The sequence below is a fragment of the Salmo salar genome, chromosome ssa11 (assembly GCF_905237065.1).
Source record: "Salmo salar chromosome ssa11, Ssal_v3.1, whole genome shotgun sequence".
Classification (NCBI taxonomy): domain Eukaryota; kingdom Metazoa; phylum Chordata; class Actinopteri; order Salmoniformes; family Salmonidae; genus Salmo; species Salmo salar.
In genome coordinates, this window is record NC_059452.1 from 83,777,718 (window position 1) to 83,838,756 (window position 61,039).

The following is a 61,039-nucleotide window of genomic DNA, read 5'->3' on the forward strand; positions in this document are numbered from 1 at the left end:
GAAGAAAAAAATGCATGAAATGAAATGTATGCATTCACTACTGTAAGTCGCTCTGGATAAGAGCGTCTGCTAAATGACTAAAATGTAAATGTAATACATAAAGTAATCTGGGGGGAAAAATGCAATTTTATGGACAATGGTGGATGGTTCTTAAAATAACCTTTGTGTTATGGGGCTCTTAAAAGAGCTGTTTCACTCCACGGCATACTGCCATGGGACTTCACCTGCTGGCGATGAGAAGTAGGTGGTCAGCTTCTCCCTCACCTGGAGTGCCTGTCTGGGGGCGTTGTTGGCACCTGCCCTGGTGACATCAGGTAGGTGATCATTTGGCGTGCCCATCTCCATTCGGAGCGGCTCCTGGAATGACCTCCGCAGGTAGTTGTGGAGAACACGTGGCCTTCGCGCAGGCATCGACATTTGAGGGGCTGAGACCAAGCACTCTCCAATACATTCTCCATCGTGCTGCCAGAATCCCAAAGGCGCATTCAACAACTAACCTTGCCCTGGACAGTCGTTTGTTAAAGATCCTTACAAGCTTTGGCAGCTGGCGTCCAGTGTAGGGCCTCATGAGGTTGGGTCTTAAAGGGAAGGCCTCGTCGCCGACGAAGACGTGGGGAACAGGTCCCAGGTCTTCAGCCCCAGGGAGTGATGCAGGTGGTGGAATCTCCAGGGTGCCTTCCTGAAGTGCCTGGCCGAAGGCAGAGTCCCGGAGGGACCCGCCATCACTTCCCAACACAGAAACAGTAGATGGCATCTACTACAGCCGAGAGTACAACTGAATATGTACCCTTGTAGTTGTAGAATTGCGAACCTGAGCACGGTGGAGCCTGGATTACTAAGTTTCCCGTCAATGGAGCCAAGACAGTTGGGGAAATTCCACCTCTCCAGGAACTCGGCAGCGATGGCCCTCCAGTCTTCCTCCTTGGGGACAGGCATGTATTCACCAACCAGACAGTCCCAAATGGCTTGTGCCACAGAAGGGACAATGCCTGCCACCGTGGACCGTCCAACTCGGAAGCTGAATCCTATGGTCCTGTAGGAATCCCCTGTCGCCAAGAATCTGAAATATAATTCAAAATAATGATCAATATTGTGTGTAACTTGAATTCCACCCACATGTTATATCTACTCATTTAGCTACCTCATTACAGTTTATTATGCTCTACTAATTATATTGTAATACTCATCAACCATCATTAACAATGTCTTGAAACAGTACAATTCAGTCTATGACTATATCAATACACTGTAGCCCAGGCCAACTCTACTCTTAGAAAGAATGGTACTATCTACTTAAAAGGGTTCTCCGGCTGTCCCCATAGGAGATCCCTTTTTTGTTCCAGGTAGTACCCCTATTGGGTTCCATGTATAACACTTTCCCCAAAGGTTTATACCTGGAACCAAAAATGATTATCCTATGGGGAAAGCAGGACACTTTTGGAACCTTTTTCAATGCTGCAAGGCAAACTAAGCATTCCATTGGAAATTAATGTACTTCTGGTGTATCAAAACGCAAATACACAGTCGGTGTGTTCGAAGCGTAAGAGTTGTGTCTCAGAGAGGATAAGAGGGCCCTCTCCTGGAATATTGTGTTGCTAAGGGTAACCAGAATCACATGACCGGGTCAGCCAATCAGTGGCCTAGTCTGGGGTTGGAGACCCCAGTCTGCCCCTCAACTCTTTAGTTGTTTCCAGGAGGAGGGCAGGTTGAGACAACCTCTGTAAACTCCTGTCCTCCACATCAACTCACATGTGGAGTTGGGTATGGGTATGTAAACATATATAATGTTTACATACCCTACATTACTCATCTCATATGTATATACTGTACTCTATACCATCTACTGCATCTTGCCTATGCTGTTTGGCCATCGCTCATCCATATATCTATATGTACATATTCTTATTCATTCGTTGTTGTGAAATTGTTAGATTACTTGTTAGATATTACTGCATGGTCGGAACTAGAAGCACAAGCATTTCGCTACACTCGCATTAACATCTGCTAACCATGTGTATGTGACCAATAAAATTTCATTTGATTTGACATCTGGAAATGTTCATATAGACAATCCAGCCTCTGGACTTCCTCACCAGTGTTTAGTGCATCTTTGACCACACAACCACTATCACCTACACTTCTATTAGTCTCCTCTTCCTGTGTGCTGTGTGTGTCTATTTGGTGTGTGGTAATAAAGTGTGAATTGTATCCCTGTCTCCTACTGGTCACTTACGTCTTCACTGGGGTGCTAGGACAATTCTACCTATATCTAAACTGGCACCTCTATCTGAGTCCACCCCCAGTTGATGGTGCTCTTTTACAATTATGTATTTATTTTACAACCCTAATATTCAGTCTTCTGTGAGGCAAGTGGACCATTCCTTCAACAGAGCTTCCTGAGTTATGCGTGCATGTGGAGTTCATCTACATGGAGGAGTGGAGAGAGGGATTAGGAGAGAAGCGACGGACGATCCTACTAGTGGAGCTGTGAAATTCCTCTTTGTATCCCTTCTTCCTCAGTTTTCCTCTCTCTCTTCTCTTTAGTGACATTCAGCCATGGCTGCTCATAAATTAAAAAAGAGGAAAGAGAAAGAACAGTGGTGTTATTCAAGATGGATGTCAGATTCTGTTTTACTAGCATACTTGCATGCGGTTCCTTCTCTTAGTAGCCTATCTGTGTGTGTGTGTTTATATATATATATATATATATATATACACACACACACATACTACTGTTCAAAGGTTTGGGGTCACTTAGAAATGTCCTTGTTTTTAAAAGAAAAGCAATTTTTTTTTGTCCATTTAAAATAACATCAAATTGATCAGAAATACAGTGTACACATTGTTAACATTGTTAACTTCTAGACATCAGGACTGCAATTACTCACCACAGACTAGCAGAATCTTTTTACTTCTTTCATGACTCTGACGAGCCCGAGACGGAGGATATACGGCTTCCTCGGGAACAGGCCCCGACTCCCATGATCTGCGTGAAGAGGAGGTGGAGAAAGAGAGGCTGGAGAGCGGGCTGCCTTCGGAGAATTCGAAGGCGATTGAATAAACCCCCACTTCCCTCAATTCTGCTAGCAAACGTGCAATCTTTGGACAATAAAATCGCCGAGTTATGGGGAAGATTAAACTACCAACGGGACATTAAAAACTGTAACATCTTATGCTTCACGGAGTCGTGGCTGAATGATGACAATATCAACATACAGCTGGCTGGTTATACAATGTACCGGCAGGATAGAACCGCGGCGTCTGGTAAGACAAGAGGCGGTGGACTATGTATTTTTGTAAATAACAGCTGGTGCACTATCTAAGGAAGTCTCGAGCTATTGCTCGCCTGAGTTTGAGTATATCATGATACGCTGAAGACCACACTACCTACCGAGAGAGTTCTCATCTGTATTCTTCATAGCTGTTTACATACCACCTCAGAGGTTGGCACTAAAATAGCATTGAATGAGTTGTATTCCGCGATAAGCAAACAAGAAAACGCTCACCCAGAGGCGGTGCTACTAGTAGCCGGGGACTTTAATGCAGGGAAACTTAAATCAGTTTTACCAAATTTCTATCAGCATGTTAAATGTGCAACCAGAGGGAAAAGAACTCTGGACCACCTATACTCCACACACAGAGACGCAAACAAAGCTCTCCCTCGCGCTCCATTTGGCAAATCTGACCATAATTTCATCCTCCTGATTCCTGCGTCGTACCCACAGTGACCATACGTACATACCCCAACCAGAAACCATGGATTACAAATCAAATCAAAGTTTATTTGTCACGTGCGCTGAATACAACAGGTGTAGACCTTACAGTGAAATGCTTACTTACAGGCTCTAACCAATAGTGCAAAAAAAAGGTGTGTGTGTGTGTGTGTAGGTAAGTAAAGAAATAAAACAACAGTAAAAACACATTTGAAAATAAGAATAGCAAGGCTATATACAGACACCGGTTAGTCAGGCTTATTGAGGTAGTATGTACATGTAGGTATGGTTAAAGTGACTATGCATATATGATGAACAGAGAGTAGCAGTAGCGTAAAAAGGGGGGTTGGCGGGTGGTGGGACACAATGCAGATAGCCCGGTTAGCCAATGTGCGGGAGCACTGGTTGGTCGGGCCAATTGAGGTAGTATGTACATGAAGATATAGTTAAAGTGACTATGCATACAAGATAAACAGAGAGTAGCAGCAGCGTAAAAGAGGGGTTGGGGGGGGGGGCACACAATGCAAATAGTCCTGGTAACCATTTGGTTACCTGTTCAGGAGTCTTATGGCTTGGGGGTAAAAACTGTTGAGAAGCCTTTTTGTCCTAGACTTGGCACTCCGGTACCGCAGAGAACAGTCTATGACTGGGGTGGCTGGGGTCTTTGACAATTTTTAGGGCCTTCCTCTGGCACCGCCTGGTGTAGAGGTCCTGGATGGCAAGCAGCTTTGCCCCAGGGATGTACTGGGCCTTACGCACTACCATCTGAAGTGCCTTGCGGTCGGAGGCCAAGCAATTGCCGTACCAGGCAGTGATGCAACCGGTCAGGATGCTCTCGATGTTGCAGCTGTAGAACCTTTTGAGGATCTCAGGACCCATGCCAAATCATTACAGGCATCATCCGCACTGAGCTAAAGGCTAGAACTGACGCTTTCAAGGAGCAGGACTTTGACCCAGAAGCTTATAAGGAATCCCGCTATGCCCTCCGACGAAGGATCAAACAGGCAAAGCATCAATACAGGACTAAGATCGAGTCGCACTACACCGGCTCTGACGCTTGTCCGATGTGGCAGGGCTTGCAAACCATTACAGACTACAAAGGGAGGCACAGCCGAGAGCTGCCCAGTGACACGAGCCTACCAGATCAGCTAAACTACTTCTATGCTCGCTTCGAGGCAAATAACACTGAAACATGCATGAGAGCACCAGCTGTACAGGAAGACTGTGTGATCACGCTCTCCGCAGCCGATGTGAGTAAGACCTTTTAAACAGGTCAACATTCACAAGACCACAGGTCCAGACGGATTACCTGGACGTGTACTGCGAGCATACGCTGACCAACTAGCAAGTGTCTTCACTGACATTTTCAACCTCTCCCTGTCCGAATCTGTAATATCAACATGTTTTAAGCAGACCACCATAATGCCTGTGCCCAAGAACACTAAAGTAACCTGCCTAAATGACTACCGACCCGTAGTACTCACGTCTGTAGCCATGAAGTGCTTTGAAAGTCTGGTCATGGCTCACATCAACACCATCATCCCAGAAACCCTAGACCCATTCCAATTTGCATACCGCCCCAACAGATCCACAGATGACGCAATTTCTATTGCACTCCACACTACCCTTTTCCACTTGGACAAAAGGAATACCTATGTGAGAATGCTATTCATTAACTATAGCTCAACGTTCAACACCATAGTGCCCTCAAAGCTCATCAATAAGCTAAGGACCCTGGGACTAAACACCTCCCTCTGCAACAGGTTCCTGGACTTCCTGACGGGTCGCCCCCAGGTGGTAAGACTAGGTAACAACACATCCGCCAGGCACGAATCCAACACCATTAAATTTGCTGATGACACAACAGTGGCAAGCCTGATCACCGACAACAACGAGACAGCCTATAGGGAGGAGGTCAGAGACCTGGCCGTGTGGAGCCAGGACAACAACCTCTCCCTCAACGTGATCAAGACAAAGGAGATGGTTGTGGACTATAGGAAAAAGAGGACCGAGCACTCCCCCATTCTCATCGATGGGGCTGCAGTGGAGCAGGTTGAGAGCTTCAAGTTCCTTGGTGTCCACATCACCAACAAACTAACATGGTCCAAGCACACCAAGACAGTCATGAAGAGGGCACGACAAAACCTATTCCCCCTCAGCAGACGGAAAAGATTTGGCATGGGTCCTCAGATCCTCAAAAGGTTCTACTGTTGCACCATCTAGAGCATCCTGACAGGTTGCATCACTGCCTGGTATGGCAACTGCTTGGCCTCCAACCGCAAGGCACTACAGAGGGTAGTGCGAACGACCCAGGACATCACCATCCAGGACCTCTATACCAGGCAGTGTCAGAGGAAGGCCCTAAACATTGTCAGACTCCAGCCAACCTAGTCATAAAGTGTTCTCTCTGCTACCGCACGGCAAGCGGTACCGGAGCGCAAAGTCTAGGTCTAAGAGCCTCCTAAACAGCTTCTACCCCCAAGCCATAAGACTCCTGAACATCTAGTCAAATGGCTACCCAGACTATTTGCATTGCCCCCACCCCTCTCCACACCACTGCCACTCTCTGTTGTCATCTATGCACAGTCACTTGACTCTGTACCGGCACCCGGTATATGTTATTTTTTACTGCTGCTCTTTAATTTCTTGTTGCTTGTATCTCTTATTCTTACCTGTATTTTTTTTAACTGCACTGTAGGTTAGGGGCTCGTAAATAAGCATTTCACTGTAAGGTCTACACCTGTTGTATTTGGCGCATGTGACTAACAACATTTGATTTGATTTGAAATGACTATTGTAGCAGGAAATGGCAGATTTTTTATGCAATATCTACATAGGCGTACAATGGCCCATTATCAGCAACCATCACTCCTGTGTTCCAATGGTATGTTGTGTTAGCTAATCCAAGTTTAGCATTTTAAAAAGATAATTCATCGTTAGAAAACCCTTTGGCAATTATGTTAGCACAGCTGAACACTGTTGTGCTGATTTTAAATTAGCAATAAAACTGGCCTTCCTTAGACTAGTTGAGTATCCGGAACATCAGCATTTGTGGGTTCAATTATAGGCTCAAAATGGCCAGAAACAAAGCCCTTTCTTCTGAAACTCGTCTGAAACATTTACATTTACATTTAAGTCATTTAGCAGACGCTCTTATCCAGAGCGACTTACAAATTGGTGCATTCACCTTATAATATCCAGTGGAGCAACCACTTTACAATAGTGCATCTAAATCTTTTAAGGGGGGGTTAGAAGGATTACTTTATCCTATCCCAGGTATTCCTTAAAGAGGTGGGGTTTCAGGTCTAATCTTGTTCTGAGAAATGAAGGCTATTCCATGCGAGAAATTGCCAAGAAACTGAAAATCTCGTACAACGCTGTGTACTGCTCCCTTCACAGAACAGCGCAAACTGGCCCTAACCAGAATAGAAAGAGTGGGGGGCCCCGGTGCTGAGCAAGAGGACAAGTACATTAGAGTGTCTAGTTTGAGAAACAGACTCCTCACAAGTCCTCAACTGGCAGCTTCATTAAATAGTACCCGCAAAACACCAGTCTCAACGTCAACAGTGAAGAGGCAACTCCGGGATGCTGGCCTTTAAAGAAAAAGAAAGAAACTAACTAGTCAGTTACTAACAAATTCTTATTTACAATGATGGCCTACCCCAGCCAAACCCAGACGATGTTGGGTCAATATTGCGCCGCCCCATGGGACTCCCAATCACTGCTGGTTGTGATACAGCCTGGAATCGAACCACGGTCTGTAGTGACACCTCTAGCACTGAGATTTCAAATTTATTTTATAAAGCCCTTCTTACATCAGCTGATATCTCAAAGTGCTGTACAGAAACCCAGCCTAAAGCCCCAAACAGCAAGCAATGCAGGTGTAGAAGCATGGTGGCTAGGAAAAACTCCCTAGAAAGGCCAGAACCTAGGAAGAAACCTAGAGAGGAACCAGGCTATGAGGGGTGGCCAGTCCTCTTCTGGCTGTGCCGGGTGGAGATTATAACAGAACATGGCCAAGATGTTCAAATGTTCATAGATGACCAGCAGGGTCAAATAATAATAATCACAGTAGTTGTTGAGGGTGCAACGGGTCAGCACCTCAGGAGTAAATGTCAGTTGGCTTTTCATAGCCGACCATTCAGAGTATCTCTACCGCTCCTGCTGTCTCTAGACAGTTGGAAACAGCAGGTCTGGGACAGGGAGCACGTCCGGTAAACAGGTCAGGGTTCCATAGCCGCAGGCAGAACAGTTGAAACTGGAGCAGCAGCACAGCCAGGTGGACTGGGGACAGCAAGGCGTCATCAGGCCAGAGAGAGAGAGAGAGAGAGAGAGAGAGAGAGAGAGAGAGAGAGAGAGAGAGAGAGAGAGAGAGAGAGAGAAAATACTTCAATTCACACAGGACACCGGATAAGACAGGAGAAATACTCCAGATATAACAGACTGACCCTAGCCCCCTGACACAAACTACTGCAGCATAAATACTGAAGGCTGAGACAGGAGAGGTCGGGAGACACTGTGGCCCCATCCAAAGATACCCCCGGACAGGGCCAAACAGGCAGGATATAACCCCACCCACTTTGCCAAAGCACAGCCCCCACACCACTAGAGGGATATCTTCAACCACCAACTTACCATCCTAAGACAAGGCCGAGTATAGCCCACAAAGATCTCCTCCACGGCACAACCCAAGGGGGCACGCCAACCCAGACAGGAAGATCACGTCAGTGACTCAACCCACTCAAGTGACGCACCCCTCCCAGGGACGGCATGGAAGAGCACCAGTAAGCCAGTGACTCAGCCCCTGTAATAGGGTTAGAGGCAGAGAATCCCAGTGGAGAGAGGGGAACCGGCCAGGCAGAGACAGCAAGGGCGGTTCGTTGCTCCAGTGCCTTTCCGTTCACCGTCACACTCCTGGGCCAGACTACACTCAATCATAGGACCTACTGAAGAGATGAGTCTTCAATAAAGACTTAATGGTTGAGACCAAGTCTGCGTCTCTCACATGGGTAGGCAGACCATTCCATAAAAATGGAGCTCTATAGGAGAAAGCCCTGCCTCCAGCTGTTTGCTTAGAAATTCTAGGGACAGTTAGGAGGCCTGCGTCTTGTGACCGTAGCGTACGTGTAGGTATGTACGGCAGGACCAACTCGGAAAGATAGGTAGGAGCAAGCCCATGTAATGCTTTGTAGGTTAGCAGTAAACCTTGAAATCAGCCCTTGCCTTAACAGGAAGCCAATGTAAAGAGGCTACCACTGGAGTAATATGATCAACTTTTTTGGTTCTAGTCAAGATTCTAGCAGCCGTGTTTAGCATTAACTGAAGTGTATTTAGTGCATTATCCGGGTAGCCGGAAAGTAGCGCATTGCAGTAGTCTAACCTAGAAGTGACAAAAGCATGGATTCATTTTTCTGCATAATTTTTGGACAGAAAGTTTCTGATTTTTGCAATGTTACGTAGATGGAAAAAAGCTGTCCTTGAAACAGTCTTGATATGTTCGTCAAAAGAGAGATCAGGGTCCAGAGAAACGCCGAGGTCCTTCACAGTTTTATTTGAGACGACTGTACAACCATCAAAATTAATTGTCGGATTCAACAGAAGATCTCTTTGTTTCTTGGGACCTAGAACAAGCATCTCTGTTTTGTCCAGGTTTAAAAGTAGAACATTTGTAGCCATCCACTTCCTTATGTCTGAAACACAGGCTTCCAGTGAGGGCAATTTTGGGACTTCACCATGTTTCATCAAAATGTACAGCTGTGTGACATCACCAAGAGGTAAAATATACTGCTCAAAAAATAAAGGGAACACTTAAACAACACAATGTAACTCCAAGTCAATCACACTTCTGTGAAATCAAACTGTCAACTTAGGAAGCAACACTGACTGACAATAAATTTCACATGCTGTTGTGCAAATGGAATAGACAACAGGTGGAAATTATAGGCAATTAGCAAGACACCCCCAATAAAGGAGTGGTTGTGCAGGTGGTGACCACAGACCACTTCTCAGTTTCTATGCTTCCTGGCTGATGTTTTGGTCACTTTTGATTGCTGGCGGTGCTTTCACTCTAGTGGTAGCATGAGACGGAGTCTACAACCCACACAAGTGGCTCAGGTAGTGCAGCTCATCCAGGATGGCACATCAATGCGAGCTGTGGCAAGAAGGTTTGCTGTGTCTGTCAGCGTAGTGTCCAGAGCATGGAGGCGCTACCAGGAGACAGGCCAGTACATCAGGAGACGTGGAGGAGGCCGTAGGAGGGCAACGACCCAGCAGCAGGACCGCTACCTCCGCCTTTGTGCAAGGAGGAGCAGGAGGAGCTCTGCCAGAGCCCTACAAAATGACCTCCAGCAGGCCTCAAATGTGTATGTGTCTGCTCAAACGGTCAGAAACAGACTCCATGAGGGTGGTATGAGGGCCCGACGTCCACAGGTGGGGGTTGTGCTTACAGCCCAACACCGTGCAGGACGTTTGGCATTTGCCAGAGAACACCAAGATTGGCAAATTCGCCACTGGCGCCCTGTGCTCTTCACAGATGAAAGCAGGTTCACACTGAGCACATATGACAGACGTGACAGAGTCTGGAGACGCTGTGGAGAACGTTCTGCTGCCTGCAACATCCTCCAGCATGACCGGTTTGGCGGTGGGTCAGTCATGGTGTGGGGTGGCATTTCTTTGGGGGGCCGCACAGCCCTCCATGTGCTCGCCAGAGGTAGCCTGACTGCCATTAGGTACCGAGATGAGATCCTCAGACCCCTTGTGAGACCATATGCTGGTGCGGTTGGCCCTGGGTTCCTCCTAATGCAAGACAATGCTAGACCTCATGTGCCTGGAGTGTGTCAGCAGTTCCTGCAAGAGGAAGGCATTGATGCTATATACTGGCCCGCCCGTTCCCCAGACCTGAATCCAATTGAGGACATCTGGGACATCATGTCTCGCTCCATCCACCAACGCCACGTTGCACCACAGACTGTCCAGGAGTTGGCGGATGCTTTAGTCCAGGTCTGGGAGGAGATCCCTCAGGAGACCATCCGCCACCTCATCAGGAGCATGCCCAGGCGTTGTAGGGAGGTCATACAGGCACGTGGAGGCCACACACACTACTGAGCCTCATTTTGACTTGTTTTAAGGACATTACATCAAAGTTGGATCAGCCTGTAGTGTGGTTTTCCACTTTAATTTTGAGTGTGACTCCAAATCCAGACCTCCATGGGTTGATAAATTGGATTTCCATTGATTATTTTTGTGTGATTTTGTTGTCAGCACATTCAACTATGTAAAGAAAAAAGTATTTAATAAGATTATTTCATTCATTCAGATCTAGGATGTGTTATTTTAGTGTTCCCTTTATTTTTTTGAGCAGTGTATATAGTGAAAACTATAGTGGTCCTAAAACGGAACGTTGAGGAACACCAAAATGTACAGTTGATTTGTCAGAGGACAAACCATCCACAGAGACAAACTGATATCTTTCCGACAGATAAGATCTAAACCAGGCCAGAACTTGTCCGTGTAGACCAATTTGGGTTTCCAATCTCTCCAAAAGAACGTGGTGATCGATGGTATCAAAAGCAGCACTAAGGTCTAGGAGCACGAGGATAGATGCAGAGCCTTGGTCTGAAGCCATTAAAAGGTCATTTACCACCTTCACAAGTGGAGTCTCAGTGCTATGATGAGGTCTAAAACCAGACTGAAGGAAGGCAGTGAGTTGCTGCGCAACAGCTTTTTCAAAATGTTTTGAGAGGAATGGGAGATTCTATTTAGGCCAATAGTTTTTATATTTACTGGGTCAAGGTTTGATTTTTTCAAGAGAGGCTTTATTACTGCCACTTTTAGTGAGTTTGGTACACATCCGGTGGATAGAGAGCCGTTTATTATGTTCAACATAGGAGGGCCAAGCACAGGAAGCAGCTCTTTCAGGAGTTTAGTTAGAATAGGGTCCAGTATGCAGCTTGAAGGTTTAGAGGCCATGATTATTTTCATCATTGTGTCAAGAGATATAGTACTAAAACACTTGAGTGTCTCCCTTGATCCTAGGTCCTAGCAGAGTTGTGCAGACTCAGGACAACTGAGCTTTGGAGGAATACGCAGATTTAAAGAGGAGTCCGTAATTTGCTTTCTAATGATCATGATCTTTTCCTCAAAGAAGTTCATGAATTTATCACTGCTGAAGTGAAAGCCATCCTCTCTTGTGGAATGTTATTTTTTAGTTAGCTTTGCGACAGTATCAAAAATAAATTTGGGATTGTTCTTATTGTCCTCAATTAAGTTGGAAAAATAGGATGATCGAGCAGCAGTGAGGGCTCTTCGATACTGCACGGTACTGTCTTTCCAAGCTAGTTGGAAGACTTCCTGTTTGGTGTGGCTCCATTTCCGTTCCAATTTTCTGGAAGCTTGCTTCAGAGCTCAGGTATTTTCTGTATACCAGGGAGCTAGTTTCTTATGACAAATGTTTTTTGTTTTTAGGGGTGCGACTCCATCTAGGGTATTGCGCAAGGTTAAATTGAGTTCCTCAGTTAGGTGGTTAAATGATTTTTGTACTCTGATGTTCTTGGGTAGGCGGAGGGAGTCTGGAAGGGTATCTAGGAATCTTTGGGTTGTCCGAGAATTTATAGCACGACTTTTGATGATCCTTGGTTGGGGTCTGAGCAGATTATTTGTTGCGATTGCAAACCTAATAAAATCGTGGTCCGATAGTCCAGGATTATGGGGAAAAACATTAAGAACCACAACATGTATTCCACGGGACAAAACTAGGTCCAGAGTATGACTGTGGCAGTGAGTAGGTCCGGAGACATGTTGGACAAAACCCACTGAGTCAATGATGGCTCCAAAAGCCGTTTGGAGTGGGTCTGTGGACTTTTCCATGTGAATATTAAAGTCACCAAAAATGTTAATATAATTTGCCATGACTACAAGGTCCAATAGGAATTCAGGGAACTCAGTGAGGAACGCTGTATACGGCCCAGGAGGCTTGTAAACAGTAGCTATAAAAAGTGATTGAGTAGGCTGCATAGATTTCATGACTAGAAGCTCAAAAGATGAAAACGTCCGGGTTTTTTTTTTTTTATTGAAATTTGCTATCATAAATGTTAGCAACACCTCTGCCTTTGCGGGATGCGTGGGGGATATGGTCACTAGTGCAACTAGGAGGTGAGGCCTCATTTAACACAGTAAATTCATCAGGCTTAAGCCATGTATCAGTCAGGCCAATCACATCAAGATTATGTTCAGTGATTAGTTCATTGACTATAACTGCCTTGGAAGTGAGGGATCTAACATTAAGTAGCCCTATTTTGAGATGTGAGATATCACAATCTCTTTCAATAATGGCAGGAATGGAGGAGGTTTTTATTCCAGTGAGATTGGTAAGGCGAACACCGCCATATTTAGTTTTGCCCAACCTAGATCGAGGCACAGACACAGTCTCATAGCATAGCTGAGCTGACTACACTGACTGTGCTAATGGCAGACTCCACTAAGCTGGCAGGCTGGCTAACAGCCTGCTGCCTGGCCTGCACCCGATTTCATTGTGGAGCTAGGGGTGTTAGAGCCCTGTCTATGTTCGTAGATAAGATGAGAGCACCCCTCCAGCTAGGATGGAGTCCGTCACTCCTTAACAGGCCAGGCTTGGTCCTGTTTGTTGGTGAGTCCCAGAAAGAGGGACAATTATCTACAAATTCTATCTTTTGGGAGGGGCAGAAAACCGTTTTCAACCAGTGACTGAGTTGTGAGACTCTGCTGTAGAGCTCATCACTCCCCCTAACTGGGAGGGGGCCAGAGACAATTACTCGATACCATCACATCTTTCTTTCAGTGCCTTAGACCACTGCACCACTCGGGAGCCCCAAGAGAACTGACAGGTGTGTGAGCTGTAGTAGTAGATCAGTACAGCATGAAATGTGAATGCATGTTGTGTGTTTTAATGTCCAGATTGGATGTGGATCACCATATGCGTGGCGACAACAGTCATATATTTGCTTTTTTGTGTGTGTGTGTGTGCTATGCAAGCATTAACCATTTTTTCTGCTAACCTGGCTCAGAGATTGTGTGTTTGTGTACTCTTGACAGTCCTGTTTGTCCCTATACAACTGGGAAAGTGAGCCGTGTGTGTGCTGAATAGGTGATTTCAGTTTGAGAGTGGCTTGTGTGCAGGTCTGTGTTACGGCCCTGCAACACTATAGCCATCGGGTGTCCGGCATTGCCGTCAGCCGTTGAGAAAATGCTTCCTATGAAATGAATGAAAGCTGCTTCACTGCCCGTGTTGAGCTCACGTTGCATCGCGTCTGATGGCAGAGTCCAAGCTCAAGAATTGCAGAAGTTAAATAATTGATGACTGACGCTCTCTTTCACTCTATCTTGTGAATTGAAATAATTCAAAATAAAGTTGATTTTGGTTGCATATGACCACTAGCTAGCTACATTGACTTGCTAGGTTCACAATGTAAACAAAAGCAACTTGTGTAATTAGAAGATAATTTAGTACAACCACTATCAACAATTTTAATGAGTACTTGAGAAAAACTGGACCAAAGCTATTGTACTTAAACATGTGTCTGGTACCATTCCATTCCAGCCATTACAATGAAAATGTCCTCCTATATTTCCTCCCACCAGCCTCCTCTGATGTGAAGGACCATGGCTGTTTTCTGATCATGTTGACAGGGTTATGTGTGGAAGACTGCTTGTAATAGTTCTGATTGTGTGCAAACAGTGGAGTGTGTATGAAGAAGGCATTATGACTGGGAAATAAGTCACACATTTCTTGACATTGGAAAGGCTAGTGAAAATAATGTGATTTACTCCAAATGAAACCAGAAACTCTCATACTCATCGACCCTTTCATTTTCTTGGAATGATGTAATGTTTTTAAATCCCTATAAAGGCATTTTTTGTGTGTGCGCTCTGATTTTGAACTCAATGCCTGCATGTGCATTTGGTAAACCCAGTCAGAGTTTTAGAAGAGAGGACATGGTCCTTCTTATCCATCTACAGACAAGTTAACAGTTCTGTTCTGCTACAGCTTCAACATAGGCTAGTTTCTCTCGCTCTGCCCTTTCCCTGCTCATCTTTTGATATCTCTCTCTTTTGTCTCTTTGTGCAATTTCACCCTGCCTACCCCTCCTCTCTCTCTTGACTAGTCCTGAGTGAGGCTGATTTTCAGGCTCCAGTTCCTCACCTACACAAACACAGCCAGCTCTGCTCTGTCTCTGCCCCTGGGAACTGGCAATCATGTTTGCCCAAGGCCTCGCTTGCCCTCGGTAGTAAGAACTGCATTCTGAGCTACACACACACTTATTATGCACGTATACTAGTACGCGCACACACACACACACACACACACACACACACACACACACACACACACACACACTTATCCTGCCCGGCCATATGTTATTACGTTCTACAGTACTCAAAGGAATATATACATAGAGACACAGAAAGACAAATTGCATGATTGGCAAGGGTCCCCATTTTCCAGCAATAGCCACTGTATTTGTTATCCACTTATTCTGTGTGTAACAGAATCAATACATTGTGAGCCACTGTATTTGTTATCCACGTATTCTGTGTGGAACAAAATCAATACATTGTGTGCTATTCTGATGTGGAGGAAGAATTCACACCTTTGTTGCTGGTGTGGGCGCAGGCGCAGTGCCTTTCTGGGAAGGGGGCGGTGTCGTGGTCATCAGAAGGGGCGGGGCGGAGGTGGGTGTGTGACACAGCTGATGCACGCATCCTCTCGATGCCTCAATCACCCGATCTTTGCTACGGGTACTAGCGGCTGCAGCCTTCCCCGACCAGAGCCACACGAGTAGGCCTAGGCTATACTCCCGCTCCACCGTCGCTATCTGCGAACCCCGAATCGGACAGCTCGCCGAGGAGCAGTGCGGCGACATAATTCGGCGTTGTCTGTGCTGCGCCTGCAGCTAATAGTAAGTGTGGAGCTGCTGTTGGAGCGGAGCGCTCCATCATTTCCACAGAGAAATACGCGCACCTAGTAGGCAACGCAGCGCCTACTACGACACCTGCGTTTTTCTATTTTTATCGCCATTCACTGCATTGCCAATCCATTATCCTGCCGCTTTACATGTTGCACGCTGACGGGGAGAAGGATTTTGGTGATTCAAATGTTGTGGCAGAGCGATGAGGGAGAGGGATACCGTTCTTGTTCATATTGCTTATTGGAGTGAAAGTAAAGACGGCGAGATGGGAATGTGGCAAAAGCGGTTGTACGCGCGGGTTGTAGTTTACGACGCTCACTCGAGCACGACCCTCTGCTTCCCCCACGGGGAGAGCTATTTCCCTGACCCACACGCACATTATGCAGGCCTAATTCGTGAACGGAAAGAAATGCAGGGGTAAATGGGTAGATCATGTTAATTATCTCGTTCTTCTCGCCCTTCGTTGCTGGGTTAGGGCTTTTTCGCTGGTATGGAGAAACGAGTGATGTTTCTCCATTGTGCTCTAGCATCGCCGCGTCAGCTGACAGTCACCCTGCCTGTGCACATCTGTGCGGTGAAAGGGTTGACGGAGGTTGTTTTAGCTGCTGCAATAATAATGAAGAGAATTTTAATATATTAAAAGTATAAATTGACAGACCAAGACCAAATGTCCTACAGTAGAATTTAGACCTACCTTGGCACTTAACAGGAATACACTTGAATAGCTTGCATAGGCAATAGGCTGATTTATTAGGCCTACATCACTACCTAACAGATGTAGCAAATACTGTGTTATTGACATGTCATGAAGCATATTATAAGTATATATGTGTGTATGTATATGTGTGTGAACTGAAAGTGTGGGCTAACATGTCAGTTGTAGGTATATGGACAGTAATTTGTTGATAATGGCAAGGGAGCTCTGATAAAATAGGCCTATTGAATATATTCTACTGTGTAGTGTTTACCTCTGTGCTCAGTGTTACTGCTCTAGAGGTCTTCTAGACCTGGCTTATGAGGCCTTGAATGAAGTGAAGTGTGTGTGTGTAGTGGAAACAGTGGTCACTTTGTTTGGGGGGAAGTTTGTTTGCATTTGAGTTGTGTGTGTATATAGGGGTCTATGTATGGACAATGCAGCGACAATATGGGGAGAACATGTATTGCTGGTGTGTGTGTGTGTGTACACCTATTAAATACCTCATACTGCATTTCAGCAGAGGACAAGAGATTGAGAAGAATTACCTGTTTGAGAGATTCGAGGAGTGTGTATGTGTGCGAATGAGGGCACACCAGAAAGTGTGTGTGTGTGCTCTCTCTCTGTATGAAGCATGGAGCCGATGATGTAATGCCTAGGAGTGTGTAACTGTGGCAGTGAGGAGAGTGTAGGCACGTGCCACAGCTCAGCCAACACTGGAACAGGTCCCTCTACTGGCCCTGAGGCAGTAACGCACCCTATCTAGTTTTGAACAGCACCTTATCCTAAGGATTCAATACTCACCCTTTCACATTTGGTTCTGTTCCCATGTCCTACCTGAGATGGAATGTTAATTCTTACCTTACTATAGCAAAGTAGCATAGTAGATTCATGTGCACCGTCTTGGATTCAGGCATGAAGAGACAATGGAGATAGAGAATTCATTCAACGGTTTGGCTGCATCTTTGCCCTGATAGGACTAGTATAGGCTACACTTGTTACAATGCACTATAAATCCAGATATTACCTTTAGGTCAATGTTCAATCAGTGATAGTTGAGTAATCAGAGTGTTCTGTCTGTGGTTTAGGGGACAGCGAAATAATGATGATAATATAGTGTGTATTCCTTATTGCACTCAGTGATGCATACACAGACATGATGTACTCTCTTTATATGCACAAATACTTTGCATTACCTTATTCTCAATGAAGTATTGACGATTGACTCCCATATTTTTCCTTCTATTAGTCAGACAGTTGCTAAATATTTTTTTGGTCATTATCATTGGCACAGGGGGAAGAACTTGTCTCAGTGTGAGTGTTTGCATTTGTTTGCATGTGTGTGTGTGTGTGTGTGTGTTTTCAGGCATGAAGAGACAATGGAGAGAGAGAATTTGCACAATGGTTTGGCTGCATCTTTGCTCAGATAGGAGTAGTAGGCTACACTTGGTACAATGCACTATAAATCCAGATATTACCTTTAGGTCAATGTTCAATCAGTGATAGTTGAGTAATCAGATAGTGTTCCCTGTGGGTGTGGTTCAGGGACAGAATATTTGTTTGCATTTGTGTGTGTGTGTTTTATCGGTTTGCGTGTGTGTATAAGACAGAAGGCATAGGTACATGCAAATGTACCAGGTGTGCAAAAAACCTGCTCTGCTAACCATCAACAAATAGTGTGAGAGAAAGGGTGTGAAACAAACAACACAAGAAGATTGTGTGAGCAGTGAGCACAGTAAGCTTTCTTTCTATGATTGTACCTCAATTGCAAATCCTGAATATATATATATATATATATATATATATATATATATATATATATGTGTGTATGTTAATGTAGATGTGGAATGTAGTTAATATTTTAATGTTTTGATTGAAACACTAATCAAGTAGTAATCGTGTATTAACTCAAATAAATCCTATTGATGAGCTAGGCTATTTGTTAACCCTTTAAAGTTAAACTGACAGCATTAACTACTTTGCAGATATTAAACAAACAGACAATCGTAATATCAGTCAAAAATATACAATTCCCAGTTTATGCTTCAAAACCAACTTTATAAGAGGTTTAAAAAATAAAAAAGTTTCTATTTGACTCAAAATACCATGAATACTTTTTGGTTAGGGTCGCAGCCTATTATGCCCATCTGCAAGCTTAGCATTTATCTATTTTGTTTTAATGTTAAAATACTATACAGCTTCCTATGTACATACGTGGACATTGGGCCATATATATATACTGCTCAAAAAAATAAAGGGAACACTTAAACAACACATCCTAGATCTGAATGAAAGAAATAATCTTATTAAATACTTTTTTCTTTACATAGTTGAATGTGCTGACAACAAAATCACACAAAAATAATCAATGGAAATCCAATTTATCAACCCATGGATGTCTGGATTTGGAGTCACACTCAAAATTAAAGTGGAAAACCACACTACAGGCTGATCCAACTTTGATGTAATGTCCTTAAAACAAGTCAAAATGAGGCTCAGTAGTGTGTGTGGCCTCCACGTGCCTGTATGACCTCCCTACAACGCCTGGGCATGCTCCTGATGGAGGGCTGTGCGACCCCCCCCCAAAGAAATGCCACCCCACACCATGACTGACCCACCGCCAAACCAGTCATGCTGGAGGATGTTGCAGGCAGCAGAACGTTCTTCACGGCGTCTCCAGACTCTGTCACGTGCTCAGTGTGAACCTGCTTTCATCTGTGAAGAGCACAGGGCGCCAGTGGCGAATTTGCCAATCTTGGTGTTCTCTGGCAAATGCCAAACGTCCTGCACGGTGTTGGGCAGTAAGCACAACCCCCACCTGTGGACGTCGGGCCCTCATACCACCCTCATGGAGTCTGTTTCTGACCGTTTGAGCAGACACATGCACATTTGTGGCCTGCTGGAGGTCATTTTGCAGGGCTCTGGCAGTGCTCCTCCTGCTCCTCCTTGCACAAAGGCGGAGGTAGCGGTCCTGCTGCTGGGTTGTTGCCCTCCTACAGCCTCCTCCACGTCTCCTGATGTACTGGCCTGTCTCTTGGTAGCGCCTCCATGCTCTGGACACTACGCTGACAGACACAGCAAACCTTCTTGCAACAGCTCGCATTGATGTGCCATCCTGGATGAGCTGCACTACCTGAGCCACTTGTGTGGGTTGTAGACTCTGTCTCATGCTACCACTAGAGTGAAAGCACCGCCAGCATTCAAAAGTGACCAAAACATCAGCCAGGAAGCATAGGAACTGAGAAGTGGTCTGTGGTCCCCACCTGCACAACCACTCCTTTATTGGGGGTGTCTTGCTAATTGCCTATAATTTCCACCTGTTGTCTATTCCATTTGCACAACAGCATGTGAAATGTATTGTCAATCAGTGTTGCTTCCTAAGTGGACAGTTTGATTTCACAGAAGTGTGATTGACTTGGAGTTACATTGTGTTGTTTAAGTGTTCCCTTTATTTTTTTGAGCAGTGTATATAAAGGGCCATATTTTTTTCCAAATAAAACAATAGCCAGTTTGGGTCGCAGTTGCATGTCTGGCCTGAATTTCTTTCTTTTTTCTTCAATATGGCCCGTGCACGGATTGAGTTTGACACCCCTGAACTAGCGTATCCATTTATGTAGCTTTATATTTATTTAGTGAGCTAGAAACATAGAGCCTAACTTTAGCTAGCTAGCTGCTGGGAGGATGGCATGTCATTGGAGGAGTGGGTGAGTGAGTGACTTTTCCCTCCTTATATCGTTTTTCAGTGGCTACAGCTAGTGATCCAGGTGTCATATGGTTAGCTAGTAAAAAATGTATATCGCTTAGCTAGCTATGCTGAACTTGAACAACTGTTATCCACAGTTAGCATATCTCTTAGTCGTCAATCAAATGCATTTGGCATCGATCAAATGGGTGGGAAGGCAGGCAGGTTCCCATTCAGTTGTTAAAACGTAAGGTTGGGACAAGCATGCACTGGCAGGCAAACTGCAGAAGGACGAGCAGGTTACTTTTCTGTTTCTCAGTGCAATTTTGTAGCCAACTAGCTTAACAAGTTTGCGAGGGTTTATCTAATGTCCCGTTGTTAGATTTTAGCTCATCTCGCTCTGACTACCATTAGTTGATCTTGTTATTGTTGATGATGTGCATAGGCAACTGAGGGGGAGAGAGCCTACCTTTTCATGGCTGTTTAATCAATAGAGCTGTGAAATTCACAAATGTAAGAGGGCTCCTGTGGTTTAAACATATTTACAGAAATCCATTCAGGTGTGTTTTGTGGCTTTTTGTGAATGCGTTCTAATTATCAAATGTCGCGCTAATGCTGCTGCCTATTAACACACAGTCCAGTTCAAAGTGAATGATGGCAAGTCTGTGTGGCAAATGGCTTATTGGCATATAGGCCTACTGTAACTCAGATTGGCTATGGCGCACCGTTCTGCGTAGACGCTGGTCCTGGACAAGACAGTTGGTTTTATTTGCTGCAGTGTCTATTAATTGTCCAAACGCAAGGCTGCTTTCCCACTAAATTGCTATAGAATTTTCAAATGCCTTACTACACTGAATTCCCAAACATTCTATGAACTTATGAAAGAGTGAAAATGACCATATCTAAGGGTCTGGCTTGTCAGCAAATGCAAAAAAAAGGTGTCATATTCTTCCTAGAGGTGTACATGAACAGATTTTTTTTTTAAGATTTCATGTTGCTAAAATGATGTCAGTTCCACTTTAATATCAACAGTTTTTAGTTATATGAGATGTGTAACCTTAGCCCTGGTTCAAACACTGCTTTGTCGCCACACCGAACTAAAAAATGTCACTTTCTCTTTGGAAGAGCGGAGATGGAGTGCCGTTTGAAACCATTGTGTGCCTCGTTTTTTCAATTTTTTTACACTTATTAAACATGAGAAGCTGAAATGTCTTGTCAATAGGTATTAAACCCCTTTGTTATGGCAAGCCTAAATAAATTCAGGAGTAAAAATGTGCTTAATAAGTCACCACCAGTTGCATGGACTCACTCTGTGTGCAATAATAGTGTTTAACATGATTTTCCAATGACTACCTCGTCTTTGTACCCCACACATATAATTATCTGTAAGGTCCCTCAGTCAAGCAGTGGATTTCAAACACATTCAACCACAAAGACCAGGAAGGTTTTCCAATGCTTTGCAAAGAAGGGCACCTATTGGTAGATGAGTAAACATTTAAAAAACAGACACTGAATATCCCTATGAGCATGGTGAAGTTATTAATTACACTTTGGATGGTTTATCAATACACCCAGTCACTACAAAGATACAGGCATCTTTTCTAACTCGGTTGACAGAAAGGAAGGGAACCGCTCAGGGATTTCACCATGAGGCCAATGGGGACTTTAAAACCGTTCTAGAGTTTAATAGCTGTGACAGGAGAGAACTCCACAATACTAATCTAATTGACAGAGTGAAAAGAAGGAAGAATTCCAAAAACATGCATCATGTTTGCAACAGGGCACTAAAGTAATACTGCAATGTCCTGAATACAAAGTGTTATGTTTTGAGCGAATCCAATTGCTGAGTACCACTCTCCATATTTTCAAGCATAGTGGTGGCTGTATCATGTTAGGGGTACACTTGTAATTGTTAATTAAGGACTGGGAAGTTTTTCAGGATAAAAAAGAAACGGATTGGAGCTAAGCACAGGCAAAATCCTAGAGAAAATCCTGTTTCAGTCTGCTTTCCACCAGACACTGGGAGATGTATTCACCTTTCAGCAGGACAATAACCTAAAACACAAGGCCAAATATACACTGGAGTTGCTTATCAAGAAGACAGTGAATGTTCCTGAGTGGCCGAGTTACAGTTTTGACTTAAATCTGCTTGAATATCTAATGCAAGACTTGAAAATGATTGTCTAGCAATGATCAACAACCAATTTGACAGGGCTTGAAGAATTCTGAAAATAATAATGGGCAAATACTGTACAATCCAGGTGTGCAAAGCTCTTAGAGACTTACCTAGAAAAACTGTCATTTCTGCCAAAGTTGATTCTAACATGTAATGCCCAAGAAAGGGGTGTGACTACATATGAAATTAGATATTTATGTATGTCATTTTCAATAAATGTAAAATAAAATTATAAGCACATTTTTTTCACTTTGTCATTATGGGGTATTGTGTGTAGATGGTGAGAAAAAAATGGTTAATTTAATCAATTTTGAATTCAGGCTGTAACACAACAAAATGTGGAATAAGTCAAGGAGTATGAATACTTTCTGAAGGCATTGTAGGTGCCGGTACTCATTTGGTGCCGTACTGTTTACATTTACTGTTTACATTTTAGGTGCAGGAGCTCCACAATACTTTTGAGCAAATATTCTATAAGAGGAACAGGAGCTCAAGCAGTAGAACATTTGAGGTGCCGATACTCGGCTCCTGCCCAAGTCAAGCACTGATGGTCTCAGATATCGCAGTTGGAGGACTTCTTCATCCTCCTCCTTCTGTTACGTACAGTGTGTGTTTGTGTGTGGGCACGTGCTTGTGTGTGTACTTACAGTTTGTGTGTCTCTTTACCTTTCTCCCTCTCCTCTCGATGTCTCTGTGTCCTGCAGTGTGTGTCGGCTGGTGCTACCTCCCTGTCCTTCATCATGGCAAGTGTGGAGCGCGGGGGGATGAGTGAGGGGGTGCGCCCCCAGGGCATGGGAATTGTGGCCAGCGGGGTATTCTCCTCGACCACCACCTCTGGCCAGCAGCAATAGCAGCAGGAGATCGCCATGCGGAGCGTGGGCACCCGCACCACCCAGCAGAACAGCCTGCCTCGTGCCCCCCCACCACCCCCCTCCTCCTCTTCCTCCTCCACTTCCACCCACAGGGGCAGGGGCTTGGCAGATAGGAGTTACAGCATTGAGAGGTCCTCTCAGCAACCTCCTCCCCTGACCCATGCTAAGGGGACTACGGCTGACGAACGAAGCTTTGCCACGGTGGAGCACTCTTCTTCTTACTACGGCAGCGAGCGTCCTCCGCCGCTCTGCGAGAGAGCAGAGAGAGAGAGGCCCCCCCGCCCATAACAATGGAAACAGACAAGTCTCCAATGGCAATAGGGGCGTTTCCAATGGGAACCGAGCAGCGGCAGTGGTGGGTAACAGTGAGAGGCAGGTGTCCAATGCAGTGTTTTTGAATGGAGGCGGGCGGCGTGATGGGCGGGACCAGAGGGATGGGCGGTACCAGAGGGATGGGCGTGATGGGGGGCGAGAAGTGCCGAGAGGGGCAGTGAGTTTGGACATTTGCGGGAACAACGAGGTCTCGCTGAACAATGATCGAAACAGTAGCCAACAACTAGCTCAGTACAAGGAGGTGGGCGCCAGCGCAGCCAAACTGGATAACCATAACAAACCCCCCAACATCCTCCCCATCTCTGGGAAGCTGGAGAAGGTTCAGGTGAGTCTCTCTCTCTGTGTGTGTGTGTGTGTGTGTCCAAATACAGGCTGTAAGTTGAGTATGAGGGTGCATGTTGAAAGTGTGTGTTGTGCATGTGTGTGTTTATGCATTTGTACAGGAATGTGTATACATGAGTTAGGGTGCAGGCAATAAAAAGCTGTCATAAATTGATATACTGCACTTTGTTACCAAGCTGCCTGAGTTATTTCTCGTCTCCCGTCAACTCCTCCTCCTTCTAATAGCATTAGCCTTTACTTAGCTGTTACTGTTCTTTATGTTAGAGTTCTGAAAAGGTCTCTCATACTGGACATTTGTTTTTTTGTATATCTGCATATAATTTGTGTACCGGTACATTAAAAAACCACAGTAAATGCTCTTAATCCCCATTTGAAATTCACATTTAGCGTCGGTATGCTTGCTGCTTAATTAATTACACGTATAGCAGCATATTCATAATCTCTGTCAACCTAATTGTCAGATAATGTATGTTATACAATCCTTGCGTTATATTTCAAAAACCAATGCCATTTTCCATCCTCCCCCATCCAGAGCAACGATGGATTGGTCCGCCCCTCTGCCTTCAAGCCTGTAGTGCCCAAGAGCTTCCATTCCATGCAGAATCTGGTGTGCCCCCCCCAGGCCGGAGGAGGGGGCCGCAGCGCCGGAGGTGGGGCTGGAGGTGGTGGGGGTCCCAGTGTACCAGGACCCCCCAGAGACACAGACAGCTCTGGCGGCCGGGGTGGAGGTACCAGAGGCGGGGAAGGTGGTGGCAGCAGGGGCGGAGGCCAGGGGAGCCTCTCCGACTCAGGGAGGAACTCTCTAACCAGCCTGCCCACCTACGCTGGCTCCAGCTCGGGCTACGGGCCCCCGCCTGTCCTAGGGCCCCTGAGCGCCTCCACCAGCCACATCAACCGCCTGGGGACCACGGGGGCCCTGGAGAAGTTGGACAAGCCTGGTGGCGTTAGCGGTAATAGTGGATACCAGAACGGACTGAGCACCTCGGATAGTGGTCGCTCCTCCTCTGGGAAGAGCTCCTCGTCCTATCAGAGGCTCAGCCACCTGAGTGACGCCCCCCCGCCCCTCCGCCCCTCGCCCTCCTCCGATGACGTCATCCAGGACCTGGAGGATCGGCTATGGGAGAGAGAGCAAGAGGTGAGTAGAGACAGAGGTAGATGACGAGAGAGGGAGAGAGGAAAAGGGAGAAGAAAGAGTGGATACTAGTGGGGGGTGCAGGAGGAGATTTAATAGATTATATTGTAGAAGAAAGCAACAAACAAATAGTGCCAGTAGTGCAAATGATCACAACTATAGGACAGTTAATGCAGTTATTTTATATAATCACAAGAAATTGTTATTTGAAATTTGAGGAGTTTGCATGACCCATAGAGGGCATAGGTAACTGTACTAGTGATCTTACTGTTTACCTAATACTGTCTATGGCTTAAGAATAACCCGTACATAGCTTACACCTTCCTGTTTTATTCTTCTTTTCTTATTTCTCTAGTTTTTTTTTGTTATACTATTTTGATATTGAATACTGCACTGTTGGGAAGGGCTTGAAAGTTAAGCATTTCACAGTACTTGTGCATGTGACAAACAAAACTTGAAACTAAAACCGCTGGGAAACTGGTTGGGTGAGTTGATAAACTGGTCAGGTGTGTGTGCCCTAAACTCACTGAGCAGACAACTGTATTTTTATTAGCTGGCGGTCAAGCAGGTAAGACACATTAGGTCTTTGGTCTGAAATAGTAGTGCAAGTTATTCAAGTACTGAGGGCTTGGAGGTAGCGATATGTGATAGTGGGGTGGTACACCTTGGTGGTAGATGGTGAATGAGGTGTGTGTTCCACAATGCAAGGAGACATAGTGGAACACCTAAAAAGCAATCAATTAATATTCAGCATCTGTTGACATTGCAAATGAGAAGTACAAAGAAATATGAAAGACAGTAACCTCTGATGGATGGCAGCCATTTTGTGAATTCCCCATCATCACCTCCTGCAGCTACATGTGAATTACAGCTGAGTTACTTCCTTTCCTCCTCTCCCAGGTGCTCCACATGCGCCGTAACCTAGACCAGAGTGAGGCGGCCATCGTCCAGGTGTTTGAGGAGAAGCAGCGCGTGTGGGAGCGCCAGATGGACGAGCTGCGGCAGAATTATGCCTCACGCCTGCAGCAGGTAATGGCTCCTTAGTTCACAGATTGTGAGGTCGTAGGATATACCCAATAGCATTTGCCATGGCTGCGTGGCAAACACTGAGAAAGGCAAAGAATGAGCATTAAGGAGTAGTTTAGTAAAATTCTGTGCAAAGATTTTCCCACTTACCTTATTTCAAATAGTGCACTCAATATGGCTGCCTCCAGTATACCCACTGTCAAATGTTGATTTGAATCGGGAATCTCCATTCTACCAAATGTATTTCTACACAGGTGACGCGTCGCGCCCAGCGCTCCCAGAGTGCCTTGCAGGCCCAGATCAGCCGTCTGTCGCAGGACAAGCGACGCCTGCATGAGGAGATGGCTGCGCTGCTGGCCCAGAGAGAGGAGCTGGAGAGGAAGTGCCTGGACTACAGGAAGGAGCAGGCTGACATCCTGCCACGCCTGGAGGAGACCAAATGGGAGGTGAGAGAGGGGACCCGGGGTTAAGAGGGTGGTGTGTATGGCTGGGTGTGGGATACTAGAGAGATGGGTGAGGTTTACAAGTTAACTGGGAGAAAGGTAAACTTTAGGGGGCATGACGAGGGAGAGTGAGAATGCGAAAATGAGTTCTGAGAATAAATACTAGATGTCCATGCTAAAAATGACCAAAGGGCAATACTGTCTAAACCAATGGTCAGATGTGTCCTATTTGTTCTGTGCAAATGCTTTTTGATCATTAGCACACAATGCAGCAGTAGCTGTCCTATACTGTAAGTGCACATCCATTACACAGACTCATGCCCTTTACATGGGTGCTTGTTGATCTCTATTTCAACCATGTCCATATCTTTCCTCCCCCTCCCTCTCAGGTGTGTCAGAAGGCAGGGGAGATCTCCCTGCTGAAGCAGCAGCTGAGGGAGAGCCAGGCGGAGGTGACCCAACGGGCGGGGGAGATGGTGGCCCTGCGGGGCCAGCTGAAGGAGGCCAACGCCCAGTTGAGGGACTGGGAAGAGGCCATGTTGGGCCTCAAGGACTCCTACAGCACCAAGACCCTGGAGCTGGAGCGCTGCGAGGGGGAGCTGCAGAAGACGCTGACCGAGGTAGGGTTGAGTCAGAGACAGACCTGAAACACTAACTACAACTTGAAGGGTTGTTCTGGGCTGTGCACCACACGTTTTGAGCTCTTGAGTCACTTGCATGCATACAGTACAGATACAGGCATTCAAATACACTTTGAAAGACACAAACAATACACTCTCACTCACACGACACGCATTAAGTGAATTAATCCCCACTTCCTCTCTTTAACTCCTGATTGACTCTCCGGCCTCTCCACCCTGTGTCTCTCCAGGTCTCTCAGCTGAGGGACAAGCTGGGAATGTTTGAGGCTGAGGTGGTAGGGCTGAAGCGGGCCCTGGGTGAGTTCAGTGTGAGGGATAGGGCTGTCGAGGCTAGTGGTGGGGGGAGCAGGGAAGCATCCAGGACCAGAGTGGGGCTTCCCTCGCCACACAGCCCACCTGAAGGCTCCGCCTTCTCCTACCCGGCCCTGCCTCCACCCCCCGTACCCCCCCCAGATGCCATACTGAGTTTGCAGAGTGATGAGGTTCAGTGCCAGGATGCCCACCATCACCAGGAGGCTCACTTGCGTCAGGAAGCTCATCAGCGTCAAGAGGCCCAACTGCGGCAGGAAATCCACCAGCAGCGCCAGGAGGCCCACCAGCAGTGGGAGGAGGCAGGGGACCTGCACCGGCAGCTGGAGCACCTCCAAGGTGAGCTGCGTCTGGAGCGACAGCAGCGTGAGCGACAGGCACTCACCTTCAAGAAGGAGCGCCACGTGTGGATGGACGAGAAGGAGCATGTGCTCAAGTACCAGGCCCAGCTGCAGCTCAGCTATGTGGAGACCCTGCAGAAGAACCAGGCCCTGGAGCTCCGCGTGGGCCAGCTGGGCTCCAAGCTCACCTCCACCAACACCACCCCCTCGCCCACCTCGCCACCCCCACTGTCCCCCATCCCCCTGCCTGCCCCCGTCACTCCCCTACCCTCCCTCTCTCTCTCCCCACCTCCCCTTGCTGAGGACAAGAAGCTCCCTCCCGCCCTTCACCAGCTGGCCCCTCCCTGGCCGGTACTCACCCGTCTGGAGAGGATAGAATCCACAGAGATCTAGATTCTATGTGCTCTAGATCCATAGTCCTCCAGAACACTGCAGATCAGTTCAATTCAGCTTATACACACTTTTACAATAATTAAACAGTAGCACATATCAATAGCATTCATTTTGTAGTCCTAAATAGTTATACTCACTGCTACCCCGGGGTGGTCCTAGGACGCACTGCACTATGGATGGCAGAGAGAGGCATGGACGACCATTGGGAAAGGGGGAGGAAAAGGACAGTTTACACTGGTTTTCAAAGACGCTCTTCAAGCCACCCTTATGCAGGTTTTAGTTCTATTGATCGGCAATCCACTGAACATTTAGGTTGGGGTGAATATTGGGGTCAAGAGTAACACACTATTGGAAAAACTATTGTTGCGTTGTCATTAGCATGATATGAATATATTATAAAGCAAAGACAGTCTGTGGGAGAAAGATTCTCCTCAAGGCAGCCTCTAAAGATGATGTGGGGAAGAAAAAAAACTCTATTTAAATCAAGCCAAATACTACTACTAAACATGTACTACTATAGTTGTCAAATACTGTAAAGGTAGGGATAACTACCCTGCAGATTCTGTCTGGGCCTATTTGTAAATTGTCACAACAACTGACAGTGTAAAGACCGAGAATGTATGATATAGAGTTTAATAAAAAAATATATAATTAATTTCACCTTTATTTAACCAGGTAGGCCAGTTGAGAACAAGTTCTCATTTACAACTGCGACCTGGTCAAGATAAAGCAAAGCAGTGCGACAAAAACAACGGAGTTACACATGGAATAAACAAACGTACAGTCAACAACACAATAGAAAAATCTGTATACAGTGTGTGCAATTAAGTAAGGCGGTAAGGCAATAAATAGGCCAATGGTGGCGAAGTAATTACAATTTAGCAATTTATACTGGAGTGATATATGTGCAGATGAGGATGTGCAGGTAAAAATACTGGTATGCAGAAGAGCAGAAAAACAAATATGGGGATGAGGTAGGTAGTTGGTGGGATGGGCTATTTACAGATGGGCTGTATACAGCTGCAGTGATCGGTAAGCTGCTCTGACAGCTGACGCTTAAAGTTAGTGAGGGAGATATGTCTCCAACTTAATTGATTTTTTTTTGCAATTCGTTCCAGTCATTGGCAGCAGAACTGGAAGGAAAGGCGGCCAAAGGGGGTGTTGGCTTTGGGGATGACCAGTGAAATATACCTGCTGGAGCACATGCTACGGGTGGGTGTTGCTATGGTGACCAGTGAGCTGAGATAAGGCGGAGCTTTACCTAGCAAAGACTTATAGATGACCTGTAGCCAGTGGGTTTAGCGACGAATATGTAGCGAGGACCAGCCAACGAGAGCATACAGGTTGCAGTGGTGGGTAGTATATGGGGCTTTGGTGACAAAATGGATGGCACTGTGATAGACTGCATCCAATTTGCTAAGTAGAGTGTTGGAGGCTATTTTGTAAATGACATCGCCGAAGTCGAGGATCGGTAGGATAGTCAGTTTTACGAGGGTATGTTTGAAGGAGACTTTGTTGAGAAATAGGAAGCCCATTCCAGATTTAACTTTGGATTGGAGATGCTTAATGTGAGTCTGGAAGGAGAGTTTACAGTCTAGCCAGACACCTAGGTATTTGTAGTAGTGATGCTAGTCGGGCAGGCGGGTAGCGATCGGTTGAAGAGCTTGCATTTGGTTTTACTAGCATTTAAGAGCAGTTGGAGGCCACGGAAGGAGTGTTGTATGGCGTAAAACACAGCTTTATCAACCTCTGTACATAAAGGGTCTTGAAGAACAACATTGAACACTACTGGTGTAAGTGTCAGATTTGCGGCATGACTGTTGGGCATGTGTGGTTACTGTATGCCCTTAACAACTTGGCCAGGGCCAGTTCTTCTGTTTAATTCACATGGTTAACATTAGAAACAAGATATGATTCAGGTAAACAGGGGGAGATCCATCCATACAGCCTCCCCCTGTGGCTTTATTGGTGCTATAAGAACACACCACCACACCAAATCACTAAGGAAACAAACCAAAAGGTTAAGATACAGAAGCTGTTTTAAGGGATGTGAGATGTGTTTTTCAGGAGTGTGTTGCATTGTGTTGGGGGGGGTTTAATAATGTAATAATGGGCTTGGATGAGATGGGGAAATGAGGCTTCGGAACGCTAAGGGCCGGGATTGCATGACAGGATCAGTTGTATAAACCAATCAGGGATCTCCAAAGCTTTGATGGGTCTGCAGCTGTGAATGATTGACGGCACATTGTATTTGCTGGGTTTATAAGGCTTTGTTTCCTCCATCTCCAGTGATGCCGCACATGTAGATTCCTCTGTGCTACCAGTAGCTGCAGTGACTGAGGACAGCCACGTTGTGGCGACAACAACTGACACAAAATGGCTCAATCAATCCCAGGATGACGAATCACCTGCAAGCCTCTTAGCATTTAATTTTGTTTCGAAACTACGTAGGCGACAGCTAAAAGCAGCTTGTAATTTGTGGACGTTCTAGATGCTTTTGGTCTCCATTGATATTTCTTAAAATGACAGAGAAGGGTGTGTTAGTGATTATTTAATGATTACTTAAACATAAAGGTTGGTCAATGAAGCTGCTTATCTGAGCAAAGTGTATATTTAAGATCACTAGCAGCAGGTGGTAGCTGAGCCAGCAGACTTGATGGTGTTAGATACTAATTGTAAGATTCAGACTTTATAGGAAGAGTAATGCATTTTTGGAATGATTCTTTGAGATATGGAGTGTACTTGTGTGGTGTACTTGTTTGAACAGGACCCACCCTTATTTGGAAAAAGTATGTATATGTCAATATATACTACCTTTATAGATCTCTAGAATATATTTGGCTATATGGGACATTTTACAATATATTAAACTATTCTAAACATTAGTGTGTACAGTATATGTTGACATATATTTTTTCATGGGTCTGGGCAATTTATAGAATAACTTTGAAGTCAGGGGTGAAAGAAGTGAGGACTTAAAAAAAAGAATGAATGTTAAAGAGAGGATAAGAATAGAAGAAAAGAAAGACGTAGAGCGAGGGATGGAGGGCCCACCCCCTCAGTTTTGGGGCAACATTTGCTGCTATGTACTTTTGTTGTGTCCTGCTGTGTTCTTAGTAGAAACAGAAAGACAGTGTACTTGGATGTAAATATTATTGTTATTTATTATGTGTACATATATATTCAAATATATCAAGCTTATTACGTGTGAATAATTTAAGAGGATTATTAATGAGACAGACATTTCCGCTTTTATTTTTTAAACTATATAAATATATAAATATATACATATATATGAAATCTTTTTAATTTTGATCTACTACATGGTACAGTACAACTAAAGCGATTGTTCAAAAACCAATGTGTTAGTTTTTTTTGTTTCAACTCTTGTAATGTCTTAAAAGACAAAATGCTATCAAGTTTCTTTTTGTATTATTTATTTTGTGTTACAGAAAAATGGCTTGAAGAAAACATCTTAGCAAATATGAATTTAATGATTAAAGACGTGATTAAATCATCTTGAATAACTCATTTTTTTGCCTACAGGGTGTTCACACATGCTCACTATGAATAAAGCTCAATACTCAATATCTGACTTTCAATTTTAAACATGTTGAAGTAGTTCCAATCTCTTATTAGAAATACAGTTGGCCAATCGTGGTCAAGTTGGGATAATTGGATACAGTTGGCCAATTACGGACAATTTCAGTATTAGGATAGTATCATGCAATATATTGATTATCGATTGACTGCATGGTTTCACATTCTTTTGAGCAACTGCATAAGTAGGAAAACCCTGCCTTCCACATCTGCAGCATTCATTTAATATATAGTAGGAGAGCGGTCTAGTGCACAGCTACTTCGACAAAGAGTTCGCTTTCGCTGACGCTACTATGTTTGTACCTGCACAGCGCCGTAGGTCAGAGCTCATCAGCCTGCATGTACCTGCACAGCGCCGTAGGTCAGACCTTAAAGACAAGGATGTTTCTGAAATGTCATAAAAAATGATATATATTTTTCCTTGTGCAAGATATTGCTATTATCGGTGAGTATGCCTTGTTTTGTATATATGGCAAACAGCAACTGGCTAGTATTGTGGAATAAATTCGCTAGCTAATGCAATTTAGCATACTTAGCTAACGTTAGATAGCAACTCATTCCAAAGTGGCTACCTGGTTAGCTAACATTAGCTACTGAGAACTTCAGGGGAGAGCTCGCCAGTCTAATGTACTGTGCTATGTTATTGCTTTCCCTGCGTTATCAATTATGTATATTCATATCCTAACGTTAGTTAGCTATAGTAAACCCAGCTAGCTATATCCTGAACAAGATTCCACATGGCCCTCGTGTAGGCTGTTCTGTTAGTTAATATGGATGAAGTAGAAATGTCATCGCTAGAATTGAAGCAGCATGCACATTACATTTTAGGAACAATATATCTATAGTTAATCATTCCTGCATATTCTCTGCCTTTCAGCTTCTGAGGTGGATGTCTGCGGGATCATTATGCCATGTGGCTAGGCTACGCCATCTCTCCCTAGCCCTCCACAGGCAGTTCCTCAGGGCTCAGCATCTGCACAACTCTTATGGAGAACCTGAAACGGAGGGACTCGATGAGGAGGACGGGAGGGAAGGGGTACTTCCCGGGGACTACAGGTTACAGTACAACCCCTCCTCTTACTATCGGCCCCAGCATAACCCTGGAGCCTCCCTGAGCAGGTTGGAGATGGAGGAGCAGTGTCAGTCCACCGTCACCTCTGCCTTCAGACAGCAGAGTAACCGCTACAGTGTCAGCTCCTCACGCCGCCTCTCCAGCACCAAGAACACTCTGCTGGACCTGGCCTTCAACAGAGGCACTGGGGCTAAGGCAGAAAGGGCACCCCCCTACCGCACAGAACCTCTAACCCCAGACGTCAAAGGCGACCCCCGTGCCTTCCAGACATGCCGCCCAGAGTACTCAGCCATGACCCTTGACCTGTCCCAGCGGCCTGCCCCAGTCCATTCCAAGCAGGCCTTTTTCCTGCTGCACAAAGTGACCGTCCTTAAGGGCAGCATGGAGCCTGTGGACGTAACCGGTTTCCTCACCAAGCTTAGCCACCTGCACCCTGACCAGACACCTTTAGTGAGGGGTGACACGCGTTTCATCATGCTGCTCCGCTACGCAGTGGAAAACCTGAGTCACTTTAGCCACTCCCAGCTACTGAAGGTGCTGAGGTCTTTCGTTTGGCTGGGCCTGCCCCCCACTCACAGCATGCTGGGGCTGTATGAGGCTGAGCTGGTCCGCAGGGCCGGGGAGATGGGCCTCCACCAGCTGCTGCTGGCCGCAGACCTGTGGCGCTGCCTGGGGAGGTCTGTGCCTCAGTACCTGCAGTGCCTGTATGACTGCGCCAGCCTGCACTTAGGTGAGGTAGGTGTCTCTGAGATAGTCCAGCTTCTGTATGTGATGGGGGAGGGCAGGCGCTGCCCCAAAGAGCTAGTTCACCCCTTAGAGCAGATACTGATGCGTCACCTGGACCAGCTGGAGCCAGAGGAGGTAGGGGCTGTGTGCCTGGGCCTGTTCAAGTCCCAGACAGCTCTCTCGGAAGGAGCGGTGAACCGGCTGGTGGACAGGGCCCACTCGGTTGTGTATGAGATGAGTGACTTTGCCATGGTGAACGTGATGAAGCTGCTCCGTTTTAGCTACCTGGACCATCGGGCATGGCTTGAGGTCATGGCGCATGAGGTGCCTCGCCGCGCCCCCAACATGGGCGTCCAGGGGCTGATGCATGTGGCACTGGCCTGCTCGGCCCTGCATTACCGCAACGAACGCATCCTCCTGGCTGTTGCTGAGCGCCTGCCGTCGTTAGCGCCACACTGTCGGAGCAAAGACTCAGGCAAGCTGATATGGGCCTTTGGGACCCTAGGTGTCCTGCCCAGCCAGTGCCCTAACTTCTACCCCAGCCTCATTGAGGCCCTCCGGCAGAGAGAGGCTGAGTTCCAGCGCTATCCTGAGCACCTCCTAACCGGCCTCCTCGGCCTGGCTTTCATCTGTCAGCTCCCTGAGGACCTTGTGGCGTTAGCTTTGAGCCCCGAGTTTGTTAGCCTAGCCACCAGGTCTAAACAGCTGGATCTGAAGAAAGACTTGTTCACTCTGGATGGGACGGTGGCGTTGGAGCTGCCTCACTGGACTGGTCCGCGGCTGAGTAGAGAGCTGCGGGAGGAGACAACGGAGATTCTGTGGCGCTTTGCCCAGAAGGACGTGTGTCAGAAGGTTGAGGTCCTGGAGGCAGAGGCCGTGTTACGGGACCTTCTGGGTGGAGAGGAGTTTGTGAGCAAACGAATGATCCTGCCTCACACCCGCTCCATCGACCTGGAGGTGCATTTGAACCCTGTCGGACAGCCGCTACCTGTGACCTCAGCGCAGACATATCCCATTTCCTCCCAGGATTGGAGCATTTCTTCTGGCTCTTCTACTCAGGGCTGGGAGAAGATCAACACAGGAGTCACTCTCACCGAGGACCTTTTGACTCAACTTACCAATGGCAGAAAGACCCCCCTTCCCCCAACTCAAGCTTCTCAGCTGCCCCTCCTCCGAAGGACAGAGCCGGATGAGGGAGGGGGGCTGTTCAGTGTGGGAGTCGACCTGACGGACGGGCTTGTGGGGGCTCTGACCAAACGTAACAACCCAGGCCCACTCCCCAGGGACTCCCACAAAGCCTCCATAGCCCCCATCAGACTGGCCATCCAGGTGACGAACAGGAACCACTACTGCTACCGCTCTCCACAGCTGCTGGGGCTGCATGCCATGAAAAGGAGGCAGCTGAAGCTGACTGGATACCGAGTGGTGGAGCTGCCTCACCGTGAGTGGTTCCCTCTGCTGAGGCGAACCCACGCTGAGAAACTGGCCTATATGCACTGCAAGGTTTACGGCACCCTTGACTGACGTGTTCACATGTTGAAGGGCTAGGTGGAGATTAACATTTTAGCTAACACCTATCCAGTGCCTTTAGCCCTCTAAACACTGAAGTGATAGAGGCTAGGAACTGAAATGAAACCAGGCCCAAGGCTTACCAGGACAGTGTTGTTTTTGTACGCTTATGGGCAATCCTTGTTGAAAGGCTGTTGAATATAATGTGTCAGATTTTTACCTTGTCAGCTCGGGGATTCGATCCAGCAACCTTTCGGTTACTGGCCCAACGCTCTAACCACTAGGCTGCCTGCCACCCCTGATCAGTGTGAGAGGTGTCAAAAAGAAATGTTATGACTGCAAGATTTTGAACAGCAGCCAAACATGACTTCTGCATGTTCTTCATGTGTGGGATGGGACATTTTTTTGTTGCTAGGCCTAAGCTAAATGATAAAAGAGGATCTATTAAGCAACCGTAATGTGTGAATACTTTGAATGTACAGTACATATCACCCCACTGTTGACATATTTGCAGTATTCCATTAAATGTTTGATGGTCCATTAAAAACCGCTTCAGAGGAGAACTTTTAGTATCTTCTGTGTCAAAACTCGGGGTGGTAGGCGATATACAGTACTTTCGGAAAGTATTCAGACCCCTTTACTTTTTTCACATTTTGAAACCAGCTTTATTCTAAAATTTATGACATTCCCCCCCCCCCTCATCAATCTACAAACAATAGCCCATTTCTAAAAAGTTTTTTTAATTAAAAGTAAAAAACAAAAGACATTACATTTAGAAGTATTCAGACCCTATACTCAGTACTTTGTTGAAGCACCTTTGGCAGCGATTACAGCATCAAGTCTTCTTGGGTATGACGCTACAAGCGTGGCACACCTATTTGGGGAGTTTCTCCATTTCTTCTCTGCAGATCCTCTCAAGCTCTGTCAGGTTGGATGGGGAGTGTTGCTGCACATCTATTTTCAGGACTCTCCAGAGATGTTTGATTGGGTTTAAGTCTGGTTTCTGGCTGGGCCACTCAAGTACATTCAAAGACTGGTCCCAAAGCCACCCCTGCATTGTCTTGGCTGTGTGCTTAGGGTCGCTGTCCTGTTGGAAGGTGAACCTTCGCCCCAGTCTGAAGTTTAGCGCACTCTGGAGCAGGTTCATCAAGGAACTCTCTGTACTTTGCTCCGTTCATCTTTGCCTCGATTCTGACTACATTTTTACATTTTTTGTCATTTGCAGACGCTCTTATCCAGAGCGACATTTGGCGACATTATCCAGAGCGACATACAGAGCGACATTTAAAAAAATAAAATTGTACTGGTCTCCCAGTCACTGCCGCTGAAAAACATCCCCACAGCATGATGCTGTCGCCACCATGCTTCGCCGTAGGGATATACCAGATTTTCTCCAGACGTGACACTTTGCATTCTGGCCAAGAGTTCAATCTTGATTTCATCAGACTAGAGATTACTTTCTCTCATGGTCAGAGTCCTTTTTAGGTGCCTTTTGGCAAACTCCAAGAGGGTTGTTGTGTATTTTACTGAAGAGTGGCTTCCATCTGTCCACTCTACCATAAAGGCCTGATTTGTGGAGTGCTGCAGAGATGGTTGTCCTTCTGGAAGGTTCTCCCATCTCCACAGAGGAGCTCTGTCAGTGACCATCAGGTTCTTGGTCCCTGACCAAGGCCCTTCTCCCCCGATTGCTTAGTTTGGCCTGGGTGGCCAGCTCTAGGAAGAGCCTTGGTGGTTCCAAACTTCTTCCATTTAAGAATGATGGATAACACTTTGTTGTTGGGGACCTTCAATGCTGCGGAAATGTTTTGGTACCCTTCCCCAGATCTGTGCCTCGACACAATCCTGTCTCGGAGCTCTACGGACTATTCCTTCGACCTCATTGCTTGGTTTTTGCTCTGACATGCACTGTCAACTGTGGGACCTTATATAGACAGGTGTGTGCCTTTCCAAATCATGTCCAATCAATTGAATTTACCACAGATGGACTACAATCAAGTTGTAGAAACATATCAAGGATGATCGATGGAAAGAGGCTGCACCTGAGCTCAATTTCGAGTCTCATAGCAAAAAAAATTTTTGTATAAATTTGCAAACATTTCTGAAAACCCCATAATGACAAAGTAAAAACAGGTTTTGTGTGTAGATTGCTGAGTAGAAACAAAAATCCATTTTAGAATAAGGCTGAAACGTAACAATGTGGAAAAAGTCAAGGGGTCTGATAACTTTCCGAAGGCACTGTAGCCTATCATTAGGCTTTTTTCCCCTCGATTTTATGGGTTTTAAATATTGCGATATTTAACGGCTTATAACCTGTACGTTTTGTGCAATTTGCCCCCAGTCCAGCTGTATATACAGTATAGATATCTGATTCATGTCTACCACATGTGTGATTTGGCCTAAAATGTTGTCTTATAATTCGCCAACCCTCTAAATCCAGCAGTTTCTTTCTCCCAGCTATGTATTTCTGCTTCACTATGCACGTGCATTCATGTATTTCATTTAATTAAGAAAAAGTATGAGGTTTTCATGTTTTTCAGGGGAAGCACATATGTGGAGGGTTTAAATTACCATTCATTAATGTTAATCAGGAATTCAAAGTAGCATCTTCAATCTAAAGCCCGTGTGCCCTTTTGTACATGTAGGAAAATAAAATATTCATGATTGACTGTTCATACACCTGGTTCTCCAGATTTTAGTTATTAGTGTGCGAGTTTGTTTGCGTGTGGGTGAGAGTAATCGAAGGCCGAGCGTACAAAATGAAGAACACTAAACGATAATCAGAGGTGTGGGGCAACTTCATGACCAGAATTGATTCACCTTTATTTATCCAGGTGTGTTCTTGAGGCAGGAAGTATAAAAAGGCACAGCATGTGTTATTTATAGCAGATTTTCTATTTGCTACCTATCAACAACTATACATCCTTTTCTTTGACAAAGTGTTTTAAATCAGAAACAAAGTACACAAGGCATGGCATGAACAATTACTGTGAACGTGAAGGTTTTCACATTTGTCATAGCCGTATTCTTCATTTCATGTTTTAATTTACATGGCCCTTTAAAAATGAGGCTATTCAGTCAAGAAATAGGTTGTGTCAAATCTTACGAAAGTCTCAACGCATCGCTGTACATTTTACTTATGTCTCTCTCTGAATGAGGTCGTTCGAGTGTGACAGTGTTTCATTGTTTTCTCAAAAGACAAAGACTTCACCTCACAATGTCAGCTGTTTCTTATAGAGAGCAGGGTCACAGTAATTATCTCGGTGACAAACTGTTCATCATGTTTACTCGTTCTATGAAGGTCAAAGCTTTTCAATGTCCCTTTGAAGGTGTCTTCATAACTCAACAGCATACACCAACACAATAAAAGTGTCCGTACCCTTAGTCCACGTTTGTGTAAGCCAGTGGACCCACTGACGTCATCTGCACGCTGAGGTAAAGCCTAGGCATTAGCTTTGGAGGCTAGAGCAAGTTGTCAGGTCTCTCGTCATACGACCGTAGTTCACTGAACCACCTGTTACCTTAATTGGTCTGACCTGGTCAGGAAGAACTCTTGACCTTTATTTAACTAGGCAAGTCAGTTAAGAACAAATTCTTATTTTCAACGACAGCCTAGGAACAGTGGGTTAAATGCCTTGTTTAGGGGCAGAACGACAGATTTTGTACCTTGTCAGCTCGGGGATTTGATCTTGCAACCTTTGGGTCACTAGTCCAACGCTCTAACCACTAGGCTACGCTGCTATGCCCCATAACTGGAAGGAATGGAGGAAGGTGAATATTTCTATACACCAATTTGGACTGGCATGTTGGGTTTCTCAATTGGCATTGCATAGGCTCAACGTGACAGAAATTGTGACATTTTGCCATTGCGAAAGCTGTTATTTGTCACTTTGGAATGTGGTCACTAGTGAATTGTTTAATATGCTTTTGTCTCCTTTGCTTTCTGTGATTTAAGAGGTTCTTAAGTGTGTCTTATCCTTTATCCTGCCTGTGTCTGCGTCTCTTACACCATGTCTCTATCCTCCACGTCATATACCCTTCCTTTTCAGAAGGAGACGAAGCATGAGTCAGAACTGTCCTTGGAGAGGAAGTTGTGATGTTCTTTTCTCCCTGTAGCCATATCCACTATGTCTCGTGTTTATTCCTTGTGGATTCAAGTACTGAAAATACATCTTCGCCAATATTGTTGCTTCAACCTACACACTGGAACGGAATAAATATCTGTCCTACCTTTGTATAAGCATTATACAGGATCAACCATAGTAATACGCCACCCCCTTGCTCAAGGGCACATCGACAGATTTTTCACCGTGTTTGCTCAGGTATTCGAACCAGCGACCTTTCGGGTTACTGGCCCAACGCTGTTTCTGCTAGGCTACCTCCCACCCTATGATATGTCCGTCATGTGAATATTTAACATAGTATGTAGCTTAGTTTTGAGGTATTGACATTAAGTGGGGATGTTTATGAACAAAATCATGAGAATGTTCAGGAAAAAAAGTGACTGAGATGTGTGTATTACGGACAGAATTTCATTCTCCAATACGGCAGTGCTATTTTTTATTTAGTTCACCTTTATTTAACTAGATAGGCTAGTTGAGAACAAGTTCTCATTTACAACTGTGACCTGGCTAAGATAAAGCAAAGCAGTGTGACACAAACAACAACACAGTTACACATGGAATAACAAACATACAGTCAATAATACAATAGAAAAAGTCTATATACAGTGTGTGCAATGAATAGGCCATAGTGGCTAAATAATTACAATATAGCAATTAAACACGAGTGATAAATGTGTAGAAGATGAGTGTGCAAGTAGAGATACTGGGGTGCAAAGGAGCCAAATAAATACAATAACAGTATGGGGATGAGATAGTTGGATGGGCTATGTACAGGTGCAGTGATCTGTGAGCTGCTCTGACAGCTGGTGCTTAAAGCTAGTGAGGGAGATATGAGTCTCCAGCATCAGTGATTTTTGCAGTTCGTTCCAGTCATTGGCAGCAGAAAACTGGAAGGAAAGGCTTCCGAAGGAGGAATTGGCTTTGGGGTGACCAGTGAAATATACCTGCTGAAGCGCGTGCTACGGGTGGGTGCTGCTATGGTGATCAGTGAGCTGAGATAAGGCGGGACTTTACCTAGCAAAGACTTATGACCTGGAGCCAGTGGGTCTGGTGACGAATATGAAGCGAGGGCCAACCAACGAGAGCATACAGGTTGCAGTGGTGGGTAGTATATGGGGCTTTGGTGACAAAACGGATGGCACTGTGATAGACTGCATCCAATTTACTGAGTAGAGTGTTGGAGGCTATTTTGTAAATGACCGCCGAAGTCAAGGATCGGTAGGATAGTCAGTTTTACGAGGGTATGTTTGACAGCATGAGTGAAGGATGCTTTGTTGCGAAATAGGAAGCCGATTCTAGATGTAATTTTGGATTGGAGATGCTTAATGTGAGTCTGGAAGGAGAGTTTACAGTCTAACCAGACACCTAGGTATTTGTAGTTGTCCACATATTCTAAGTCAGAACCGTCCAAAGTAGTGATGCTGGACGGGCGGGCAGGTGTGGGCAGCGATCGGTTGAAGCAGCGATCGCATTTAAGAGCAGTTGTATGGCATTGAAGCTCATCTGGAGGTTAGTTAACACAGTGTCCAAAGAAGGGCCAGAAGTATACAGAATGGTGTCGTTTGTGTAGAGGTGGATCAGAGAATCACCAGCAGCAAGAGCGACATCATTGATGTATTCAGACAAAAGAGTCGGCCCGAGAATTGAACCCTGTGGCACCCCCATAGAGACTGCCAGAGGTCCGGACAACAGGCCCTCCGATTTGACACACTGAACTCTGTCAGAGAAGTAGTTGGTGAACCAGGCGAGGCAGTCTTTTGAGAAACCAAGGCTGTTGAGTCTGCCAATAAGAATGTGGTGATTGACAGAGTTGATAGCCTTGGCCAGGTCGATGAATACAGCTGCACAGTATTGTCTCTTATCGATGGCGGTTATGATATCGTTTAGGACCTTGAGCGTGGCTGAGGTGCACCCATGACCAGCTCTGAAACCAGATTGCATAGCAGAGAAGGTACGGTGGGATTCGAAATGGTCGGTAATCTGTTTGTTAACTTGGCTAGGATAGATATAGGTCTGTAGCAGTTTGTGTCTAGAGTTTCTCCCCCTTTGAAGAGGAAGATGACCGCGGCAGCGTTCCAATCTTTGGGGATCTCAGACGATACGAAAGAGAGGTTGAACAGGCTAGTAATAGGGGTTGCAACAATTTCGGCAGATAATTTTATAAAGAGAGGGTCCAGATTATCTAGCCCGGCTGATTTGTACGGGTCCAGATTTTGCAGCTCTTTCAGAATATCAGCTATCTGGATTTGGATTTATTGAATGTGAATTTTGTGTTAATCTATAGGACAGATTTACCAAGTGTTTGCACTGCCATGTGCAAGTTTGTCTGTTTAAGCTAGAGATATCTGGGTTATTTGAATAGGCTGCGTCTTCCACCGCATCTGCCGATGTTGGCCTTTTGCATCTGCAGTGGAAGGTGGCAGAGCTACAGCAGTTTTTGTCAGACCAGGATACATCCTGAAAATCGGTCTTCTCACGAAAACGTCTATAGAGTCCGAACAGTTTGGGCTACACACTAATATGACCCCTTTAAAGATGACACTCACGAACATGATGGTGTTCTCCGTTTTGCTCTACGACCCCCACCAGTGTCACGGGACTCGTCTGAAGGTAACTCGGTACTGTGCCGAAAAATGTATGAAAGTGAATAGGGCATTTCCATGTCAAAGGTATACAGGTTATTCCACAGTAAAAAAATATTCCTGATCATTCTTATATCTCTCAGATATAGGACAGACATTTCAAAACCTACACATGACCAAAAGTATGTGGACACCTGCTTGTCGAACATCTCATTGCAAAATCATGGGCATTAATATGGAGTTGGTACCCCCTTTGCTGCTATAACAGCCTCCACTTTTCTGGGAAGGTTTTCCACTAGATGTTGGAATATTGCTGCGGGGACTTGCTTCCATTCAGCCACAAGGCCATTAGTGAGGTCGGGCACTGATGTTGGGCGATTAGGCCTGGCTTGCAGTTGGTGTTCCAATTCATCCCAAAGGTGTTCGATGTGGTTGAGGTCAGGGATCTGTGCAGGCCAGTCAAGTTCTTCCACATCGATCTCAACAAATAATTTCTGTATGGACCTTGCTTTGTGCACGGGGGCACTGTCATACTGAAACAGGAAAGGGCCTTTCCCAAACTGTTGCCACAAAGTTGAAAGCACAAAATAGTCTAGAATGTCATTGTATGCTATAGTGTTAAGGTTTCCCTTCACTGGAACTAAGGGCCTAGCCCGAACAATGAAAAACAACCCCAGACCATTATTCCTCCTCCACCAAACTTTACAGTTGGCACTATGCATTCGGGTAGATAGCGTTCTTCAGGCATCCGCCAAACCCAGATTTGTCCGTCAGATTGCCAGATGGTGAAGCTTGATTCATCACTCCAGAGAATGCGTTTCCACTGCTCGGCCATGGAAACCCATTTCATGATGCGCCCGACGAACAGTTCTTGTGCTGACGTTGCTTCCAGAGGCAGTTTGGAACTTGGTAGTGAGTGTTGAGGACAGACGATTTTTACACTCTTCAGCACTCTGTGGTCCCGTTCTGTGAGCTTGTGTGGCCTACCACTTTGTGGCTGAGCCGTTGTTGCTCTTAGACGTTTCCACCTCATAATAAAAGCACTTACAGTTGACCGGGGCAGCTCTAGCAGGGCAGAAATTTGGTGAGTTAACTTGTTGGAAAGGCGGCATCCTATGATGGTGCCACGTTGAAAGTCACTGAGCTATTCAGTAAGGCCATTCTACTGCCAATGTTTGACTTTGGAGATTGCATGGCTGTGTGCTCGATTTTATACACCTGTCAGCAACGGGTGTGGCTGAATTAGCGAAATCCACTAATTTGAAGGAGTGACCACATACTTTTGTATATATAGCGTACTTCCTTTTCATTTATTTTTTGACTATCCTTGTATGAATCTGTTATTCAATAGGTTTCTATGGGCTAATAGGAGTAAGACAAAATTCAATATTTCATATACAGAACCAGTCAATAGTTTGGACACACCTACTCATTCAAGGGTTTTTCTTTATTTTGACTATTTTCTACATTGTAGAATAATAGTCAAGACAACAAAACTCTGAAATAATACATATGGAATCATGTAGTAACCAAAAAAAGTGTTAAATCAAAATATATTTTATATTTGAGATTCTTCAAAGTAGCCACCCTTTGCCTTGATGACAGCTTTGTACACTCTTGGCATTCTCTCAACCAGCTTCATGAGGTAGTAATTTGGAATGCTTTTCCAACAGTCCCACATATGCTGAGCACTTGTTGGCTGCTTTTCCTTCACTCTGTGGTCCAACTCAGCCTAAACCATCTCAATTGGGTTGAGGTCGGGTGATTGTGGAGGCCAGGTCATCTGATGCAGCACTCATCACTCTCCTTGGACACAGCCCTTACATAGCCTGGAGGTGTGTTTTGGGTCATTGTCCTGTTGAAAAACAAATGATAATCCCACTAAATCGCAAACCAGATGGGATGGCGTATTGCTGCAGGATGCTGTGGTAGCCATGCTGTTTAAGTGTGCCTTGAATTCTAAATAAATCACAGACACTGTCTCCAGCAAAGCACCCCCACACCATAACACCTCCTCCTCCATGCTTCACGGTGGGAACCACACATGCAGAGATCATCCGTTCACCTACTCCTCGTCTCACTAAGAACCAAAAATCTCAAATTTCGACTCATCAGACCAATGTACAGATTTCCACTGGTGTAATGTCCTTTGCTCGTGTTTCTTGGCCCAAGCAAGTCTCTTCTTCTTATTGATGTCCTTTAGTAGTGGTTTCTTTGCAACAATTCGACCATACAGGCCTGATTCACGCAGTCTCCTCTGAACAGTTGACGCTGAAATATGTTTATTACTTGAACTCGGAAGCGCACTTAACTCCAATAAACTTATCCTCTGCATCAGAGGTAACTCTGGGTCTTCCTTTCCTGTGGTGCCAGTTTCATCATAGCGCTTGATGGTTTTTGCGACTACACCATGGACTAGCTCACTCTCCCTGCCTGTCTCATTACACTACAATCAGTGCCGGCTGCAGACAACGATCAGCGGGAAAATCTAATTTTCCACATTTTGATGCTGTATTTATAATGATATAAAATATACTGCTCAAAAAAAATAAAGGGAACACTTAACACATCCTAGATCTGAATGAAATAAATAATCTTATTAAATACTTTTTTCTTTACATCGTTGAATGTGCTGACAACAAAATCACACAAAAATAATCAATGGAAATCCAATTTATCAACCCATGGAGGTCTGGATTTGGAGTCACACTCAAAATTAAAGTGGAAAACCACACTACAGGCTGATCCAACTTTGATGTAATGTCCTTAAAACAAGTCAAAATGAGGCTCAGTAGTGTGTGTGGCCTCCACGTGCCTGTATGACCTCCCTACAACGCCTGGGAATGCTCCTGATGAGGTGGCGGATGGTCTCCTGAGGGATCTCCTCCCAGACCTGGACTAAAGCATCCGCCAACTCCTGGACAGTCTGTGGTGCAACGTGGCATTAGTGGATGGAGCGAGACATGATGTCCCAGATGTGCTCAATTGGATTCAGTTCTGGGGAACGGGCGGGCCAGTCCATAGCATCAATACCTTCCTCTTGCAGGAACTGCTGACACACTCCAGCCACATGAGGTCTAGCATTGTCTTGCATTAGGAGGAACCCAGGGCCAACCGCACCAGCATATGGTCTCACAAGGGGTCTGAGGATCTCATCTCAGTACCTAATGGCAGTCAGGCTACCTCTGGCGAGCACATGGAGGGCTGTGCGGCCCCCCAAAGAAATGCCACCCCACACCATGACTGACCCACCGCCAAACCGGTCATGCTGGAGGATGTTGCAGGCAGCAGAACGTTCTCCACGGCGTCTCCAGACTCTGTCACGTCTGTCATGTGCTCAGTGTGAACCTGCTTTCATCTGTGAAGAGCACAGGGCGCCAGTGGCGAATTTGCCAATCTTGGTGTTCTCTAATACTCGTGGAGTCTGTTTCTGACCGTTTGAGCAGACACATGCACATTTGTGGCCTGCTGGAGGTCATTTTGCAGGGCTCTGGCAGTGCTCCTCCTGCTCCTCCTTGCACAAAGGCAGAGGTAGCGGTCCTGCTGCTGGGTTGTTGCCCTCCTTCGGCCTCCTCCACATCTCCTGATGTACTGGCCTGTCTCCTGGTAGCGCCTCCATGCTCTGGACACTACGCTGACAGACACAGCAAACCTTCTTGCCACAGCTCGCATTGATGTGCCATCCTGGATGAGCTGCACTACCTGAGCCACTTGTGTGGGTTGTAGACTCCGTCTCATGCTACCACTAGAGTGAAAGCACCGCCAGAATTCAAAAGTGACCAAAACATCAGCCAGGAAGCATAGGAACTGAGAAGTGGTCTGTGGTCCCCACCTGCAGAACCACTCCTTTATTGGGGGTGTCTTGCTAATTGCCAATAATTTCCACCTGTTTTCTATTCCATTTGCGCAACAGCATGTGAAATTTATTGTCAATCAGTGTTGCTTCCTAAGTGGACAGTTTGATTTCACAGAAGTGTGATTGACTTGGAGTTACATTGTGTTGTTTAAGTGTTCCCTTTATTTTTTTGAGCAGTGTATATGCAGCAGATTTACCGCCAAACGGTTTCTGTGCCAATGCACCATACACAACCAATAAGCAATGCAACACCACAATCAAGTAGAGTATGTCAATCTCGACAAACAGAAAATGCATCACTCCCTACTCAGCATTGAAGGCTTGGTTTGAGAATCTCTGATTGTAATGAAACTTTTTGGTGTTTTGAAACCGTTGTCTCGATTAATCATATGGCCATTGCATAGTTTGGATGCTGGAATTATTATTTTTTACTTTCATCCCTTTTTCTCCCCAATTTGTAGTTACCATCTTGTCTCATCGCTGCAACTCCCGTACTGACTTGGGAGAGGCAAAGGTCAAGAGCCATGTATCCTCCAAAACACAACCCAACCAAGCCACACTGCTTCTTGACACAATGCCCACTTAACCCGGATGCCAGTCACACCAATGTGTTGAAGGAAACACTGTACACCTGGTGATAGTGTCAGCATGCATGCGCCCATCCCACCACAGGAGTCACTAGACTGTGCTGGCCAAACCCTCCCCTAACCCAGACGACGCTGGGCCAATTGTGCGCCGCCCCATGGGTCTCCCAGTCACGGCCAGCTGCGACAGAGCCTGGACTCGAACCAGGATCTCTAGTGGCACAGCTAGCAACTGTGATGCAGTGCCTTAGACCACTGCGATGCAGTGCCTTAGACCACTGCGTCACTTGGGAGGCCGATATCAGTTGGAATTATGTTGGAATTATAGTGTATGAACATCCACAGGTAGCCTACAGGAGACTTTTGAAGTGGGCTAATCAGATTAAAACATTGTAACTAGTTGTGTTTATGCCACACATAAAAGGTAATACATTTTAAAAGTTAAATATTTAGGCTATATTGAAGCGTTAGATTCAAGGTCGAGGAATAGCCACTCGGATCGCAGAACGCATGTTAAGCTTTCCTGATTTAATGGGCCTGCTGGGAACATAAGCCTATGTGGCCACATTATATAGGAGAATGATGATCGGCAACAGACAACGCATCAGAAGTAGAAATACAGCCAGACTGGCCTGCTACTGTGCCATTCTATAATCTGTCGACCCACAACTGATCCAAATGGAATAAAACATAAAAATAAGAGGGCTTTCGCGGCATTATTAAAATTATATTTTCACTTAAACTATAATGCAATTATAGTTCCCAAGTGGTGCAGCGGTCTAAGGCACTGCATCTCAGTGCAAGAAATGTCACTACAGTCCCTGGTTCGAATACAGGCTGTATTGCATCCGGCTGTGATTGGGAGTCCCATAGGGCGGCGCACAATTGGCCCAGCGTCGCCGGGGTAGGCCGTCTTTGTAAATAAGAATTTATTCTTATCTTACTTGCCTAGTTAAATATAATAAAAATGCTGAATTGGAGTGTTGTAGGTTAGTCTAGGTACGATAAGTTTATTGTCCCAAAATAGGATCAATAGGGGAGCTTCTTGAACTGTGTCTTCACAGTTATTTAATGCGCAATGACGCACCTGGCCTCTCGGCTGCTAATCAGCTATTCCTCTATCTTGTGGATTTATATAGAAGATTTGTGAAGATTTGAAAGATTTTATGTGTGGTATGATTGCTAGTTAACGTATTGCAGATATTGACAAAAACTACCACTATTGTTTACTATATGGTGCTTTCAGAAAGTATTTAGACCCTTTGACCTTTTCCAGTTTTTGTTGTTACAGCCTTATTCTAAAATTAATTACATAGTTTTTTCCCTGCTCAATCTACACACAATACTTTTTGCAAATGTATAAAATTAAAAAAACGGAAATATCACATTTAGATAAGTATTCAGACCCTTTACTCAGTACTTTGTTGAAGAACCTTTGGCAGTGATTACAGCCTTGAGTCTTCTTGGGTATGACACTACAAGCTTGGCACCCCTGCATTTGGGGAGTTTCTCCCATTCTTCTCTGCAGATCCTCTCAAGCTATGTCAGGTTGGATGGGGTGCGTCGCTGCACAGATATTTTCAGGTCTCTCCAGAGATGTTCGATAGGGTTCAAGTCCGTGCTCTGGCTGGGCCACTCGAGGACATTCAGAGACTTGTCCCGAAGCCACTCCTGCATTGTCTTAGCTGTGTGCTTAGGGTCGTTGTCCTGTTGGAAAGTGAACCTTTGCCCCAGTCGGAGGTCCTGAGCGCTCTGGAGCAGGTTTTCATCAAGGATGTCTCTGTACTTTGTTCTGTTCAGCTTTCCCTTGATCCTAACTAGTCTCCCAGTCCCTACCGCTGAACAACATCCCCACAGCATGATGCTGCCACCACCATGCTTCACTGTAGGGATGGTGCCCGTTTTCCTCCAGACTTGACACTTGGCATTCAGGCCAAAGAGTTCAATCTTCATTTCATCAGACCAAATAAACTTTTTTCTCATGGTCTGAGAGTCTTTAGGTGCCTTTTGTCAAACTCCAAGCGGGCTGTCATGTGCCTTTTACTGAGGACTGGCTTCTTTCTATCCACTCTACCATAAAGGCCTGATTGGTGGAGTTCTGCAGAGATGGTTGTTCTTCTGGATGGTTCTCCCATTTCGACAGAGGAACTCTGGAGTGCTGTCAGAGTGACCATCAAGTTCTTGGTCACCTCCCTGACCAAGGCTCCTCTCCCCCGTTTGCTCAGTTTGGCCCGGGCGGCCAGCTCTAGGAAGAGTCTTGGGGGTTTCAAATGTCTTCCATTTAAGAATGATGGAGGCCACTATGTTCTTGGGGACATTCAATGCTGCAGATATTTTTTTGGTACCCTTCCCCAGATCTGTGCCTTGACACAATCCTATCTCAGCGCTCTATGGACAATTCCTTCGACCTCATGGCTTGGTTTTTGCTCTGAAATGCACTGTCAACTTCGGGACCTTATATAGACAGGTGTGTGCCTTTCCAAATCATGTCCAATCAATTGAATTTACCAGAGGTAGACTCCAATCAAGTTGTAGAAACATCTCAAGGATGATCAATGGAAACAGGATGCACCTGAGCTCAATTTCAAGTCTCATAGCAAAGGGTCTGAATACTTATGTAAATAACGTATGTTTTTATTTGTAATACATTTGCAAACATTTCTAAAAACCTGTTTTCGCTTTGTCATTAGGTATTAGGTAGGTATTGTGTGTAGATCAATGAGGATTTTTTTTTTTATCCATTTCAGAATAAGGCTGTAACGTAACAATATGTGGAAAAAGTCAAGAGGTCTGAATACTTTACAAATGCACTTTAGATAGAGGGCAGGATAGACAGTTGACTATATTGACCTGCGGTATAGTACCGTAATTTCCGGACTATTGAGCGCACCTGAATATAAGCCGCACCCACTGAATTTAAAAATAATTCTTATTTTGAACATAAATAAGCCGCACATGTCTATAAGCCGCAGGTGCCTACCGGTACATTGAAACAAATTAACTTTACACAGGCTTTAACGAAACACGGCTTGTAACAAAAATAAATAGGCTTTAATGAAACACGGCTTGTAACAAAAAATAAATAGGCTTTAACGAAACACGGCTTGTCATCGACTCATTAAGACCAAGCTCCCGTGCAGCAGCTCTATTTCCTTTTCCAACAGCCAGATCAATCGCCTTCAACTTGAAAGCTGCATCATATGCATTTCTCCGTGTCTTTGCCATGATGAGGGTGACAAAATGACTACCGTAATCAGAATGATGGGAAGTTTGAGAGCGCTCGATTTAATCTAAACAGTAAACAAAAAAGTTGTTTGACCTTAACCCGTTCGGCAATTTCATTGGTCTAATGAAAGCTTCATGCCGCCAAAAAACTGAGCACATCACAGAATGTTTTTTTTTTGTTGGAAAAAAAAATTGAAAGCGGGAAAAATCCATATATTACGTCATTGTTTAAGCCGCGAGGTTCAAAGCGTGGGAAAAAGTTGCGGCTTATAGTCCGGAAATTACGGTAAGCACGTGGAAAGGAGTAGTGCATATGGGAAGTACCAAAACACATTTATAGGGGAGGCACATGCAAACAGATGATGACATTTATATAGTAAAATCTGCAAATGTAAATCATGGGGAAAAAAGCACTACCCTCCCCTGTGCTCAATAAAAAAAAAAAAACGCTCCCAAAGCAAAAAAAGGTTAGACAACCCTCCCCTATTTTGGACCAGACCCACCCCAGTAAATGTCAAACTCTCCCTTGCTAACCAATCTTACCCTGTATTAAATGATGTCATCAACCCCATACATCATGTTCCTTTGATCAAGGCCTTTGGTCACCTTGGTTGGGGGTCAAAGGTTAAACAGGCACAATAGAGAGCGGGGGAACAAAATGTATTAATTCATCTTTAAAATCATTCTCTGTGAGATTACCAATGTGGTTCAAGGGCCCATCCAACTAAGGTTAGTTCCTTCAGTCGCCTTGAAGGAAATTAGTAAAATCCTGAGCAAAGACCATGCTTTGTGTGTTGTGGCCTTTAAAGCCTATTGGATATTTGCTGTCATTATCCATCCACTATCTAGAGTCAGCTCTGCACAATGTCAACAAAGTACTCATGTAAAATAAATGTTTTTTGGGAGTTGTAACGTTAAACTTTTTATACCAGATTTAAACGTTTCATATGGTTCTATTTCTCTGGTTCTATTTCAGCTAGCTACATACAGTTGCAAGAAGTATGTGATCCCTTTGGAATTACCTGGATTTCTACATAAATTGGTCAAAACATTTGATCTGATCATCTAAATCACAACAATAGACAAACACAGTCTGCTTAAACTAATAACACACAAACAATGACATGTTTTCATGTCTTGATTGAACACACCGTGTAAACATTCACAGTGCAGGGTGGGAAAAGTATGTGAACCCTTGGATTGAATAACTGGTTGACCCTTGGCAGTAATAAACTCAACCAAATGTTTTCTGTAGTTGCAGATCAGACATGCACAACGGTCAGGAGGAATTTTGAACCATTCATCTTTACAAAACTGTTTCAGTTCAGCAATATTCTTAGGATGTCTGGTGTGAACCGCTCTCAAGGTCATGCCACAGCATTTTAAAATCAGGTTGAGGTCAGGACTCTGACTGCGCCACTCCAGAAGGTGTATTTTCTTCTGTTGACACCATTTTGTTGTTGATTTACTTCTGTGTTTTGGGTTGTTGTCCTGTTGCATCACCCAACTTCTGTTGAACTTCAATTGGCGGACAGATAGCCTTACATTCTCCTGCAAAATGTCTCGATAAACTTGGGAATTAATTTTTCAAATCAAATCAAATTTTATTTGTCACATACACATGGTTAGCAGATGTTAATGCGAGTGTAGCGAAATGCTTGTGCTTCTAGTTCCGACCATGCAGTAATATCTAAGAAGTAATCTAACCTAACAATTTCACAACTACCTTATACACACAAGTGTAAAGGAATGAATAAGAATATGTACATAAAAATATATGAATGCGTGATGGCCGAACGGCATAGGCAAGATGCAGTAGATGGTATAGAATACAGTATATGCATATGAGATGAGTAATGTAGGGTATGTAAACATGATATAAAATGGCATTGTTTAAAGTGGCTAGAGATGCATTTATTACATCAAGATGCAGTAGATGGTATAGAGTACAGTATACACATATGAGATGAGTAATGAAGGGTATGTAAACATTATATAAAGTGGCATTGTTTAAAGTGGCTAGTGATACATTTATTACATCAATTTTCCATTATTAAAGTGGCTAGAGTTGAGTCAGTATGTTGGCAGCAGCCACTCAATGTTAGTGATGGCTGTTTAGCAGTCTGATGGCCTTGAGATAGAAGCTGTTTTTCAGTCTCTCGGTCCCTGCTTTGATGCACCTGTACTGACCTCACCTTCTGGATGATAGCGGGGTGAACAGGCAGTGGCTCGGGTGGTTGTTGTCCTGGATGATCTTTTTGGCTTTCCTGTGACATCGGGTGGTGTAGGTGTCCTGGAGGGCAGGTAGTTTGCCCCCGGTGATGCGTTGTGCAGACCTCACTACCCTCTGGAGAGCCTTACGGTTGTGGGCGGAGCAGTTGCCGTACCAGGCGGTGATACAGCCCGACAGGATGCTCTCAATTGTGCATCTGTAAAAGTTTGTCAGGGTTTTTGGTGACAAGCCAAATTTCTTCAGCCTCCTGAGGTTGAAGAGTCGCTGCTGCGCCTTCTTCACCATGCTGTGGGGGTGGGTGGACCATTTCAGTTTGTCTGTGATGTGTACGCCGAGGAACTTAAAACTTTCCTCTCTCCACTACTGTCCCGTCGATGTGGATAGGGGGCTGCTCTCTCTGCTGTTTCCTGAATTCCACGATCATCTCCTTTGTTTTGTTGACATTGAGTGTGAGGTTATTTTCCTGACACCACACTCCGAGGGCCCTCACCTCCTCCCTGTAGGCCGTCTCGTCATTGTTGGTAATCAAGCCTACCACTGTAGTGTCGTCTGCAAACTTGATGATTGAGTTGGAGGCGTGCATAGCCACGCAGTCATGGGTGAACAGGGAGTACAGGAGAGGGCTGAGAACGCACCGTTGTGGGGCCCCAGTGTTGAGGATCAGCGGGGTGGAGATGTTGTAACCTACCCTCACCACCTGGGGGCAGCCCGTCAGGAAGTCCAGGATCCAGTTGCACAGGGCGGGGTCGAGACCCAGGGTAAATGCTGAGCTGTAGTCGATGAACAGAATTCTTACATAGGTATTCCTCTTGTCCAGATGGGTTAGGGCAGTGTGCAGTGTGATTGCGTCGTCTGTGGACCTATTGGGGCGGTAAGCAAATTGGAGTGGGTCTAGGGTGTCAGGTAGGGTGGAGGTGATAGGGTCCTTGACTAGTCTCTCAAAGCACTTCATGATGACGGAAGTGAGTGCTATGGGGCGGTAGTCATTTCGCTCAGTTAACTTAGCTTTCTTGGGAACAGGAACAATGGTGGCCCTCTTGAAGCATGTGGGAACAGCAGACTGGGATAAGGATTGATTGAATATGTCCATAAACACACCAACCAGCTGGATGTGGCTGGGGATGACGTCTGGGCCTGCAGCCTTGCGAGGGTTAACATGTTTAAATGTTTTACTCACGTTGGCTGCAGTGAAGGAGAGCCCGCAGGTTTTGGTACGGGCCGTGTCAGTGGCACTGTATTGTCCTCAAAGCGAGCAAAGAAGTTGTTTAGTTTGTCTGGGAGCAAGACATCGTGGTCGGCGACGGGGCTGGTTTTTCTTTTGTAGTCCGTGATTGACTGTAGACCCTGCCACATAACTCTCGTGTCTGAGCCGTTGAATTGCGACTCTACTTTGTCTCTATACTGACGCTTAGCTTGTTTGATTGCCTTGCGGAGGGAATAGCTACACTGTTTGTATTCGGCCATGTTTCCGGTCACCTTGCCCTGACTAAAAGCAGTGGTTCGCGCTTTCAGTTTTGCGCAAATGCTGCCATCAATCCACGGTTTCTGGTTGGGGAATGTTTTAATAGACGCTGTGGGTACAACATCACCGATGCACTTGCTAATAATCTCGCTCACCGAATCTGTGTATTCATCGATGTTGTTGTTCGATGCTATGCGGAACATATCCCAGTCCATGTGATCGAAGCAATCTTGAAGCGTGGAATCCGATTGGTCGGACCTGCGTTGAACAGACCTGAGCATGGGTGCTTCCTGTTTTAGTTTCTGTATATAGGCTGGGAGCAACAAAATGGAGTCTTAGTCAGCTTTTCCGAAAGGAGGGCGGGGAAGGGCCTTATATGCGTCGCGGAAGTTAGAATAACAATGATCCAGGGTTTTGCCTGCCCGGGTCGCGCAATTGATATGCTGATAAAATTTAGGTAGCCTTGTTTTCAGATTAGCCTTGTTAAAATCCCCAGTTACAATAAATGCAGCCTCAGGATATGTGGTTTCCACCTCAGGATATGTGGTTTCCGTCGAGGCCCTAAGGCAGCAAACCAGCCCCAAACCATGATGCTCCCTCCACCATACATTGACAGTTGGGATGAGGTTTTGATGTTGGTGTGCTGTGCCTTTTTTTCTCCACATGTATTGTTGTGTGTTCCTTCCAAACAACTTAACTTTAGTTTAATCTGTCCACAGAATATTTTTCCATAATCGCTGTGGAACATCCAGGTGCTCTTTTGTTAACTTCAGACGTGCAGCAATGTTTTTTTTTGGACAGCAGTGGCTCCTTCCATGGTGTCCTCCCATGAACACCATTCTTGTTTAGTGTTTTATGTATCGTAGACCCGTCAAATGAGATGTTAGCAGGTTTCAGAGATTTCTGTAAGTCTTTAGCTGACACGCTAGGATTCTTCTTAACCTCATTGAGCATTCTGCACTGTTCTCTTGCGGTCATCTTTGTAGGACGGCCACTCCTAGGGAGAGTAGCAATAGTGCTCAACTTTCTCCATTTATAAACAATTTGTCTTACCGTGGACTGATGAACATCAAGGCTTTAGAAATACTTTTGTAACCCTTTCCAGCTTTATGCAAGTCAACAATTCTTAATCTTAGGTCTTCTGAGATCTATTTTGTTTAAGCCATGGTTCACATCAGGCAATGCTTCTTGTGAGTAGCAAACTCAAATTTTGTGAGTGTTTTTTATAGGGCAGTTCTAACCAACATCTCCAATCTCGTTTCATTGATTGGACTCCAGGTTAGCTGACTCCTGACTCCAATAAGCTTTTGGAAAAATCATTAGCCTAGGGGTTCACATACTTTTTCCAACATACACTGTGAATGTTTAAATGATGTATTCAATATACAATTTTTAGTTTAAGCACACTGTGTTTGTTGTGACAGATGAAGATCAGAAATATAGGTAATTCCAAAGGGTTCACATATTTTTCTTGCCACTGTAACTGGAAGGTAACCAGAATATTATTCCTTCTTTCACTGCATTTGGGGCAGCAGGTAGCCTAGTGGTTAGAGTGTTGGGCCAGTAACTGAAAGGTTGCTAGATCAAATCCCCAAGATGACAATGTACAAATCTGTCGTTCTGAATAAGGCAGTTAACCCACTGTTCCTCGGCTGTCATTGTAAATAATAATTTGTTCTTCACTGACTTGCCTAGTTAAATTAAAAAAAATACAATTTCACTGCACTCAGAGACAACTGAATAAATGCACTAAAGGAGTCAATAGAACACAGATGTTCAATTAACCAGATTGGCGCACATTCAAAAAATCTGATCTAACAGAGTGGATATTTGTCAAATCCGTCGTGATTGATGTATTGTAACAGGCCCATAATATGGTTACTTAAGTCTGTTTTCGCTGCATAACATGCAGCGGGTTTAGTATAAGAGACTGCTAAATGCTAACTCCCGTTTTTATAAACTGGTTAGCATAGCTACCACACAGAAATCAGTGGTGGTAGTCAAATTCAGTTTTAACTGTAATGCAGTTGATTGGTAACGATGACATGAACATGTGTTTGGGGTTGACATCCATACAAGCGTTATACTCCGATCTTCACCTCAACATAGTGTGAAATACACATTATTAATCAATATTCTAAATGTAGGCAAATTTTGCTGGGGGGCAATGAGGAGACAGACTCAGGGTCTTTCCCCCACGTGTTTCCATTGTTTTGGTCGAGTTCGATTGGCCTCTTTACCGCATCTATACAAGAATGACCTATGCTTTTCTGAACTTGTCTAGTACTTCTAAAACTCTCTAATATGCGTGACGCAGGGTTTAGTTTCTTGGCAAAGACATTGTCTAGGCCACAAGCAACATGGTTTAAGGTGGGTATGACGCATTTATTCAATTACGTCCCGATTTCATAACTACTTTGTTTCCTATGTCCTTCTCAAAGCAGAGGACTTGTGCCAGAGGCCGCTGGTCCTTTTAAGTGGATTGTCAAATTGAAATGAAGTGTGTAATGACATAGAGTCAGTGAAGGATGTGGAGGGAGTTATAGAAGAGGTTGTTTGCAAAGTTTCCAGCTCTGTGCTCAAGGTTCAGAAACAAATAGACTATTGTGGAACGGAAATCTCATTTTCATATACACTGAATAATTTCAATAACAGGGCTTCATGATAGACAACAGATTGTTCACATGAAAACCATGATAAAGGGCAGGAACAATAGGTTGACTTAGGGCTCTATTCAATCAGATCCACTTTAGCCTACATCTGCATAGTGGATGTTTAGGCTGTGTCAGAGGTGGAACTGCGTTAGAGCTATCAAATCCGCAAGTGGCTCCTGACATTAGCTTATACCTAAAGCCAACATTGCCATTGGCTGCACGGAGTTGCATTAACAGAAATCCCATGCAGCCTTGTTTACAAGTTTGAACACTGGAACGTGAGATGTAATTTACACCACGACTAAGATGATATAAATCCTTATTATTTTGTTGAATGATTTTTCCATTTGAGCTTAATTATTTATATATAGCCTCCACTTTCTTGTTCTGAACTTCTAACGTGAGTGGGGCAGGTGTGGCTTCATGACAATGATCGCAAGAGCAGCTGCTAACCCAATTGGACAGCTCCAAAGCAGTTCCACCTCCAACAAAAACATCAGCAATGCTGCTATGCGGGTGTCTGCTTGTCACCATTAACTCTTGATCTGATTGAATCTAGGCCTTAATGTTTGGATAATTGTTTTTTCGTTAATTGTTAGTTTAAGTTATATATAAAGTATATCAATACATTTAACGCATACATTATTTATTGAATAACTTTTTAAAGAATGAGGACATTTAAAATGTCTATTTCAGTTAAAACAGGGAGAAATTGTAAGAGTGTTAACAGATAGGCTGTAGCATGAACCAGCATCAAAGCTTTTGATATCACCAAGGTTTCTGTCAGCTGCACACATCACTTTTCCACATTTTGTTGTCACAGCCTTATTCGAAAATGTATTAAATAAATAAAATTACAAATGTTCCTCATCAATCTACACACAATACAACAATGATAAAGGGAAAACAGGTTTTTAGATTTTTTTGCTAAAAAACAGAAATACCTTATTTGCATAAGTAGTCAGACCCTTTGCTATGAGACTCGAAATTAGCAGAAGGTTAGCAGATGTTAATGCGATTGTGTGGCGCTCTAAGGCACTGCATCACAGTGCTAGAGGCGTCACTACAGATACGGGCTCGATCCCGGGCTGTGTCGCAGCTGGCTGCGACTGGGAGACTCATGAGGCGGCGCACAATTGGCCCAGCGTCGCCCGGGTTAGGGGAGAGTTTGGCCAAGCTGGGATGTCCTTGTCCCATCACGCTCTAGCAACTCCTTGTGGCGCCCAGGCGCATGCACGCTGACTTCGGTTGCCAGCTGTACGGTGTTTCCTCCGACACATTGGTGTGGCTGGCTTCCGGGTTAATGACCCTAAGCACACAGCCAAGACAACGCAGGAGTGGCTTTGGGACAAGTCTCTGAATGTCCTTGAGTGGGCCAGCCAGAGCCCGGACTTGAACCCTATCAAACATCTCTGGAGAGACCTGAAAATAGCTGTGCAGCAACGCTGGCCATTCAACCTGACAGTGCTTGAAAGGATCTGCAGAGAAGAATGGGAGAAACTCCCCAAATACAGGTATGCCAGGCTTGTAGCGTCATACCCAAGAAGACTCAAGGCTGTAATATCTGTCAAAGGTGCTTCAACAAAGTACTGAGTAAAGGAACTGAATACTTATGTGAATGTGATCTGTTTTTTATTTTGAATAAATTTGCTAACATTTCTAAAAACCTGTTTTTGCTTTGTCATTATGGGGTATTGTGTGTAGACTGATGAGGGATTAAAAAAATATCTACTTTAGAATAAGACTAACTTAATTAACTAAATCTGGAAAAGTGAAGGGGTCTGAATACTTTCCGAATGCACTGTAAGTGCTGTACAATGACGGTCTCTCCACACACACGCAAAGACACGCTCAAAGACACACACAGGCACACACTGTCCCATGACGCATCTCTGCATTGGAGTCTGACCTTTGGCCCTCTTCAGAGATGGTCTTTGATGCCTTGTTTGTCACTTCTTCTCTGTGTAATTGTTGTAACGAGACACTTATTGAGATTTTACTATTCCAATGCCAGTATGACACACAACAAGCCACCTGTTATGACATTGAGAATTAACACTCATTTAGAAAGGCCCATTTGAATTTCCAATAGCTTGATATATTCCTAAATAATGGTGTCAAATGGCACTGCATAAACATGGTTGTTTAAAACCGTACACTAGCTGTAGCTTATTTTATCTGTCCATGTCATGTCCTACTGATATGGTTGGTTTCAAGGTTTATTCCGAGGTATTCGAGAGCTAGTCTCATATAGACGGTTGTTACATTCAGAATTGTTTCTTTCCCAGTTCTCTCACCACTGCCATAGCTCCACAGTAGACTATGTATGGAATCATTGGACAGTCTAAGAAATGTGTGTGCCAAGCTGCACCATTGGCTAATCTACCCAACATCATTAGGAAGCCCGTATCTTCTGTACGTGCTGTAATAAACTGTACTAGTTGTACTGGCTGTATTTTTGACATCACAGCATTACCATGCAGCCATAGGGGAAGGGGTAGAAATTGTTCTTTTTGCTCCATCTGTTTGATGGCTCCCCATGACTTCTCACTGTTGCTCCATTTTGTTTGCTACCTTGCATATGAATGGCTGGTTTAGTGTAACAATCATAAATATTCAGAGCAATTAGCCTTGGCATCCCTGTAAATGGACTGACAGCATCTTCTCATGATCAGAGGTCCTGCTTGATGTGCCTTAAACAAAATGGAACATTTCTGATGCAGCTCATCACTCTGGGTCTTTGCTGCATGCTCTGTCTGTCTGTCTGTCTACTCTGGATCAATGTCACACCTTTTGTTTCTCCATCACTCACTGTTCTTTTTTGGCCATCCCTCTTCTCAGTCTCTTGTCTTATGATTGGAATGCAAAGGTTTAATTAAGGGGAGACAACTTGCAATACCTAAAATGAGAGTTAAGAACGAATTATCTTGTATGTTATAGAAATACAGGTTCAGGATTATTTTTTTAGAGACAATTATTAACCTCATTGGCAATATATGGAGTTGAATAGTTCCATTTCTTTGTAATGCATCTTATTGGAATGTCCATGGCGTCACATCATTTCAAGGCAATATCCATTTGGTCTGACAGTGGACAGGTGTAAAGGGCATTCTCCCGTCAACTCCTTGAAGTATACAGAGACGGTGTCAAACGGTCAGTCTCATCCACCTATTCTAACAGTGTCATTCGTCTATTCTAATAGACTTTTTATAATCCAAATGGGAGAGATTCATTTTGACAGCTGAGTCATCAAATATCAGATCGGACATTGGGGGTGGTCCCATTGTGGTGCAAAGGGTTGTGATGACGTAGGCGCAAAGCGTAAGCCTTATCAGTTGGGACGATCCCTATAAATAACGGAAAGTTCCTAGCAGACATTCGAAAAGAAAAACTGAGCCCTTTGAAAGAGTTCAGTTGTAGCCGACAGTATCAATTGGAAGAAGCACTTCAGACTGAACAAGATGACATATTCTACATTTCCACTGCTGTGGGTCCTGGGGCTCCTCGCGCTCTCCTCCGCGTGCTACATCCAGAACTGTCCGCGAGGCGGGAAGCGCTCTTTTCCTGATCTTCCACGACAGGTGAGTTTATTAGTCGATTTAAAATGGGATGTAAAGTTACTGAATTGTGTTCCAAATTAAGTTTTTTTATTTCGTAGTTCGTTATAGTTATAGTAACGAGTGTTTTGGTGTTAAGAAACTTTATTGGTGCAAATAATCCATTGCTTGAATTAAGGAGCATATTTATTCTAATCAGTTAGGCCTATTGATGAAAATAAAAGAACTGTCAGATTAGCATCAAAGCAGCTTCATGTGGATAGCCTATATGCTGCCACATTCATTGCGCAAAATAGGGATGATTTTGGCGAGAAAATGGTCCTTCATGTGCCTCCATGTTCATGCTAGCAATATTCAATCATGACTCAAAGTAGGCTAGATACTATTCATTTCAACCTCAAATGCAGTAATCAGCGGGAATTATACATTCAGGTCTTGTGTAGCCGTGTTTCCAATGCGCTATGGTCGTGCGTAATGGCCAAAAGGCACCGTCTGCTGGCCACTCTACCATATGCACAGGGATTAACAATGGATGCTTTCATTTCCAGTGCATGTCGTGTGGCCCCGGGGACAGGGGCCGCTGCTTTGGCCCAAGTATCTGCTGTGGGGAGGGGATGGGCTGCTATGTGGGCTCCCCCGAGGCAGCTGGTTGTGTGGAGGAGAACTACCTGTCCTCCCCCTGTGAGGCTGGAGGAAGAGTGTGTGGCTCTGAGGGAAGCTGTGCTGCACCCGGGGTCTGCTGTGACTCAGGTAAGACAGTTAAAGTCAGTAAATGGAAAGGTGAGCTTTGAAACAGTTGCTAAAATGTTTTACTAATGGGAGGTGACTTGTGTACTTACTTGAACCCAAATATTTTTTGCATATACCCTTTTGCATCATCCACTGGTCATAATACTATTTAACATTTTTACAGAGAGTTGTGTGCTAGACCCAGACTGCCTAGAGGACAGTAAACGTCAGTCACCCAGCGAACAGAACGCTGCCTTAATGGGCGGTTTGGCAGGAGACCTGCTGCGGATCCTACATGCCACCAGCAGAGGGAGACCTCAGTAACCAACCACTGGCCATCCCTCACCTGAACACACCCAGAAGAGCGCTTAAATTCACCATTTCACATTCACTACTACAAAAACAAATCTCACACACACATTCACATACAACAGGACACAGACACAGCAGAGGTAGAGAGCAGGCTTGCTACATAAGGGGGAAATCGATCAGCTCCACATGAATGTTTACTGTGTGCTCAGTAGCCTTCAGTAAGTTGTAATTTCTAATGCTTCAACTCAAATATGCATTGTACAATCTACTGGGGTGGAAGGGATGTAAATATGTAGTTATTAAATATTTTCTTGCACTATTAAAATGTGTATTTTCTATGGCTTACTGAGAGGTACAGTAACAGGCAAACAGCAGCTTTATAGGGATCGTTCACCACAAAAACAAAGGGGTTCTTGTCAGGGTTGGTGCCAATGACTGTCTAAATTCAAGTGAATTTATTAATTGATTTGCATTCCTATGGACCACATTTTTTAATTCAAGTCTGGAATACCAAATACCGTAAATTCCGGACTATTAAGCGCACCTGAATATAAGCCGCACCCACTGAATTTAAAAAAATATATTATTTTGAACAAAAATAAGCCGCACATGTCTATAAGCTGCAGGTGCCTACCGGTACATTGAAACAAATGAACTTTACACAGGCTTTAACGAAACACGGCTTGTAACAAAAAAGAAAAAATTTGCAGTAAACAGTAGCCTACCAAGAAAGTCATTGGTCACTATCTTCCTCCTCCTGTGCACTGAAACCACTGAA

At 44.8% G+C, this 61,039-nt stretch overlaps 3 protein-coding genes across 4 annotated transcripts; all 3 read left to right on the top strand.

Annotated features, from left to right (window-relative positions):
* Nucleotides 1-15,431: 15,431 nt before the first annotated feature.
* LOC106563249 (leucine zipper putative tumor suppressor 3) lies at nucleotides 15,432-29,211 on the top strand. Of its 2 annotated transcripts, none has more exons than XM_014128659.2 (7): nucleotides 15,432-15,646; nucleotides 22,912-23,737; nucleotides 24,287-24,889; nucleotides 25,787-25,915; nucleotides 26,167-26,358; nucleotides 26,745-26,975; nucleotides 27,227-29,211. In XM_014128659.2, exons 2-7 carry the CDS (start codon nucleotides 23,240-23,242, stop codon nucleotides 28,037-28,039), a joined length of 2,466 nt encoding a protein of 821 aa, XP_013984134.2. In that variant the 5' UTR covers nucleotides 15,432-15,646; nucleotides 22,912-23,239; the 3' UTR covers nucleotides 28,040-29,211. The 2 variants fall into 2 exon arrangements, with proteins under 2 accessions (XP_013984134.2, XP_013984136.2); XM_014128661.2 differs by lacking the exon at nucleotides 15,432-15,646 and adding an exon at nucleotides 17,222-18,084.
* A 2,717-nt stretch (nucleotides 29,212-31,928) lies between these two features.
* On the top strand, nucleotides 31,929-35,506 carry fastkd5 (FAST kinase domains 5). The gene is made up of 2 exons (XM_014128658.2): nucleotides 31,929-32,084; nucleotides 32,517-35,506. Exon 2 carries the CDS (start codon nucleotides 32,529-32,531, stop codon nucleotides 34,959-34,961), a length of 2,433 nt encoding a protein of 810 aa, XP_013984133.2. The 5' UTR covers nucleotides 31,929-32,084; nucleotides 32,517-32,528; the 3' UTR covers nucleotides 34,962-35,506.
* A 23,465-nt stretch (nucleotides 35,507-58,971) lies between these two features.
* On the top strand, nucleotides 58,972-60,581 carry LOC106563362 (vasotocin-neurophysin VT 1). Its single transcript, XM_014128866.2, has 3 exons — nucleotides 58,972-59,244; nucleotides 59,769-59,970; nucleotides 60,134-60,581. Exons 1-3 carry the CDS (start codon nucleotides 59,125-59,127, stop codon nucleotides 60,271-60,273), a joined length of 462 nt encoding a protein of 153 aa, XP_013984341.2. The 5' UTR covers nucleotides 58,972-59,124; the 3' UTR covers nucleotides 60,274-60,581.
* The last annotated feature ends 458 nt before the right edge of the window (nucleotides 60,582-61,039 follow it).

Coding starts and splice junctions, on each gene's coding strand:
- LOC106563249 (XM_014128659.2), top strand. CDS start 23,240: ATGCTAAGGGGACTACGGCTGACGAACGAAGCTTTGCCACGGTGGAGC. Junction 25,916..26,166: donor ATGCCTCACGCCTGCAGCAG/GTAATGGCTCCT, acceptor ATTTCTACACAG/GTGACGCGTCGCGCCCAGCG. Junction 26,359..26,744: donor TGGAGGAGACCAAATGGGAG/GTGAGAGAGGGG, acceptor CCTCCCTCTCAG/GTGTGTCAGAAGGCAGGGGA.
- LOC106563362 (XM_014128866.2), top strand. CDS start 59,125: ATGACATATTCTACATTTCCACTGCTGTGGGTCCTGGGGCTCCTCGCG. Junction 59,245..59,768: donor TTCCTGATCTTCCACGACAG/GTGAGTTTATTA, acceptor TTTCATTTCCAG/TGCATGTCGTGTGGCCCCGG. Junction 59,971..60,133: donor CGGGGTCTGCTGTGACTCAG/GTAAGACAGTTA, acceptor ACATTTTTACAG/AGAGTTGTGTGCTAGACCCA.
- fastkd5 (XM_014128658.2), top strand. CDS start 32,529: ATGTCTGCGGGATCATTATGCCATGTGGCTAGGCTACGCCATCTCTCC.